Source organism: Hibiscus syriacus, unplaced genomic scaffold (genome assembly GCF_006381635.1).
Source record: "Hibiscus syriacus cultivar Baekdansim isolate YM2019G1 unplaced genomic scaffold, ASM638163v2 tig00110893_pilon, whole genome shotgun sequence".
Lineage (NCBI taxonomy): Eukaryota > Viridiplantae > Streptophyta > Magnoliopsida > Malvales > Malvaceae > Hibiscus > Hibiscus syriacus.
The window spans coordinates 1,777,191-1,849,279 of record NW_024062901.1 but is presented as its reverse complement, the minus strand read 5'-3'; the positions used below and the strand labels follow the sequence as shown (position 1 = coordinate 1,849,279).

General features: G+C 32.8%; 4 protein-coding genes and 3 pseudogenes across 4 annotated transcripts; 2 read left to right on the top strand and 5 right to left on the bottom strand.

Annotated features, from left to right (window-relative positions):
• The first annotated feature begins 4,993 nt into the window (after positions 1–4,993).
• On the top strand, positions 4,994–7,305 carry LOC120145370 (annotated as a pseudogene).
• An 18,673-nt stretch (positions 7,306–25,978) lies between these two features.
• Positions 25,979–26,540, bottom strand: LOC120145460 (annotated as a pseudogene).
• Positions 26,541–39,368: 12,828 nt separating this feature from the next.
• Positions 39,369–40,000, bottom strand: LOC120145280 (dirigent protein 4-like). Its single transcript, XM_039159159.1, has one exon. The coding sequence runs from the start codon at positions 39,968–39,970 to the stop codon at positions 39,467–39,469; it is 504 nt and encodes a 167-aa protein (XP_039015090.1). The 5' UTR covers positions 39,971–40,000; the 3' UTR covers positions 39,369–39,466.
• A 14,066-nt stretch (positions 40,001–54,066) lies between these two features.
• LOC120145141 (auxin-responsive protein SAUR23-like) lies at positions 54,067–54,521 on the top strand. Its single transcript, XM_039159032.1, has one exon. The coding sequence runs from the start codon at positions 54,152–54,154 to the stop codon at positions 54,452–54,454; it is 303 nt and encodes a 100-aa protein (XP_039014963.1). The 5' UTR covers positions 54,067–54,151; the 3' UTR covers positions 54,455–54,521.
• Positions 54,522–57,353: 2,832 nt separating this feature from the next.
• Positions 57,354–58,428, bottom strand: LOC120145368 (aquaporin AQPAn.G-like). The gene is made up of 3 exons (XM_039159221.1): positions 58,349–58,428; positions 58,180–58,264; positions 57,354–58,100 (listed from the first exon to the last, which is right to left on the bottom strand). The coding sequence occupies exons 1-3, from the start codon at positions 58,426–58,428 to the stop codon at positions 57,354–57,356; spliced, it is 912 nt and encodes a 303-aa protein (XP_039015152.1).
• A 1,952-nt stretch (positions 58,429–60,380) lies between these two features.
• On the bottom strand, positions 60,381–63,715 carry LOC120145142 (ER lumen protein-retaining receptor erd-2.2-like). Its single transcript, XM_039159033.1, has 6 exons — positions 63,296–63,715; positions 62,105–62,304; positions 61,453–61,593; positions 61,288–61,368; positions 60,816–60,940; positions 60,381–60,708 (listed from the first exon to the last, which is right to left on the bottom strand). Exons 1-6 carry the CDS (start codon positions 63,516–63,518, stop codon positions 60,660–60,662), a joined length of 819 nt encoding a protein of 272 aa, XP_039014964.1. The 5' UTR covers positions 63,519–63,715; the 3' UTR covers positions 60,381–60,659.
• A 1,352-nt stretch (positions 63,716–65,067) lies between these two features.
• Positions 65,068–71,770, bottom strand: LOC120145061 (annotated as a pseudogene).
• Positions 71,771–72,089: the final 319 nt, after the last annotated feature.

The following is a 72,089-nucleotide window of genomic DNA, read 5'->3' as shown; positions in this document are numbered from 1 at the left end:
ATCAACACTTTATAGGTGCTAAAACTGCTTCTCTTTTAAATTCACAAAGTGTCGATACTTATATTAAAGTATCGACACTTAAATATATCCGGTCGTTCTATACGGTTTTGTCCTTTAGAGACCGGTTTTGTCATATTTTTACCTGTTATCGTTGTGGATCGATACATTGTTATAAAGTATCGACACTTTATAGGCGCTAAAACTGCTCTCTTTAAATTCACAAAGTGGCGATACTTATATTAAAGTATCGACACTTTCAATATCCGGTACCGCTTTACCGGTTTTGTCTTTTCGAGACCGTTTTGTCATATTTTTACATGTTATGATGTGAATCGATACAGTTTTATAAAGTATCGACATAAACCGACAATCTAAGTTTGCCGTTGCCAAATGTTTTTAATATTTCTTCATGATTTAGACCTACCATTATTATTACTCAACATTTCCAGTAGCGCTAAACCGAATTGTTAAATATCTTTTAATGTATCCGGTAACGCTGTATATTAGCCTACATTCCTGAGACAATCCCAGTAAAAGCAGATTTTTTACATAAATTTTAGTGTCTTTATTATTTTCATTTTTGATCTTATTCGTTTGTCGTTAATTGTTTCGATGATAAACATTTTCTATCACGACAACTTGACTGTTAAGTACAAAGCCGAATTTTAGGGGGCTCCTTGAGTGATTGCTTAGGATCCCCATTTTTTTTATCTTATAATTAAGACCTGTAGTTTTTTTAATTTATCTTTTACCTTTATAATGAGTTTCTAATTTTTTTCAATGTAACTTTTTTATCTTGATAGTTGAAGTCTCTATTTTTTTAATCCTATTTTTTTACCTTTATAATTAACCATAATTTTTTTAATCCTACTTTTTAACTTATAATTGAGGCCCTAAGTTTTTTCAATCTCATTTATACATTTATAAGTGAGGCTTCTAATTGGTTTAATCTCACTTTCTACCTTTATATTGAGGGTTCCTATTTTTTTAATTTCATAAAATTCTCAATTCTCAACCTCTCTCGTTAATCCATTTAATTTGTATTAAATCCAATCATATTTGTCTTTTTCTTACAATCATTCTCCAGTTTACCAAATATTCTTTAACTCTTAGTCTTCCCTAGTCTCAATCTAACAATAAAAGAATATGATGTTCTTAATTTTTTTAGTTTTATTATTCAAAAACAAAGTTCTATATATAATTCATACATACATTCAATTTTTTATCTCTTAGTTGTATTTAAGGCGTTTCTTAACAAAACAATAAAAATAATGTTAGATAAAATTAATTATTTTTCTACAATTTATTAAATACAATATTAAATTATTTGTTCAAATTAATATAAACACTTTCGTTCTATAAATGTAGGGGTGGAAACGGGGGCAGGGTGGAATGTAACACCCCCAATTCGTACCCGATCCGGATACAAATCCGAGGTGTCATATTGACTTTTCAAAACTTTGACTCTTTTAAAACTCATTGAAAATTTAAAACTTTAAAGGTATTTAGTGGTGAAACCCTTATAACAAAGTTACTATTGAAAATTCATAATTCACAATGACAATAAATACTTGATAATTTACATAAATGTAAAATAGTCTGTTTAAATACTTGATAATTTACATAAATGTAAAATAGTCTGTTTACAAACTAATCAGAGCATTACAATTTAAACTTTGTGATACATGGCAACAAATTTACAAAATAACAAGAAACCTACAGTTTAAATTGTTTTGATATGATCTTCTTCAAGCGTATGTTGTCCCTTCTTAGCTTTAAGCTCTTGATCTCTTTGAACGTACGTGTGAAACAATCACGCTAGTCGTTGACTTAGTGAGGCAATATGAGTATACTGTACTCATTATTCAATTTATATCACTTTATTATATTAGCCCAACGTGTATTACTGAGAACTCAAGATATTTAAGTACATTGAGGTTGTACACTAATTTCAGTCACCACTGCTCATATAATTTGCACCGAAGAATATGCACCGAAGTGCCACATAGGTTTGTCCCGAAGAACCGCGTAGAACTTATCCCGAAGGACCACGTAGAAATTGTCCCGAAGGACCGCGTAAACCCTCGACTCTTGGCATGTCAACTATACCTCTAATTCTCATACATATACTTTGGGCTTTAGTTTTATAATTAATTTTTTATTACTTTATTCCAGTGTCTTTTATCCACACAAAACACTTTCGCATAGCATTTTCACATAGCACATTCATATAAAGCACTTTCATAGAACACATTCATATGTTAATAAAATCAAACAATACTTTGGAAATACAATTTATATAAAGCCATAAAAATATTGTATAAAATAAATAAATAAAACTATTTTCGATCGAAAACTTCCGAGGTTGCTTATCGCAAACCATTCTCATTTCTAATAGAAAACAATAAATTGCACTCACCTTTGCCTCACGAAAGTCCTAAATGAAATCCTTTTTCTTTCGTTCAATTTCGTACTCTGTCGAATCTTTCGGTACGCTTTGATCCAAATCTACACATCAATATATCCAAGATCAATATCGAATTTCCATTAACTGATAACCAATTAACACTTACATAAAGGAACGAAAATCCTAATATACTTTTCAGACTGAATAGTATCGTACCCTCATATAGTACCGACTTCTCTATGTTGTACCGATACCCACTTCAGTACCGATACCATTTTGGTATTCTGGAATTCCATTTTCTATTACAATATCGATAATTTACTCTTGGTATCGATACATCCACATCAGTATCAATACTACTTCAATCAGTATCGATATTGTTCATCTGATTCATACTATTTCTTTCAATTTAACCCTATAGTCGATATTCTTCCAGTACGATACCCTTACCTAGATTTTAACTCTTTCACTTCGAATTTTACCCACACTTCACCTAAATCTTATACTTGTAGCTCCAATCAAACCCTTCAACTTACTAACATTTATCACAACTAACTTATATCCATTAATTACCTTTTAAATTCCAATTCTCTATGGAACACTTAAAACTAAAAATCATACCAAATATTTAAACATGTTCTCAATCATTCTAAAACTTCAAACACTTTAATTAAACCATTGACAAATCAAATATCATTAGAAATCCAAATACTAATAAATCTCATCAAATCCCTTAAAAACTCATTTCACCAATTTATCATTAATTCACCAAACTCTTAGTTTATATTCATTCTTAAGCTTCCTTAAGCTTTTATACCACCCAAGGATTCAAAATCAATTCAAAACTGAAAGAAATAACCAACTTTAAAAGCACTTACCTTGGCAATGTTGATTTACGGTGGGAGAAGAAGAAGATAACCAAACTTCCATATTTTTTTTTTCCTATTTCTTTATCCTCACATGCTTTAATATCTTTTAAAAATGAATTTTAAATTTATTTTCTTCTAATAGACCAAAATTCCCTTCCATTCTTCAAACTTTGATAATCAGTCCTAGACAAAAAAATTTCAAATCAGTCCTTGAACTTTCAATTTATTCAATTTAAACCATCAAATTTAAATTCTTACACTTTAGTCACTGATCAGATGTTTGGGGTATTACATGGAGACGGTTTTGCATTACCCATTCCGTCCCCAACACTTGTGTGTACGATTTTGGGAATCCCCATTATATGTTTTGGGGTTTGTCCCCATACCCACCTTACGGATCCCTTCGGTTCGATTAATCCCCATCCAAAAAATAAAAAACATTTTTGAAATCAATGCAACACCTAAACTATAAGATATATCAGATTGTCTCAAATTGATCTTTATCTATAATATGAAAGTTTCAAACGTTAATATTCATCTAAACACCCAATGTATATGTACAATCTTAATCATTTTCAATGTTAACAAATCAATGTATATAAATGAGAAAAGATCTAAACTCAATTTTACAGATATTTTTCGAAGATCCCCACGGTTTTTGTAAAATATCTGGGATTCCTACGATATTTTTCGGGGATCCTCATAGTTATTCACACGGGTGCAGTTCGGTTATCTCCACGGTTCGGATATAGCAATTCCCATCCCATTTGAGTTTCGGGGATAAAAATTTCCCATCACCATCCCCGTGGGTGAAGATGTCGGTTATTCCCCATCCGTCGGTTCGAACCCCACGGGTTTTCGTTCTCCACCCGATGTCCCCCTATATAATACCTATTTTTAAGATTTCGCTCAGACCCAAAAAATATTTGAGATGACTCGTTAACATTAAATATCATTTACCTTGTGGAGAAACGAACAATGCAAGAAGAGTTTCAAATAACTTCTCTTGAGCTAAGTACTAATGCAGTTCAGTTTTCTGTAACAACCCAAACGTGAGCACCAATCACTTAAAAATTCAACATTCATGATCCTAGTATTATTTGGAGTGATAACGAAGGGTTTTGTATATCCTGTAACAGTGTAGAGTCATTCATTGATCCTTCTAAAATTATTTAACTTTTACTTTTTCATCAGCATAATTTGTCAAATTCATGTAGTGAACATGTACATTAGCTCTACGTATTAAATGTATATATCGAGCTTTCATGCAATCAAATGATTAAAAATTTAAGTTGAAGGATTAAATATAGAAAATGGCCTAATTTAGGTAATCTAGGTCCAAAACATAGTTCAGGTGTTGCAGGTTCTGTACACTTAAGAGCCAAATCTGATAAGGAACACTACATTCAAAGCATTCGTGATAATAATACATTTTCTTCACAAAGCTACAAGATTTTTTCTGATTCATAACTGGGTATTTTCCCCATTCCATGGACACAATAAGGGTGAACAAAAGATAATAAAACTAATGGTTTGAATTTCGATCTTCTTTAATAAATATCTTGCTAAATAAGAATTATCATCATGATTAGTAAGAGCTAAAAAATCGTATTTGTGTCGAACTTTGCTTGGTAATATAATACAGTGTGGCGCGCACACAGTAAATTTGCAAATCCTACATACGAATGCTCCACTTGTTCCTTACCACAACCAATGCATGGACCCTTTAGAGTTGTATAAAAAGACACAGAATGTTGATGTCCTTCATATGCAGAGTGTAAGGAGTTATACAAACCAGTAGCAAATGAAAAGCACCACAAGTAACAGCAATACAAAGATCTGCCAGTACACAACCACTATTGTCATTTTGTAGCGAAACCACAACACTCATTCCCTCAAATTAGAAGGGCAACACATTCCCAGTGGACAATGAATTCACATCCTGGCTCCATACACTGCAGAGCTAAATCTTGCAAGTAACACCACATCGAAGCATTCCGGATAACAATACATTTTCTTCACAAATCTGAGAGGGTGCGGATGCTCCCCTTCATTATAGATTTTTCCGGATTTGATAAACGAATATTTTCCATTTCCAACAACACAATAGAGATGAGCAGAAGTGTCACCAATTCCGCAGCGATAAAACCAATGACTCGGGTTTCGTTCTTCCTCACAAATGTCACAAAAATGACTTTCTAAATGTGTACTATCATCATCATATGTAAGGGCTAAAAGATATTCGTCGCATTTGTGATGAACTCGGTTTGGTAGTCTAACACGCCTAAGACACGAAGCAAATTTGCAAATCTTACATATGTACGCACCACTTATTTCCTCACCACAACCTGTGCACGACCCTTCATACATTTATAAAAAGAAGAGAGGATGTTCATGTCCTTCAAATGTTAGAGTATAAGGAGTTGCACACCGGAGGCACGAATTTATCCCATATCGAGGGCATTCATAGGCAAAGCCATTGCAGATGCGGCCACAGTAGGAACATTTGATAATGTTGCCTGCAATAAGGATGACTGGTCTTTCACACTCGTGAAGCCAAAAATGTTGCTTCCTAGGAAATGCAACACTTTTCTTGTGAAGAAAAAAAGTTACATTCCGAACAATAGTAAAATGAACCCGAGATAAGCAGGCTATTCGACAAGAAGCTGGAGATATGCAGCTCATGAATCCTGTTTCACTAGTGGAGAATCACTCTGCCTGTAGAACAAACAGGGCAGGCCAAAGAGTTTTGCCAAATGGTCGTTTGGAAGCCTCATTTGTTGCTTCTTTCCTTTGCATCTAAAATTCTGGTTGAAGCAAACACACTTCTGAAGTTGCAAGATACTCCTCCGGGAAAGCCTTTTGCCACTCAAGCAAGCACACCTCCATCGCCTTTCCTTCTCTCATCTCTTCTTCAGTCAAGACCACAAGTTAAACTGCCTGAAGAGCAGCGGTTTGGTGATGAGAATGGTTTAGATGATGATTTGGTTGAGTCCTCTGACTCTGAGGATGAATCAGAATATGATGAGTTACCACCTTTCAAGCGGCTGTCTAAAGCACAGATAGCTAAGCTTACTAAAGCTCAAAAGAAAGCATACTTTGATGACTTAGAATATAGGGAAAAACTTTTTATGAAAAAGCAACTGAAGGAAGAGAGAAGGCAGCGGAAGATGATGAAGAAAATGGCTGCTGCAGCAAAGGATCTGCCAAGTGAGTACGGTGACAGTGCTGAAGAAGAAAGTAGTGGCTCTTCTTCCGGTTCCCAAGCCAGATTTGGCACTGCCCGCCTCTTTTGATTCTGATAATCCTACACATCGGTACCGATACCTTGATTCCTCCAATCCCTGGCTTGTGAGGCCTGTTCTAGATACTCACGGATGGGATCATGATGTTGGTTATGAAGGTATTAACATGGAAAGATTGTTCGTTGCTAAAGATAAATTTCCCATTTCATTTTCTGGCCAGATTACAAAGGACAAAAAGGATGCCAATGTCCAAATGGAACGAGCCAGTTCTTTGAAGCATGAGGGAGGTAAAGTAACTTCATTAGGATTTGATATGCAAACTGTTGGAAAGGACTTGGCCTACACTCTATGCGGTGAGACGAGGTTTAGTAATGTCAGGAAGAACAAGGCAAATGCCGGAATCTCGGTTACACTATCAGATGATACATTATCAGCTGGAGTGAAAGTTGAAGACAAATTGATGGCTAATAAGCGGTTTCAGGTCGTCATGACAGGAGGTGCCATGACAAGTCGTCGTGATATTGCTTTTGGGGGCAGCTTGGAAGCACAATTGAGAGACAAAGATTACCCTCTGGGTCGTTCCTAGTCTACTCTTGGTCTTTCGGTCATGGTTTGGCATGGAGATCTTGCCATTGGATGGAATATACAGTCGCAGTTTCCTGTTGGACGGTCAACGAACTTGATTGTAGTTTCTTTGTTAGATATTTTGCGTAAGAATATTTTGTTCCCTCTTGCCTATATTGTATTTGTTTTGATGAGTACTGCAAAAAGTCAACCATCTTGAATTTTGCTGATCCTAATTCCCAACCATTTTTTGTTCTGTGGCTGTTGGTTCTTGGCTATCACGGTGGCTGTTTCTTAGAATACACAAGTACTCCGTAACTCATCATCTAAGTAATTGTAACTGTTAAAGATTATTAGCTATTGGATTGTATACAACTAAGAATTAATTGAGGTCAATTGTAAATCATTTGGGTCGTTCTAGAGTTTGTTGGTCATTAGGCTTTATATATCATATGATGTAATGGGCTTTGAGTCGAGGTTTATGATTTTTATCCCGATGAACAAGTATTTTGTATTGTAACAATGCAGCAGACATGGTGAAAGACCAGAAATATTTTTTAGAAAGGATACACATAGGTTAACAACACAAATTTTTTGAATAAAGTTGCACAAATAAAATTTCAGCATATACACCATCAATAAAAAAATGAATTAACAGAAAAAGATTTCAAAGTGAACATGGTCCACCTACAATTACCAGCAGCCATGGTGAAAGACCAGAATATTTTTTAGAAAGGATACACATAGGTTAACAACACAAATTTTTTGAATAAAGTTGCACAAATAAAATTTCAGCATATACACCATCAATAAAAAAATGAATTAACAGAAAAAAGATTTCAAAGTGAACATGTGTCCACCTACAATTACACGTGGCTCCAGCCACTGAGCAGCAGACGGCTACTCTAAATTACAACATAAAAAATATGCAAAGTGCATCATTTACATGCCTTCCCTATTAATCGTTTACCTGAGTCGAAGAGTCTTTAATTTGATTAACAGTGTCCAGTGCAAAACCCTCAAGCTGCTGAAACTGCCTACGTTTCTTCTCCAATGTCGTCCCTAGTATAAGATTTTGGTCATCCGTCGTGCCATCGTTGCAGGTCTAAGTTGATTTCATTGGGAACTGAGTTTTCAAAACCATGGCAAAAGTTGTAAACCCTACTGATTTTTTTAGAAACACTCATAGGTGTTCAAACATGATTTGAACCTTCAAGGTTAAATTTTTTCACTAAATTACGAGAATACTTCACTTGATTATCATGAGACCATTAGAGTAAAACTAACTATGATGACTATCGGCAGCTTCCCCAAAAGATTAGCTTCAATGATCAAGTAGCAACAAACAAGATAACCATCACACAGTAGGTCAATGCCGATAGTAGTAAACACTTCTTTTATTACATCTTATCTAAAAAATCAACAAGAAAATTAGCTCCAACCCCAACAATAAAAAAGCTATGTGATTAAGGATAATGACTTTTGGCTCATGGAAGAAGGAGCAAATTTAAGCTGGTGCATCAGGAGACTATTTAAATTAAGGGCAGTGACTCTTCCAATTTATCTTCAGGAACAAAGAAGATAAAAGAAATTTGAGAAGAGTTACTGGTAAAGAGAGACAAAGTTCCTTGGCACAAATTGATATGGTTTCCCCTCCACATTCCTAAACTTAGCATGATCTCTTGGATGACTCTTCTGGATAGGCTTCCAACTAGGGAGAGACTTCAACGTATGTGAATCGTTACTGATGGATTATGTGTAATCTGCAATGAAGTTCTAGAAACTAGGGGCCATTTGTCCGTTGAATGCTCTTTGGTTGTTTCCCTATGGAAAGATATTATGAATCTCATCGGCTTGATCAGACCACCTTTGACATGAGTTAACATTTTAGCTTGGGCTTGTGGTGCTTCAAAAGGTAAGTTTCTCCTAACTACTATTTTGAAACTTGCTTGGTGTGCATTTATTTATTCCATGTGGGAGGAAAGAAATCGAAGATTGTTCCGAGGAAGTTCAAGAAACGTTGATGAGATCCTGAATTCCATTAAGGAGATTGTAAATATTCAATTAAGAGGAAGGAATATTAATAGATTAAATAGTATTAGTATTAATCTTTGTAATCATTGGGGTATAGGCTAACAATTTTTCGTTGTAAGTAGGTTTGTTCCTTGGATGGTATTGATTTTGTAGCAGAATTGTGCCTATTTGGGTGATATAATTAAATTATCCAAAATTAAATAAAAAAATCAATAAAAACTAGTAAAAGGAACCAACACAATAAACAATTACCAAAACAAGTCAACGAAAATGATCGTAAAATGATCATAATAATCTCTTTAATCATAATAATCTCGAGCTCACTAAACGTGCTCGAAAAGTATGTTGATTTATATACTAGTGATATCAACTGTAACAACTGATAGAAACAATTTTAACGAGATAAAAATAATTCAAACTAACATCAACAAGTAAAATGATCGTAAAATATCATTGTAACTCAAGAAGTAAGATACCACAAACATAATAAGTAAACCCAAAAAATGCATTATTACTATGGCTTTTTCATCTTCTCCATTTTTTAGTTTGCACCGATTTCAATAAAAGAGGATGGAATGAAGAGATTTCAATAGGGTGCATGACTCATGGAACAACAAAACTCCTTCCTAAGAGACTGATAGAATATCTTCAACTTATCAATAATATCACACTGTACTTAATATAAGTTTTAAGGAGTAACATAGTATAACAAATAACAATTACAATCATTAGCTTTATCCCCCAATATGCTTCAAAGATTACAACAATCATTAATCTCTATATTTCAGTATAAGGAATATGCTCCTTCAATGATCTTATATTGGATATTCTCGTCCGGAACTCTGATCTAGTAATGGTACAACGTAACATTGAACTCAAATTCGTAAAGCTGTTCCTAACAGAGCAAATCCGCTGGCCATCCTAAACGCACCTCTCCCTCCCACATTACCCAATTCACGAACCGGCGGTGAAGGCGGAAACTCCAAGAACAAGCTAAAGGAGCTTCCATTGAACCTGCCACTCGTAAACGCAAAATCAGCGTACATAACTGCAGTAAACGTAGAAAGGTCTCGACTCGATGATACGTACATCCCTTGAGCGTTTCCAATAATCTCCGATGTCGGTTCAGGCCCTACGGTGAGGGGATCATCGATTGTGAACAAGCTGCCGAATGAACCTGCGGAACCCGTGATGTTGGGACGGGCTATCATGACAGCACTAGGGTTTTGGCCGCTGAGGATATCGTGGAGGAAGAAGTGAAGTCGGGTCATCTTCTCCGGCCGAGGACGTGGACTTACTGTGTCGGAGTAGTATCGGCCATAGACGGGTGCTATGGAGAGAGGAGGAATATCATTGCCGATGCAAAAAGAAACTGTCTCTCCATTTTTCTTTGTCAATAATATTTGGTTTTGTGCTTCTTGCTGTACATGGTAGGGCTTTATATAGAATTTGTGCTACCAGATAATGAGATAAAAGATGGAGTATTTAGTAAAAGCCTGAAATCGTTAGTTTTCATTTTGTTTTCATAAATTTTGTCAAAGAATTGCAGTAAACAATCCAATTCATAATTCTAACTGTCAGAGGTCTCCCACGGAAGTTGCTCTCAACCTAGCGTTAGGGGCAGTCTACTACCCTACCTCCCCCTCATCCCATTAGATATGGGAATATGGTCAGCTAATTATAATAAATCAGTTGTGATTGAGAAATAAAGAATGATATTTCTTTATATATTCCATAAATACATGAGAGTTATATTTACGAAAATAGATTGTGAAAAATAAATTTCGTAATATATTTATTGAAAAACATTTTCTAAAAATTATTTTACAGTATTTAGATAATGTTATTGGATGATATTGCATAATTCTTTTTTTATTGCTCGGTAATATTTTTAAAAATTCTTTATTACAAATATTAAATGCAATAAATAATATTATTTATTAACAAAATAATAATATTATTTTTCAAATATTAGAATAATTTATCTAATATTATTTATGTCAATATTATTATTAAAATATTATATCTACAACTTTAAATAAAAATATTAATATTTTTATATTTTATTAAAATAAAAATATTATAATTATATTAAATATTTATTAAAATAAAAATAATATATTATTAAGTATATTAATTACTTATTAAAATAATAATATTATTAAACTAAAAAAAATAAGGAAAACATTTTCTGCAAAACCAATTACATGGAAATAAATAGACCCTTTGTGGTATTTATATATTCTGAATTTTGTCAAACATTTAAAATCATGAAAAAATTATTTTAGAGATATATAATTCTTTTATAATTTCCGTAACTTTTGGGTTTAAATTGTAAAAATCAATTTTATAGAATTTTAGGATGAGTTAGAATCCATTTACATGTAAAAGTTCTAGTTTTACACCTTTTTATGACATTAGATAAAGAAAATCAAATGTTGAGATTAACCTTTTGATTTTTTTTCAGTGAATATCTTCAAAAATTTTTATCGTTAATTTCAACCTTTGATTTTATTCGCTCAACGGTTATAAAAAATATAAAATTAAAAATTTTACACTAAGTATAATTATATCATGTCCCTTTTAGGATACATTATAATCTTGTATTGAGATAATCATAAATTAATTTTCAAAAATAAGACTTGGTTTAATGGACTCAGTTCCATGACGACGAGCTCTTTTGAATTCTATTTATGAATTCTTTTGACTAAGGAATTTTTCTAACGATGCTATAGAATATAAAGGATTAATATCACACGATTAAAATAAAATACAAACCTATATACACCATCAGATGATAGTCACTGTATTAAACAAAACAAGCTATAAATTGTTTCTGAAATATTTTAATAAATTATTTACGTCATCTATATTATTCTTACGAAAGAAATCTTCTAAACATCTATATTTTTATTAATATTACAAATTATAAAAAAAATTGAATTGATATTGTAAATTAATAAAAATACCAACTTATTCAATAAATTATTAATTAAACTTTGAAAAATACAAAGCCAAGAAATTCAAGATTTACTTCGCGTGAATTTGATATTTATTTTAAAATTGTCAATTATCTTTAGAAAACCACTGTATATATACTTCCTTCGGTCATCAGGCTGATAAATATTAGTAGTCAGTGATTAAAATGATAATTATTATTTATAGAGGTCTCAGATTTAAATATCAACCATTATAAAGTATTTAAATGTTTATTATCAAATGGCTAAAAATATTTCAAATAGATACTAATATTTTTTGGATAATCAAATTGTATTCATCCAAAGAAAGCAGCAAGCTGCTACAAGTAAAATTTACAAACTGTTATAAAGGCCCCCCAATAAGTGCATAGTTGTCTATTTACATTATCCAACCTATTCATGTTGCGCCTGTACAGTTTGATCCTAACAACCCCCTTTATAGTATTTACAAGAGTATCAGTCGAACGTGTCAATCCTCTAAAAGCTCGATGATTACGTTCTTCCCAAATGAAATAAACAAATCCAGCTACCTTTCCAATTACTAGCCATCCAACATATCGAATTCTCCCAACTCAACCCTTCCTGCTGCAGCCTGCAAGAATGCAAAATAGTGTCCCAGATTGTCTTCGAGTAAGAGAAATCCCAGAAAAGATGGTTCCTTGATTCCAACTCAGTTCCACACAACCCACAACTAACATCTACCACCATTTCAAACCGAGCAAGTCTATCCTTGGTAGGCAACCTGTCGAGAATTGACATCCACATAATCAGAGAGAACTTTGGAACGTGAGCAGGGAACCAGATGAGTCGATGCCAGTCAACTTTGTCCTTCCTTTCCCGAATGCTATCCCAGATACACCCTCCCTTAACTTGTGTCCAGCTAATAGAAGCAGTAAACAATCTCCTAGCCTCCTCACGCATCTTGATCAATTTCCTGAGGATCCAACTAAAATGAGGGACAAACGAGTATTTGACGTGAACCTCTAACTTATGTTTCATTATAAATATACAAAATAAGTATTTGGAAAAACAAGATGAATAGGTTAATTTTTACTAACACAAATGAGTTTTATTGAACAGATAAATAGTGTAATCAGATATCGTATCGGTAGCTTTAAGCTTTAGTGAGGAATGTACACTACTCCTTTACTCATCTTATTATTGGATATTCGTATACTGCAGTCTGGTTCTGCTTCAACGAGGAATGCACACTACTCATTTACTCATCTTATTATTGGATATTCGTATACTGCAGTCTGGTTCAGTAATGGTACAAAGCAGGGTATCTGCAAATAGCGTTCCGAAAATGTGATAGCGGCTGTGATATTACGGTCGCGCCACCGTTCGAACCTGATTTTATGATTTTTACGGTGGGGTCACGGATTCACATCAATCTCGGTCGATTGCGCCCGCAATTTAACGAAAAACGGACGATTGCACTGATAACGGGACGCAACAACCGTTATCCAACCGTGATTCAAAAACAAAAACATTGGTGGCACAATTTTTTTTTTGTTTCAAACAATGATGGGGGAAGGAGGAAGTGGAAGGAGGAAAGGGAGGCAGAAGACCAGAACCATTTTTGTTTCAAACAATGATGTGGGGGATGGGGGTGGGGAAGGAGCCAGAACCAGAAAGGTGGGGGAGAGGGAGGGTGTGATTTATTTTTTTTCATAATTTTAAAATATAATTTTAAAAGATATATTAATTTAAGATCCCTCACACTTTTTGAATTTATAATTTAATTCCTAGTTTAAAATGTAAACTTTAATTTTTATTTAATTTAGCTTTAATTTCAATAATCTAAATTTATGCAATTTAAATTTTACAATTTTATTTTAATTATATTTAATTTAGTCATTTTAGGGTAAGTTGTGCGACATTTCAAAAAAAATCACGACCGCGATACCCGCAATGACATATGTTATGTTCACAACCGTAATAAACGCGACGCAACCGAAAACGTGACCGCGGCCGGTATTTAAAACCCTGATACAAAGTAACATTGAACTCCACAATCGTATCGCCTGTCATCAAATTCAAAAAGCTATTCCGAATAAAAGCGAACCCGCTGGCCATCCTAAATGCACCTCTCCCTCCCACAATAGCCAATTCACGAACTGGCGGTGAAGACGGATTCCTTGAGAACAAACTAAATGAGCTGCCATTGAACCTGCCACTCGTGAATGCAAAATCTACATACATAACGGCAGTGAACATGGCAGGGTCTTGACTGGGAAGTCCGTGAATGTAGGAAGTAGATGAATAAGCTTCATGTTGAGGAAAAATGATGCAAAGAGGTTGTTGAACGACAGGTGTCGCGGCCAACTCCCGAATGGTGCAATTGCCTATTGGTTTTGGCGTGAAATCGACGTTTGAAGTAGTGTTTGGTATCAGTTCTTGGTATTGACGTTGAATGATGTTTCAAGATTAGGATCTTATTATTGTTGCTTCGATCTCTAAATGAAATTCTTCTAATGTGCCTGGGTTTTGTCTGTTCATAAATAAATAATAAACTAATCAGTAACTTTTGTCGAAGTCCCCGGGAATGAAGCCAATTTAACAAGGGTCTTATTACTGTTAAAAGATTTATTAATCTCAATAAAATAAATAAAATAGTAATAGGGAGAGTAAGGGTCGATCCACAAGGACTAAGGAAATTGCTGATGAAGAAGGCTTTGATTCTGGTGATAAGCGAAAATTGTAGAAAGAATGGGGGGATTTTATTTAAAATATTAAAAAGAAAATAAAGATTTAATCTAAGAAAATTAAAGAAGGATAAATTGAGATGAAAAACTATGTAGAAAAAAAACCTCAGACTTTCGCTTTGCTTCAGTTATGTCAACCATCGAACAAGATTTTCACATCGAATTCATGTCAGTTACAGTCTACAGGGCTCAACCCCTAAAACTTGTTTTCTCTTTGGCAAACCGACAATCCAAAATCTATCTTTGAATTTTAGTCCTTTTGTGGACTAACTACGATTATCGTCATCAATGCCAACTCAATTTATTCATTTGGAAAAACCCGACTCGGACTATGTTGTCTCAATGAGAATCAAATCGAATCTCAATTTCCCTTAGTAGACTGCCGCTAAGTGTGTTCACCGGAAGTCAAATGTGCTACAAGCCGATCCTTCCTCCCAACTTTAAATATAAACAACAATCAAGCCAATGTGCACTTTTTGAAACAAAAACGTTTTGATTTTTAAAGGAAAGACCGATTGCCAATCCTAGTTTACAAAAAAATTAAGAATGTAACACGAAGGGTATTAGGTGTTTTTCAATTCTCACGATTGAAATTGAGTAATTGCTTCAGCCTTTAGTTTATTGAAAACATAGCTAAGCATGATAGAGCTCAGACTTAGCATTTTAAAAGAAAGTAAATAAAATTTGAAAGTAAGAGAAAACTAAAGAAAAGAAGAATTTTTATAAAACTAAATAAAGATAAGAACAAGCTAATTCAAAATATGTTTTCAAGCTTACCCCCAATGGGTATTTATAGTCTCGTAAAACCCTAAAAATGACATAAAAAGATAAACATAATTCTTAAATTTTTTTAAAACTAAATCCTAAAAACAAAAGATAATTCCTAATTTAAATTTGAATTGCAGCTGATCCGCCTGTCTGCCCTTCCAGAATGCTGATTGAAACTTCTAAAAATTGCTGATTGGATATCATGTTAGAAGCGTCATGTCCTATGTCATGCCCACTAGTCCAGCCTTAACTCTAGAAAATTAAAAATTGTAGAATTTTTGCCTTTTTAGCATTGTTTTTGTAATCCAACGTCCTACACAGAAAATGAACTAAAATACCCAAGTCAGCAACATAAACCAATCAACAAGGAAAAAATTAAAGATAACATAGTAACTAATTAAACCACTCATCAAACACAACAAAAACATCATTTAACATTAAGCAAGTAAGAACAATTCAAAACATGCTAATGACACCCAAATGCCAAATTTATCTATTACTAGAAGTATTTTAAAGGTTGGATTTTTCTAGCAAACAACAACATTATGCTCCACCCTAATCACATTACTTCTTGTCATTTCCTCTTAGTTGTTTTCCTATGCCCATTACCAACATACAAAAGAGATTCTAAAACACTCAATGATATAACAATAATCTAGAAATAAAAAAAATTGAATCAAAACATGTCGTAAGATGAATTTATCTTTTTTCTTTTTTGAAATCTCCTCAAAACCATGGGTTCATTAACCATTTTTTAGCTCTTCTTCCAGCCCCCCACATAGAGGTTAAAACAAGAGAGATGACATATCTAATTTAGAGTTCTCAATATTTGGAAAAGGAAAAAAAGAAAAGAGATGAAGAGGAAGAGGAAGAGGAAGAAAAGATGATAAGATTTAAATCCCACGTGATGATAAGTTTAAATCAATTTGGTGAAAGCCATGCTTTTCATGACTAGGAAAATTGCACCTTAAATCTCCAAAATTGCGTTATATATTTTAGATTTTTTATATATTTTATATTAAAATTTCTTTTCGTTCCCTTAAAATTTTATAAATCTATCTTTTTTTTTAAGTTTTACAATTTTTTCTCAACATAAAATCTTATGTTCGATCTTGACCCTGCAAATACTTGCATAATATTGTTAACTCAAGATCCATACAAACAAAATGAAAATAAAGCCAAAACAACAGTCACAAGAATGTGCTAGTTAGATAGCAGATGTCATGCCATACGCAGAGAAAACTTGTGTCAAAGAAAAATGAAACAAAAAGATAAACGACAAAAATTATGAAAAAATGAATTTTGTTTAAAAAATTAGACGTACATAGTGTGGTGAAGATAAATTAATACATTAACGAACTAATCGAAAATAAGTGTATTAGTTTTATCTTTAATCACTTATTAAATATATTTTAAAAAATTCAAATACTCCAAAATTTTAATATTGATTTAGAATATGTAGATTTTTCAAATGTTTAAATATAACTTTTTAAACACAATTCCTTTTTGAAAATGTTTTTAAATCCTAATTTAGGTTTCAGATAATTACGTTGTTATATACTCAAAATCTTTGTGAGCAAGTCTGTAAGTTGACCTGTAACATCCCAAAATTAGGGTCAGTGACTAAAATGGATGTTTTGAAACTTTGAGGTTTGATTTTAAAAGATTGAAAAGTATAGGGACTTAAATAATAATATTTTATGTAGTGGATTAAATAGCAAGGATGGCAAGAATGAAGGTTATTATGGTCTTTTCAGTTTTAAGGATATTTTATCTCCTTTATTAAAGGATAAACACTTGGGATTTGGGAGAATTATCTGGAACCATTTCCTTTGCCTTCTTCTTCCCGTTAGCTTCAAGGTAAAGGTGAGTTGAATTATAAATGTTTATTTCTTGAATTTCTAAGTTGGTTTTTGTTCTTTGGGTGTTATATAAGCTTAAGGAAAGCTTATATAAGATCAAAACAACAAGAAAAGAGAATTAGAAAGAGAATTGTAATTAGGGTGTAAAAATGAATTGTTGGTATGAAGAGGTTTTTAAAGTTTTGTTGATAAATTTGACTTGTCATAAGAAGAAGTTAGAAGTAATAGAAATGAATTAAAAACATGTTGGAAATTTGGTAAGATTTTTAATTTCGAATTATAATGAGTTATTGAAGATAGTGGCGTGTTATATGGATATAAGATGATATGAATAAGTATAGTTGAAGTTAATGGTATCAGAGCTAAGGTTTAACCAATTCTAAGCTTAAACTGAAGAGGACACCTCAAGAAGTGCCTTATAAGATAGAAGGTTTTTGAAAAGTTGAAAACACGTTAGAATAACGTTTAAAGGGTCTCTACTGTTTTGAATCGAAAAAGTGATATGGAGTAATTTTGTTATTACGTGGATAAGATAGAAAATGTGGAAGTGTCACCATATGAACGTTAAAAGATCAAATGATATGGTAAAATTTGTAGAAGAGTTCAAGAATAAGTGCCTCAGTGACAATGTATAAGATAAATGAAACCAAGCTTTTGAGTGTGAAACAAGGGAATATTATTGTGTATGAGTAAGAGTGTGGATTGATAAAGGTTTGTATCCTAGATTGATTGAGTTGGTGCTGATTTAGGTTGTGTGATGGAATGTCATGGAATTAAAGATTTGAAGATATTATCAGGTTAAGTTAACCCAATATGAAGTGTATATGATATGGTTGTGTATCTTGATTAATATGATGTAGTAAATGATAACAATTTGTGTATGAAGAAAGTTAAGAGTATAGTAGAAAATTTTAGATGATTTCAAACAAGGATTTTCAAGAATAAGGTTTATGAAAGCAGTGTTAACTATTAGAGTTATGAAAATGTGATAAAGGTTAATGATCAGGAATAAGTACAAGTGATATGAATGAGTATGGAGTATAAAGAGATTTTGACTTATGGAATAATGGAATAGGAAATGGAAAGGATGGAGTTTAAATGAAAGATTGGTAAAGGTTATGTTGAGGTATAGATTATAAGTTTGATTAGAAGTAAGAAAGGTTCGCCAGGTGATATGAAAGATTGTTTTATTCTATAAAGTATATGTCTTAAACATCTATGATGAAGATTTAAATTGGTGCTTCTTGGTCAAGTAGAAGTAGTCCGAGAAGGTAAGGATTTATTCATATGAATTAAGAAAGTTTAGGGAATGTATGTTATTTTTGAAAGGAAAATGGAGTAAAGGTTTGGTTGTTATTGAAGGCAATTAGAGAATGATGAGGAAATTGATTGATTGATTGATTTATGATTTTGAGTAATAAGAACTGATGTTACTGTCTACATGATAAGTGACATGATATGGAAATATTAAGGAAAAAGGTAGTTGAAGAATTGAAGTAATGAAATCCAAATTTGTTAATGATAACACGGAAGATTAAATTGATGAGGCAATATGAGATTATGAATAGGATATGTGTAGACAGTATCTTCATCTGTTAGTTCAGTGAAAATTCGAGGGCGATTTTTCTTAAAGGAGGGAAGATTTGTAATATTCCAAAATTACGGTCAGTGACTAAAATGGATGTTTTGAAACTTTGAGGTTTAATTTTAAAAGATTAAAAAGTATAGGGACTTAAATAATAATATTTTATGTAGTGGATTAAATAACAAGGATGGCAAGAATGAAGGTTATTATGGTCTTTTCAGTTTTAAGGATATTTTCTCTCCTTTATTAAAGGATAAACACTTGGGATTTGGGAGAATTATCTGGAACCATTTCCTTTTGCCTTCTTCTTCCCGTTAGCTTCAAGGTAAAGGTGAGTTGAATTATAAATGTTTATTTCTTGAATTTCTAAGTTGGTTTTTGTTCTTTGGGTGTTATATAAGCTTAAGGAAAGCTTTATAAGATCAAAACAACAAGAAAAGAGAATTAGAAAGAGAATTGTAATTAGGGTGTAAAATTGAATTGTTGGTATGAAGAGGTTTTTAAAGTTTTGTTGATAAATTTGACTTGTCATAAGAAGAAGTTAGAAGTAATAGAAATGAATTAAAAACATGTTGGAAATTTGGTAAGATTTTTAATTTCAAGAATTATAATGAGTTATTGAAGATAGTGGCGTGTTATATGGATATAAGATGATATGAATAAGTATAGTTGAAGTTAATGGTATCAGACCTAAGGTTTAGCCAATTCTAGGCTTAAACTGAAAGTAAATGAGTTTTAAAATGTGTACATGCAAACACAAAGTGAAAAAAAATCTTATCTGATAGTGTAAGGAGTGAGTTGTCTTGTTAATAGAGTATGATTAATATGTTATATTAGAAGCATAGTAATGAAAGTTTCGAAGTAAGCGAAAGGTGATAGACCTGATGGTGGTAGCAATTCACATGCCCTGGCCAGGCAGGATGAAAAGCGGACACCTCAGGAAGTGCCTTATAAGATAGAAGGTTGTTTTCGAAAAGTTGAAAACACGTTAGAATAATGTTAAAGGGTCTCTACTGTTTTGAATCGAAAAAGTGATATGGAGTAATTTTGTTATTACGTGGATAAGATAGAAAATGGTGGACAAGTGTCACCATATGAATGTTAAAAGATCAAATGATATGGGTAAAATTTGTAGAAGAGTTCAAGAATAAGTGCCTCAGTGACAAATGTATAAGATAAATGAAATCAGAGCTTTTGAGTGTGAAACAAGGGAATATTATTGTGTATGAGTAAGAGTGTGGATTTGATAAAGGTTTGTATCCTAGATTGATTGAGTTGGTGCTGATTATTAAGGTTGTGTGATGGAAGTGTCATGGAATTAAAAGATTTGAAGATATTATCAGGTTAAGTTAACCCAATATGAAGTGTATATGAATATGGTTGTGTATCTTGATTAATGTGATGTAGTAAAGGAGATAAGAATTTGTATGTATGAAGAAAGTTAAGAGTATAGTATAAAATTTTAGATGATTTCAAACAAGGATTTTCAAGAATAAGGTTTATGAAAGCAGTGTTAACTATCAGAGTTATGAAAATGTGATAAAGGTTAATGATCAGGAATAAGTACAAGTGATATGAAATGAGTATGGGAGTATAAAGGAGATTTTGACTTATGGAAAATAACGGAATAAGGAAATGGAAAGGATGGAGTTTAAATGATAAGATATGGTAAAGGTTATGTTGAGGTATAGATTATAAGTTTGATTAGAAGTAAGAAAGGTTCGTCAGGTGATATGAAAGATTGTTTTATTCTATAAAGTATATGTCTTAAACATCTATGATGAAGATTTAAATTGGTGCTTCTTGGTCAAGTAGAAGTAGTCCGAGAAGGTAAGAATTTATTCATATGAATTAAGAAAGTTTAGGGAATGTATGTTATTTTTGAAAGGAAAATGGAGTAAAGGTTTGGTTGTTATTGAAGGCAATTAGAGAATGATGAGGAAATTGATTGATTGATTGATTTATGATTTTGAGTAATAAGAACTGATGTTACTGTCTACATGATAAGTGACATGATATGGAAATATTAAGGAAAAAGGTAGTTGAAGAATTGAAGTAATGAAATCCAAATTTGTTAATGATAACACGGAAGATTAAATTGATGAGGCAATATGAGATTATGAATAGGATATGTGTAGACAGTATCTTCATCTGTTAGTTCAGTGAAAATTTGAGGATGATTTTTCTTAAAGGAGGGAAGATTTGTAACATCTCAAAATTAGGGTCAGTGACTAAAATGGATGTTTTGAAACTTTGAGGTTTGATTTTAAAAGATTGAAAAGTATAGGGACTTAAATAATAATATTTTATGTAGTGGATTAAATAGCAAGGATGGCAAGAATGAAGGTTATTATGGTCTTTTCAGTTTTAAGGATATTTTCTCTCCTTTATTAAAGGATAAACACTTGGGATTTGGGAGAATTATCTGGAACCATTTCCTTTTGCCTTCTTCTTCCCGTTAGCTTCAAGGTAAAGGTGAGTTGAATTATAAATGTTTGTTTCTAGAATTTCTAAGTTGGTTTTTGTTCTTTGGGTGTTATATAAGCTTAAGGAAAGCTTATATAAGATCAAAACAACTAGAAAAGATAATTAGAAAGAGAATTGTAATTAGGGTGTAGAAATGAATTGTTGTTATGAAGAGATTTTTAAAGTTTTGTTGATAAATTTGACTTGTCATAAGAAGAATTAAGAAGTTAGAAGTAATAGAAATGAATTAAGAACATGTTGGAAATTTGGTAAGATTTTTAGTTTCAAGAATTATAATGAGTTATTGAAGATAGTGGTGTGTTATATGGATATAAGATGATATGAATAAGTATAGTTGAAGTTAACAGGAATCGATACCATAAGGAAGGAGTGTCGATACCAATGTGAAGGGTATCGATACCAGGGAACATCAAAACTAGTTTTGGTATCGATATCGGGGTAGGGTATCAGTACCCTAGCATAGAAGTATCGATACTGGGTTGGTGATACTGATACTACTTAAGCTGGAAAGTGAAATTTGCATTTTATTTAGTTTGCATTGGTAAGAATCTTTTCGAGTAGTTTGAATTCCGATAATTATTGGATTGTGTATTTGTGTAGATATCGATCGGAAGCAAGTATCTGATGAGTCAACGAAATAAGACCGAGCAATGAAGAAGTAAGAGATCATTATAGATTAGTGAGGCCAGGTGAGTGCATACTAGTATGAATTATGATTTGATGGAAAATTAGACTTGCGATAAGTCTGTTTCTGACATTTTTGCATATATAATTGTATTGTGTGAACATGCCTTGTATGTTTTATATGTTATGGAATTTATGTGACTGTAAGTGCATAAAACCTAAGCTATATGATATAAGATTATGTACCTATGTAATAATATGAGAATGTTATATGAGATATATGAGAAAAGGTATGTGAAAGTGATAATGTGATATGAGACTCTATGAGTATGTTACATGATATATGTGATTATAAATGAAATAATATAAGCTATGTGATATACGTAACTATGTGAATATGTGATAAATATGAAAGGTAATGCCCATGTTATGTGTTATAAGAGATAGGGGTATAGTTGACATGCCAAGAGTCGAGGGTTCTATGTGGTCCTTCGGGACATATATGTAATCCTTTGGAACATAGATTCGGTACTTCGATACACTTATTTGGTCCATTGGAATATGTATATGGTTCTTAAGGAGTGGTCCTTCGAGACATATGTGTTATATGTGGTCCTTCGAGAAATAATGGCTATTCAGGATAAATCCTACGTGCCCCTAGTGGGAATTATACGAGCTGTGGTTACAACATATATGCACAACCTCAATGAACTCACATATCTTTAGTTCTCAAAAGTGTACATGGGCTAAACAAGAAATAACATAAAGAAATCTTGTATGATGTTATATGCTTTGTTTGTGAAAGGTATAGTATGGAGTGTTTCAAAGGTTAAGATCAAATTATATGTTCTAAATGGTTTGATGATAGTGATAATGACAATAATGTGACTAGAATAATGAGGATATGTGTGCATGTATATAATTGGTTATATGAACTGGTATATGATGTTTGTATTATATTATTATATGAATTGTGAAATGTTCATGCATTATTGAGTATATAGAGTTCATATTATATGTGTTTTATGCCTCACTAAGTCAACGACTTAGTGTGTGTATGTTTCACTCGTAGGTTCCGACAGGAGAAAAGTGAGTAAAGATAGGAGATCCAGGTCAGTTTCTCCTTTCTATAGATCAGATCATAAATATATTCGAATATATATATTTTGTTATATAGAATGTAGTTGGCATGTAGTTAAAAGATTTGAATTGTATAAGCTCTGATAAGTTTTGTAAACTCTTTGATATAAATTGCATGAATTAGGCAGTTTTATTTAATAAAAGTAGGAATTTTTCATTATTTTGTAAAATTAAATGTTTTTGAAAAGTCAATATGACACCTCGGACTCGGATCCGGATTGTATACAGGTTGGGGGTGTTACATTACCACTCGATGCTACATACTTTGTCTGTATGAGCCCTTCTTGTATTTTGTTCCTAACAAAATGACAATTAATTTCGATGTATTTTATCTTCTAATGAAAAATTAGATTTACTGTAATTTAAAGTGTAGTTTTGTTATTACAAAATAATGTTATCAGTTTCATAATTTTTATGTCTAACTCACTAAGTGACTTCTGTAATAAAAGGAATTGTTGGTATTCTTTGAGGATCCAAATTCGAGCATCATCAATGTTAGGAGTGTGAGTGTTCAATGTCGTAAGGTTGATAGATATCTTTAAACATATATTGCCTTGTACATACTCCATATTAATTAAAAAAAGATAAAAGTTAATAAATGTACGTCGTCATCTGGTTCACACCGTATATATTTATTCTTTTTGAATATTTAAAACTTTTTTTTCATATTTTTATCTCTTTTTTCTTTTTCGTCTTAACTTAGTCTACATGAGAGTTACATATAATATTTTTTTAATAGGTTGTATTTATTTATACATTAAGTTGTTTTCTTCTTAATAATACTACAAATAAGTCAAGAAAATAGAATACGGGAAAGACCGCAGAGGTGAAAATGATTTGTTGTTCAATTTTTTTTTACAGTGAGTTATTTTCGTCTTATTAATATTAAAAGGAAAATGAAGCTTGATCATGTAAGAGGCTGCCGACCGGCTTATATTTAAAAAGAACATTTTTTAAACACAGTGTTAATATTAAGTAATATTTTAAATATAAAAATATATTTGATCAACTTCTTTTATATGTTACACTAATAATATATTAATTAAACTAATTTTAATATGTTATTTAGTTAGGTTTATTTGAATAAATAATTATAGACAAAAATAAAATAATCTACTTGAAAGCTGGATATTAATTAATTAATATGCTGGAAAAAAGTCTCAATCTTGGTTAGAAATTTGTTGTTTTAATTTGCGAAGTATACTATATAGTACGACGCTATTCTACTCTCGGCTAAAATAAGTCAGAAACTTCAATTTTATTTTTGACTTTGTCGGCAAACTATGCTTATTCTTTAATAATGGGTGATGATTAGATATAATATTTACATATATATTATACATACATAATTATTTAAATTTATAATTTAAAATAATAATATCTTTTTAAATTAACTTAATAGATTCATAATATATATTTATAGAAAATAAAAACATCATCGAAAATCATATATAAGATGATAACACTTTATGTCGCAGCTTGGGGCCATACATTGTCTTTGGTATCTATTTGTATAATTATCCCCTTCGTATTATTTAAAGCTCCTAGCTGATGGTGTATTTTTTCCCTTTTACCGAGTCAGACAACCCCATTATTTCTCAACGCCTAGTGCACGCAATGCACGAAAGCAACGCCTAGCAATGCACGAAAGCAATGTGTTCAATATGTATAAAGTTAATGGTAAACTATATTAATGATCACTGAACTTTTAAGATGTTTTCATTTTGATCACTGAGATCAAATAACTTTTGTTGTTAAGCTGTTGTTAATGATAATGCCCGAAATGTAAAAGTTTGGAGTAAATTACACAAATGATAACTTGTAAGGTGCTCGTGTTTTGTTCACTAAAAGAAGTTATCGTTAATGAAATTATCGAAATGAAAACATACTTAGGTTTGGTGACTCCAATAAAAGTTCAATGTCTATTAGTGTAGTTTATCCTAAATAATAATTCATTTTATAATTAATATACTTTCTTGAAATAAATATAATTAATTTAAGTAGCGATTTAATCTAAATATTTTTTTTTAAACTATATGACAACAACTATATGCAATGGTTATGCATCGGACCCCTTTATAGTTCAAACCTTAGAATTTAGATCCTTGTAAGAAATCTAATGCTTAATCATTACACTTAATTAAATAGTTGTTACATAATTGACAAGATTAATATTTAAAGTGTATTGGGATTGAAATTAAAATTATTTATTTTTAGGTAAATTATCCTAATTATTACCAAACTTTTAGGTTATTTGTACTTTGACCACCGAAATTCAAATTGTTTTTGTTAGTCACTCAACTTAAAGAACGTTGTCACAAAACTGTTGTTGTTGACGACTACAAACGGCATCGACAGAAATGATAACGTTCAATAAATTTAGTGATTCAAATGAAATTTGTTTGATTTTGTTGACCAAAATACAAGAACATAAAAATTAATGACCATTAATGTAGTTTAGTTTAAAAATTACTACTTTGCGTAATCAGATTCCCTGACCTGCAATCGAATTCTTTTTTACGTCATTCTACACAATATTTCCATTATGAGATTTTCAGATTGATTCGTATATATTAATATATCACAATAATTCGGCATAATATGATAAAATGTTATAGTGAAGATCGGATCATGGTTTTGTTCCCTAATTCAAATTCAAAGAATTACACAGATTATTGAAGTTTTATTTAGTATTCCGCAATCTGGTTTAGTAATGGTACAATGTAACATTGAACTCGAGACTAGCATCACCGTTCTCGGCGCTTGCATAAGTTACCCGAGTAAGAGCATACCCTGTGGCCATCCTAACGAACCTCTCCCTCCCACTACTGCCAATTCAATAACTTCCTCACTCGCACGAGCGATTTCCGTCGCCGGATATCGTGAGAACAAACCGAAGGAGCTGCCATTGAACCTGCCACTCGTAAACGCGAAATCAGCGTAGAAAACTGCAGAAAACATGGTAGGGTCTTTAGCAGTCCACACGTAGATCCCTTGGGCGTTTCCGATATTCGTTGATGTTAATTCGGGTCCTACAGTCAGGGATCGTCCATCGCGATCAAGGTGAGGAATAGGCCGGCGTTGGTGATGTTAGGACGGGCGATCGGATCCGCAGCCGGGTTTTTGCCACTGAGGATATCGTGGAAAAAGAAGTGGAGTCGGTCATCTTCTCCGATCGAGGAGGAGGCGTAATGGTTTCAGAGTAGTATTGGCCATAGGCTGACGCAATGGCAAGGAGAAATGTCATTGCCGATGCAGCTATTATAATCAGTTTCTCCATTTTTCTTCTCAATAACGTTTGGTTTTGTGGTTGATTGTTGTACACTGCATGGCTTTATATAGAATTTGTGCTGGACGTCAACTTCATTTCACATAAAATTATTTTGTTAACGCCTGAAGTTGTTGGTTGCCATTTCCTTTAATTGTCAATGAAAATCTAGAGAACAATATTATAATTTCACAATCAAATGGATGTTTCAGAAAAAAATATTAGGGGTAGAGAATGATGGTAGGTGCTGAGTGAATTTTTTTTTTTCAATCTTACGTGGAAGCCATCGCCTCTTCCAAGCGCAAAAGAAAGTTACAGAATAGAAGTGAATTTTATATGTAAACTAGCTGCAATTAGTATTATTGAATAGTATTGTACTTTATAATAATACCGTGAGCTTGTTTCTTGAGAAATAGTCATTATTGGCTCTGATTAATTTTTTAAACAATATAAAAATCGTAAAAAAATCACAATATATTTATAATTCACAAAATTTTATTATTATACAAACAAATTAGAATATAATTTGCCAAAAAAAATATTCTAAGTCTTTCTCTTACATACAATATTGTAGTAATACTATGTCATATATTTATAATGTACATAACTAATATAGTGGAATTCTCAAACAAGTATAATTTGACATTTCAACACATTTACTTGTTGCTTCCTTAAGTATTCATCCTTTTTCTAATGTTGCCGGCACATTGGAATCTGCGTTATCTACCACCTTTTCACTTCTTCTTTGTTTTATTTTTATATATATTTTTTTTCTTTTTTTACTTTTCAACTTGGTATATTATATATCAATATACATTGCATAATTGCTATAAAATTCAAATATTTATCAAAATAAAATATATTAAAATTCTATAAAAATTAAAAATTAACATATTTATAAAATTGGAATATTATAAGAACACATGAAAATCTATACAAAATTATATTTTAGCTAAGTTTTAGAAAATTGAAAAAAATATAAATTGAAAAAACTGCAACTTACGATCAGAAGGCTCTTGAGAAGTAAAAGAACAAACATTACAGAAATTGATGGTCAATATCAGTCAACATCAATTAATGTTTTTTATAGCATTCAATAATAGTCAAAGATATTAACATTGAGCCTTCTTTGTTTAAATATTTTCCTTATTTTTTATTATATATTTTTGTACTTTTCAAAAAAAAATCATAATTTATTTATTTTGGTTGTCATTCTAGTTTTATAATTTCACCTTGTTTAATTCAAATCGACACGTCTCGTAGACATAGTTTTAATAGGTGAATTTTAGTGAATATTTTTTACATACAAAAACTTAAATTTGAGGTTTGTTTAAATAATATCAAACTGTTTACTATTTGAATTAATCTCATTTCTATATTAGTAACTATTTTTAAAAATAAAATATAAACATAAAAATTAATAGTCAATATGTTGTCTGTGTGGTTGTTGATCTCAATCAAAACTAAAGTCAACCTTCTAAATTATTTTTCTCAATTTTTATTATATATTTAATATTTATTTTTTAACAATTACATTCCAGTTAATTAAAATTTTAGAATATTAGAAAACGTTGGGTTTTTATTTTAATTTTTATATAACATTTTTTAATTATATAAAACTTAAATATATGTAATTTATATAGTTTTCTTTAAATTATATATTTGAAAATCTATAATTTTATAATTTTAAATATTTTGTAACTATTTTTATTTATATATTTTTTAATAGTCAAAAGAATGATTGTAAGTTAATATTTGTTTAAAATATCTTTTAATAATTAATAACATATATTTATAGTCATAATTATTATTTAAATTTATGACTTTAAAGATAATAATATTTTTTAATTATTAAGATCACTATATAAATTTTGTAGGTAACAATTTTATGACATAAAACCTATAATACGCGTCATAACTACAGCCAAGCTCGTAAGTTTACGCCATATAAAATAATAACAGTTGTCAATACTGCAAAGCTAATAATGAAATGTGATATAAAAAAATTTAGGCCAAATAAAATAATAAGAGCACCGATTGACAAATTCTTAAACTAGGGTTTAGTTTTTCAAATAAAAAAATTAAACTAGGGCTTAGTTTTCTTATAAAACACAGAGAAAAAGAGAAAAATTAATATGTCAAAAGAGTATAACTATTTGTATTTAAACTTGATTTAAGATTTGATCAATTTATATCAAAATTTTAATCAGTCAGACCGTCCTAAAAAATGTGGAGGCTCAGTGTTATTTTTAAAATGATACTTCTAAAATATTTTATAATAAAATAAAAAAAATTACAAGCCCTTTTCTAAATATTTTACAAAAACAAAAAACAAAAAAATTTGATCCACCACTCTCTATCATATTTTTTTTCTCATTGGATAATGCTCTCGTGTATAATACTAAAGAAAATCGCTTTGAAAATTTATTTTTAGAACATTTCTCTTTAGGCAAATCTCTTTTAGGCCCCTTAGCTACTAAAAGATCAATCTTGTTAGGATTTAGATCATCCCAAATTCTATGATCAAATATATCAGACAAATTTTTAATATCAATTATTTCAACATTTAAAGTATCATTGTCGATATTATCTAGTGTAATTATCACAAATAGAATTAGAATTGTCATTTTGATTTAACACATCACCATCACTCAAAGGTTTATCTTTGTCGACATGCATATTTTCATTCGAATCAACACAATTATTATAATTGTCATTCAAATTAACATAATCATCATTTAAAATAATTTTATCATCAACGTTATTAATTTCAACATGATTTGTGATTCCTTCACAAAGAACTTATTAAGAGCTTCTATTTGAGATTGAATTAACTCTTCTTCTTTCTTTTTTCTCTTACGTTTTCACAAAAAAATCATGTTTTCTAATTGCATGACCCATTCAAATTCTTAAAGAAAGAAATCAAGTGACAAATTAAAACCAGAAGGATACAAAGAATTTGGAAATTTAGAAGAATTTGGAAATTTAGAAGAATATGGCCCCAGGCCTGATGGTCTTCATGTCGAGTTCTTAAAAAATGGCATATTGTTGGCACTGATGTTTGTCGCATGGTTCAATCTGTGTTTCATGAGGTGTTTGATTGAAGATTCCTTAAATCGAATTACCATTACTGGTTCCTAAGGTTGATATCCCGTAAACTATGGCGAATTTTCAGCCTATTAGGTTATGTTCTTTCTTATATAAGCTAATCACAAAAGTCATTGTCAAGCGTTTAAAGGCCATTATGGCTAAGCTTATTCACCCGGTTTAGACAAGTTTTGTTGTTGGTAGATCGATCATAGAGAATAACATTCTTAACCAGGAAATTATTCATTCCATGCGTGCCAAAAAAACTAAGCAAGGATGGATAACGATCAAAGTTGACATTAAAAGGCTTTTGACCGGGTTAAATGGAGTTTTATTCATGATACTCATATTGATGTTGGCCTGCCTCCTCGCCTTACACAGGTCATTATGAGATATATTACTTCGCCTACAATGCAAGTGTAGTGGAATAGTTCTCCCATTTTTATCAGAGAAGGGCCTTCGACAAGGTAATCCACTCTCACCTTACTTGTTTATTCTGGTTATGGAATGACTTGGCCACCACATCTATCACTGGGTTTTCTCGGGATCTTGGAAACCTTTTCAACTCGTCTAAAACGGTATACCTCTCTCGCACCTCTTTTTTGCTGATCACCTTATCCTTAATAGCAAAGCTGACCTGTCTCAAGCGCATCTTATTGCTTCCACGCTTATGGAGTTTGGTGCCTCCTCCGGCCACAACCACAAGGTTAATTCTCAGAAGACGCAAATCTGCTTCTCACCTAATTCTAACTTGGGTATGATGCATGCCATTTGCTCTTTACTGGGTTATCAACAGGTGGACTGCTTTGGTAAATATTTGGGGTTCCCTTCATTATAAAAGAGTTCGTTGTACGGATTATGATTTTATCTTGCATAAAAGCGCATCTTAACGAATGGGCTGCCCGTACCTTGTTCTTTGCTGGCTGCATAACTCTAACTAAATCGGTGCTTTCCACCATTTCAATCTATATTATGCAAACGGTTGCCCTTCATCAGGGTGTTTGCAATGAGATTGACAAGCTTGTCAGGCACTGTCACACTTAGTTTCTATGTAAAATAATTATTCCTTAATCTCAAAATATAAAATAGAAAAAGACGGTATAAAGAGAGTAAGGGTCGAACTACAGGGACTAAGGACGTTACAGAAAATCTGGTTATTGATTTTTTATCCTGGCATGAATTGCAAAGAAAATAAAAGGGGGAGTTTGTTGAGAAGTTATTAAAGAAAGTGAAAGATTTAATCTAGAGAAAACAAAGAAATTAATTTAAAGAAAGTAAAGATTAAAATTCTATTGGTAAAAATCAACCTCATGCTTAAACTTTTGCCTCAATTCCAATCGATCATTGAATAGGATTTTAGCTTCGAATTTATGTCGGTTATAGTATATAAGACCCAACCCCTATAACTTGTTTTTCTCAATTAACTGATAATCCAAAATAAATCTTTGGATCTCAGTCTTTATGTGGACTAACCGCGATAATTGTTTGTTAATCTCAACTCCGTTTTAGTTTTAGAAAAACCCGACTCGGATTATAGCGTCTCAATGAGAATTAAACCTGATTTTAGTCTCCCTTAGTGGATCGCCACTGAATGTGTTCACAAGAAGTCGAATGTGCTACAAGTCGATCCTTTCTCCCAATTATTAATTGAAATCATAATCAATCCAACGTGCTCTTTTTTGAAAAAAAAAACGTTTTTGATTATAAAAGGATGACCGACTGCTAATCCTGAATTCTAGAAAACTAAAAATGTAACTAGAAATTGAGTCATCGCTTCAACATTTGGCTTATGAAAAACTTAGCTAAGCATGGTAAAAACCATACTTAGCATTTTAAAAGTAAAGAAAGCTTGTAATGAAAAAAAATAAAGAAGAGCGAAAGTAAAAAAAGAAAAGTAACTTTATAGAAACTAAATAAAAGAACAAAAGAATTCGAGAGATGATGTTTTTGAGCTTATCCTGATGGGTATTTATACTCTCTTAAAACCCTAAAATTGTAAAAATAATAATAATACAAAGATAATTTTTGAAAAGAATTCAAACTTAATCCTAAAAATAAAAGATAATCATAATTTCAAATTCTGATTCGTGACTGAGTCTCTCGTTTTCACGAAAATGTTGAGTGGACCTTCTAGAAGATGTTGACTAGATGATGGTCAGACGCAATCATGCCCAGAAAGCCAGACTTGATTCCAGAAAATAAAAAGAAAATTACAAAATTTCATCTCTTTTAACACTATTTGTGAAATCTACTATCATTCATAGAAAATGAACGAAAGTGCCCAAATCAACAACTTAAATCGACTAATCAAGAAGTAATTATCAATAAAATATTAACTAATTTAATCACTACTCATGTGCTTCATATGGAATTCAAATCAACAAGATCGATGGATCTCACTATTTGACTGGTCTTTGGTTTACCAACTAATCTGGTATGATGGCCTTGGGTTTCATTATTCTCAAGTTCAAAATAAGGCTTTCCTATGGAAACTTGGATATGCTATTGTTACTCGGCCTAATGATCTTTGGGTGCTAGCTTTACGTAAAATATATCGTATGTAAGCTCTTTACCCTCTCACCATTTTCCCGTCAGGCTTGCTCCCCTCTTTGGAGAGCTCTCTCCAATAGTTAAGACACCTTCCATGAGAACATCCTATGGCTTCCTGGCAATGACTGTAGTATTCGTGTGTAGGATGATGTTTGGGTCCCCACTGTTAGTCTTCTGCGAAATTATCTGACCACTCCTCCTAGCTCTGGCCACATCCGCGAGCTCTCAAGCATGGTTGATACTTCCGGTAGCTGGGCTTGTGATCAGCTCTCTACAATTCTACCTAACGAGGTTCTCCCCCAAATTTTAGGTGTTAAACCTCCTACCATCGACGCTGGCGATGATTGTTGTGTGCAGAAATGGGGTACTCAAAATCAGTTCACTGTTTGCTTAGTTTATGCTCAACTTCTTGACCCCTCTATTGATGCTCTGAACACTATCTGGAAGCAAGTTTGGGCCCTTAAAGTTCCTCAGCGTATTAGAGCCTTTCTTTGGCTCGTTCTCAAAGAACGCATTCTAACAAACCATGATCGGTATCGTCGACTACTAACTCATGATCCTATGTGTGCTCTTTGTGGTGCCCAGGTTGAGACGACCCTCCACATTTTAAGGGACTGCCATGCAGTGGAAGCCAACCGGGAGAGTTTGATGCCATCTGCAACTCGACAATGGTTCTTCTCTGCTTCTCTCCTAAGTGGATTCGTGCCAACCTCGCTTGTAACGCCATTGTCCCTAACCTGAATTGCTCCTGGTCGATGCTCTTTGCCACTATTCTTTGGCAAACCTGGAAATGCCAGAACTCTTTCACGTTCACAGATTCCTGCCACACCATGAAAAATGTTCTTCGCCACAGCTTAACTTGTTCTGCAAACTTTGCTACTAATCAGAACACCACAGCCGACTCCACGACCCGTCAGGCGAAGCAAATCATGTGGAAGCTGGTATCCGAGCCAGGTTTGAGTGTGTAATATCTACTTATTGTCTTTGTGGTTGCCACCAAAAGGTGGATCCTCCAACATAAGAAAATAAGAAGGTATTACCCATTCTTTGAGGTTCTAGAGAACTATTCACGATAGTGAAATAGTGGGAGCTATCCGTAATAGAAGGCATGACAACGAAATTTGATATTGAAAAATTCAATGGGAGAATTTCTCATTGTGGAAATTGAAGATGAAGGCCATCCTGAGAAAAACGGTGTCTAGCGGCTATCAATGAAAGGCCAGTGGATTTCACAGGTGACAGCAAATGGAACGAGATGGACGGGAATGCTATGGCAAACTTTCATCTAGCATTAGATGAAGTATTGTCAAGCATCGAGGAGAAAAGATAGCTAAGGAGATATGGGATCATCTCACCAAATTGTACGAGGCCACATCGTTGCACAATAAAATTTTCCTTAAGAGGAAATTATACACTCTCCGATGTCAGAATCTACTTCAGTGACAGGTACTTAAATACATTGAACATTTTATTTTCTCAGCTTACATCCTTAAGCTGTAAAATAGGAGAACAAGAACGTGCTGAACTCTACTTCAAAGTCTATCGGATTCGTATGATCAACTCATCATCAACTTGACAAATAGTAATGTCACCAATCTAGTCTTCGATGACGTTGCAGCTGCAGTTCTACAAGAAGAAAATCGGCGCAAGAACAAGGAAGACAAACAAGTAAATCTGCAACAAGCAGAAGCGTTGACAACGATGACAACGATGAGAGGGAGATCAACAGAACGTGGCCAAAGCAGCAGTCATAAAAATGGTAGATCGAAGTCGAGGAGCAAAAAGAATTAAAGTGCTACCACTGTGGAAAAAGTGCTACCACTGTGGAAAGAAGGGTCACTTGAAGAAGGATTGTTGGAGTCTAAATAAAAACTCCAATCCACAAGGCAATACCGCAAATATGGCTCATTGATTCGGGAGCAACATATCACTGACCTCAAGAAGAGAATGGTTCCATCATTATGAACCTGTCTCAGGAGGATCTGTGTATAGTTGCAATGATCATGCCTTAGAGATCGTTGGTGGGAAACCATCAAATTGAAGATGTATGATGGAACAATAAAGTTGTTCAGATGTGCGTACGTGAAGGCCTGAAGAAAAATTTATTATCCTACGGATTGTTGGATATAATGCAAGCAAGATTGAAACACGGAAGGAATCATGAAGGTGTTCCTGGAGCGCTTGTGGTGTTGAAAGGCGAAAAGATAGCAGCAAACTTGTACATGCTGAAGGGAGAAACTTTGTTAGAAGCAGAAGCCTCTGTTGCCTCATGTAGTTCAGATTCTGCAATGCTATGGCATCAGAAACTTGGACACATGTCAGAACAAGGAATGAAAGTCCTTGTGGAGCAAAAGCTACTTCCCAGCTTAACAAATGTATCACTTCCTTTGTGTGAGCATTATATAAAAAATAAGCAGCACCGGTTTAAATTTAACACATCAAATTCTAGAGGCAAAAGTGTTCTAGAATTGGTTCACTCTGACGTATGGCAAGCACCAGTTACATCCCTAGGTGGATCAAAATACTTTGTCTCTTTATTGATGACGACTCCAGGAGATGTTGGGTGTACCCTATTAAGAGAAGTCAGATGTGTTTCAACTTTCAAAAACTTCAAAGCACGGGTGGAACTTGATTCTGGAAATAAGATCAAGTGTTTCAGAACAGATAATGGAGGAGAATACACAAGCGAAGAATTTGATGACTTTTGCAGGAAAGAAGGCATTAAAAGACAGTTCACAGTAGCGAACACTCCTCATGGGTGTACCCTATTAAGAGAAGTCAGATGTGTTTCAACTTTCAAAAACTTCAAAGCACGGGTGGAACTTGATTCTGGAAATAAGATCAAGTGTTTCAGAACAGATAATGGAGGAGAATACACAAGCGAAGAATTTGATGACTTTTGCAGGAAAGAAGGCATTAAAAGACAGTTCACAGTAGCGAACCCCTCAACAAAATGGAGTGGCAGAGCGGATGAACAGAACCTTGTTAGAAAAAACAAGAGCAATGTTGAGGAATGCAGGCCTAGAAAAATTATTCTGGGCAGAAGCAGTCAATATCGTATGTTATTTGGTGAATCGAGCTCCATCAACTGTAATAGAGCTGAAGACACCAATGGAGATGTGGACTGGTAAACCAGCTGATTATTCAAACCTCCATGTATTTGAAAGTATTGTGTACGTGATGTACAACTCCCAAGAAATTTCGAAGTTGGATCCAAAATCCAGGAAATGCAAATTCTTGGGGTATGCTGATGGAGTAAAGGGGTATCGCTTGTGGGATCCCACTGCCCGCAAAGTGATCATTAGCAGGGATGTTATCTTTGTAGAAGATAAACTACAAAGAAAAGAAAACGATGCTAGCGCTGAAAAGTCAGAGACTACTCATATACATGTGGAAAAGGAGGTTGAACAAGGAGATTCTTCTGAAGCAGAACCAGTTCATGATGAACAAGAACTAGAGAGTTCTGAAGCTCCAATAACTCGTCAATCAGATCGTGTGAGAAGACGTCCCAATTGGAACTCAGATTATGTTAGAAGGTAATTATCATATGCCTTTTAACAGAGGACGGTGAGCCATCAACATACCAGGAGGCAATAAACACCTCATGCTTCGTTATGGATGATGGCGATGCAAGAAGAAATCGAAGCCCTTCATAAAAATATACTGGGACCTTGTGCCACTACCACAAGGAAGGAAGCCAATGGTAACAAATGGGTCTTCAAAATCAAGCGAAATGTGATGATCAAGTGGAGAGGTATCGTGCAGACTGGTGGTCAAAGGATATGCTCAAAAAGAAGGTATTGATTTCAATGAAATATTTTCTCCTGTGGTTCGACTAACAACAGTTCGAGTTGCAATGTGCTACATTGAATTTACATCTAGAGAAGCTAGATGTTAAAACAGTTTTTCTTCATGGAAATCTTGAAGAAGAAATTTACATGCTCCAACCTGAAGGTTTTGAAGAAAAAGAAAAGAAGAACTTAGTTTACAGGTTGAACAAATCTCTGTACGGTCTAAAGCAGGCGCCGAGGTGTTGGTATAAGAGATTGATTCCTTCATTATGTGCCTTGGATATAACAGACTTAATGCAGACCCTTGTGCTTAATTCAAGAGGTCTGGTGATAACGATTTGTTATATTCTGTTGATGTGGATGACATGTTGGTTGCAGGACCCAACAAAGATCATATTGACGAATTGAAGGCACTGGCTAGGAATTTGAAATGAAGGACTTGGGATCAGCAAACAATATTCTAGGGATGCAAATTCACCGATACAGAAGTAATAGGAAGATTTGGCTTTCACAAAAGAATTACTTGAAGAAGATCTTGTCACGATTCAACATGCAAGATTGTAAGCCAATTTCTACCCCTCTTCCTATTAACTTCAAATTATCCTCCAGTATGAGTCCTAGCAGTGAAGAAGAGAGGATGGAGATGTCTCGAGTATCGTATGCATCAGCAGTGTGAAGTTTAATGTTCGCTATGATATGCACAAGACCAGACATTGCACAAGCAGTGGGAGTGGTTAGTCGGTACATGGCGAATCCAGGCAAAGAGCATTGGAATATTGTGAAGAGGATCCTGAGATATATCAAAGGGACATCAAATGTTGCATTATGTTACGGAGGATCAAACTTACTAATCAATGGGCATGTAGATTCTGACTATGCAGAGGATTTGGATAAAAGCAAATCTACTACAGGATATGTTTTCAAAGTTGCTGGTGGAGCTGTAAGCTGGGTTTCAAAATTGCAGTCAGTTATGGATACATCCACAACAGAGGCAGAATATGTAGCAGCTACACAGGCCAGTAAAGAAGCAATTTGGTTGAAGATGCTATTGGAGGAGCTTGGGCACAATCAAGAGCATGTTTAATACCACTTCATTCGTGAAAAGGTGGAAGAAGGAACAGTAGATATGCAGAAGATCCATACCAAAGACAACATAGCAGATTTCATGACGAATGCGATCAACGCTGATAAATTTAACTGGTGTCGATCCTCCTGTGGCCTGTCAGAAACATAAGCCCATGAAGGTACAAGGTAGAAGAATGGTGTGAAGATATGATTGTTCCAATCAAATCTTCAAGTGGGAGATTGTTGAAATTTCCACAAGACAAGGTAGGCACCGAATGGTGCAATTTTCAAAGGCAGCTGGAAAAATGGTTTGGGCAATTAATATTGTCAAATTTAGGTAACCAAATTGTTGAAAATAAATGGTAAAAGCTTAAATTTAGTCATTGTAATTTAGGGTATTTACAAATTAGTCCTTAAGACTTCAATTATAAATATCCTAGCTCATTTAGCTTCAAAACCATCCCCAAAGCATTCTAGCTTTCTTCCAATACTAGAGAATTTAGAGAGTTTCTTGAGAGTTATTTTTCTCCTTTTTATCAAGAGAGAATTATCATTGTTTTCTCCTTGGTAGATAGAGAGAAGTTGTAATTCCTATTTTCTCATAGTGAAATTCTTCTACCGTTGCCCGTGGTTTTTACCCTATATTATTTAGGGGTTTCCCACGTAAATTCTGTGTCTCTTTTATTTTCTCAAATTATCAGTTGTGATTTTGTTCTATCCGATAGCCGTCTTCCGCAACAGAAGCCTCCCTCGGATTCTTGGTATTGCTTAAATGTAGATGCCGCTGTTGCTACTCTTTGAGGTTTCAACTCTATTGGCGGTGTCATTCGCACTAGTGATGGCTCTTGGCTTGCTGGGTTCCATAGAGCTATCGGTATTGTCTCTCCCCTTCAAGCAAAGATTTGGGGAATCTATGTGGGGTTGCAGCTAGCATGAGATCTTGGTCTTGAATTGCTACAGATACAATCAGATAGTTTGCAGGTTGTTAAGCTCCTCAATGATCCGGGGGCTGTTCACCATTTCCCTTGTTCGTGCTGTCTTTGCTTCGTGATCGTAGCTGGTTTTTGGAGTTCTGTTGGGTTCCTCGTGAAGGGAACATGGTTGCGGATGGAATGTCTAAGCTCGAGCTCCCTAGTGATTACATGCTTCGCTTGTTTAATTCTCCACTAGTATCCATAAAACCTCTTGTTGATAGGGATGTTCAAGGACTGCCCTATGTAAAGCTCTCTGTAGCTGTCTAGGATTCTGCATCACCTTCATTCCAAAAAATAAAAGAAATAAAAAAGCATTTTAAGAAAATTATTTTAAGGATATATTTGAATAAAAACATGATTTTCATAGGTTTATTAATTTTTAGTTAAAGTCCACCAAATCAAATTGTGCGTCGATTAATGTTAAGGAAATGATAAGGTTGATAGATTACAACGAAACCAATTAATACTCTTGTTTGTACCCAATATTCCAATATAATACCCTATTGTTTTATCAAATAAATTTAAACTCCTAAAAAATATAAATTCAAATTTACATATTGAGTTCACCAAATGATTTTAGTGAGTAAAGAGAATGTTGTTTTCTTCATAGATTTTGGGTTTAAACACTATGTCTATGGGTATGTGTTATCAATAGCTAAGAAAGATTATGAATATATAATATTTTACGATCACACCCTAGACTATTAAGAAAACTTCACGTATTTAAAAACTTATGGTAAAATACACAAATTGTCTCTCGATTATAAGACGTTGTTTTGTTGAGTCTCTCACTATTAAGTTAAAAATAATCCGATTATAGGGTGTTAACGTCCAACTCAAACTATCGTTAGTTTTTTAATAGAAAATGAAGAGTTTGAATTATATGAATAGTCAAGTGATCTTTTATTGAATTATATGATAGTCAAGTAATCATTTTATCACTTTAATAATCAAGAAACTCAATCAAGCAATGCCTTATAGTCAATTGGATCATCTTGTAACTTTTAATAATTGAATGACTCAATAAAACAACGCTCTATAATCGGGAGATCATTTGTGTATTTTACCCACAAATATAATGATAAACATAGAAAATATACATTTAAATATGCTAGTATGTTTAGGGATGGACCCAGAGACTAACGAAAATAGTGTCTTTCTTTAAATATTAAATTTTCATATAATTTAATTTTTAATATTATTAATATTATCACTTATAATCATCTTAAATTAATAAAAAATATTTTCATCTTTTAAAAATTATAAAATAAATCTCTAAAATTTTATAAATCCATTGCTTAATATAAATAATATAGCAATCTCCACCAACAATACTCGTACATTTATTCCATTAAAGGTGAACACATATGAACTTTGCACAATATCCAAGAGAATGAGTCAAATATCATCTTAGTAATGAATTACAGTGACGTTAAATTGAATAATGACGGTGGTGGCATTTAACACGTAAGGGTTAAGTAGTGCAAACCCTTTTGCCATCCTAAATTTCCTCTTCCTCCTACCACCGCAATCTCACGTTCCGCCATTATTAGCGGATTCCTTGAAAATATGCTTATAGAGCTGCCGTTAAACTCACCCGTAGTAAACCCGAAATCCATGTACATCACTGCGGTCCTTGAATTTATTCCGGCAACGACGGCAAGTCCCTGAGCGTTTCCAATCACCTCCGAGTTAGGCTCAGGTCCTGTCTGGAGGAGATCATCGACGGCATATAAGGTACCGAACGGGACGGTTGAGTTGTTGCTTGTGGTGTTAGCTTGGGCTATTACCACTCCTGTAGCGTTTTGACCGCCGACAGATTCATGCAAAAAGAAGTGAAGATTGGTGAGCTTCTCCGCCTTGGGATCATATGGTCTTCTCTCCGAGTAGTATTGGCTCTGCACTGATGATGCCTTGCAGATGCAGACGATGAGAATCCATGTCCATATCGAAGTTGCTTTCATCGCCAATTGCTCGGGTGGAATCCTAGTTGAATGCTTGCAGAATTACTTCGTCTTTGTTAAGAGAAGAGAAATTTTATAATGAGATTCAACCTTTAGATGCGTAAATAATTTATTCCAGTCGACTTTTCCTTGGTAATATTCTAATCAAAAGTCGTTCATGATCACGTCAGTGAAACGTGGTCAACTTTGTTGATTGATTTTTTAAACAGGAATGCATATGATTTTTTAAGTTAAACTACACGTATAATCTCTCGATTGTGGATCATTTTTTCATATTGCGTTCTTTTATTGGGTAAATTATACCATTGACAACTTAATTATTATCTCTTTTTATTTTGACCATTATTTTTTGAAAATTTTCAATCAGGTATTCAACTATTTAAATGCATTCAATCAAATAATTTGCCGTTAACATTCGATGAAAATGTTTATGTGACAGTTAATAAAATTTGAATAATTACACATTGGGTCACTCTTTATTTATATATTTTATCAATTTGATCCTAATTTTAATAAATTACAATAAATATTAAGTCCAAATTGGTATAATTACACATTCGATATACTTTTATTAAAATTATGACCAAATTGATAGAATATATAAGTAAAAGTAACTGAATGTATAATTATACCAATTTTATTAACTGTCATGTCAGCAGTTCCGTCAAATGTTAACGACATGTGGCTTGATTGAATGCATTTAAATAGATGGGTAACTTGATTGATAAAATTTCAAAAAATGATGGTTAAAATTAAAAGAGACAATAGTTAGGTAGCCACTGATATAGTTTACCCTATTTTATTTTAGGGTAAACTACATGTTTGTTCTATTTTAGTACCTAAATTTAATTTTTTTTTCAAAATCATACCTAGGTTTTTGGTAACCACCGTTAAAACCTTAATAGAACTATTGTACCGTGAAATTTTTTATTGATAAATTACATCATTTATCATTCAATTATCTTTTCACTCCTATTCTGGTCACTAAAGTTTAAAAATTTTCAATTTAACTACTAAACTTTCAAATTGCTCCTATTTTAATCACTCTAATTTATTTTATTAATATTTTGGGACATGACATTTTTTATTTTAATTATATATTAATAAAATAATAATTAAAATATGCCATATCATATAGAATATTAATAAAATAAGTTAGAGTGATTAAAATAAAAGTAATTTGAAAGTTGAGTGATTAAATTAAACTTCAGTGACCAAAATGAGAGCAATAAGATAATTCAGTGATGAATGATGCAATTTACCCATAATATATCACGAACAATAACTCCGTTAAGTTTTTAACGGTGGGGTGCCAAAATTAAATCTAAACTTAATGTTAAGTATGATTTTGAAAGAACATAAAGTTTATGTATTAAAATGGGATAAAAATAATATTTTAGATACTAAACTTATAGTTTACCCTTTTTTTGACATTTTTTTTTTTGCCTCTGGTTGTAAGACAATTTTCTGTCGTATGTTCTGATTATAAAATATTATAAAATAATTATTTGAGCTAATACTAAAACTAAGAAATCTCTTCAAAACTTTATTTTCAATCTTCCTTTTTCTCACATCTCTTTACTTTTTCTCTTTAAGTAAAACCCAAAATTTGACGGAAAATCACCAAATTGATTGCCACTTGTCGTAGTTAGACTCTGTTTTGACCATCAGATATGGTGTGTAACACCTAATATCTGACTTAATCGAAATTCAAAATTTTGCAGAAACAAACAATATTCATGTGTATCAATTATTAAGGGACTAAATACTAACATTTCATACAATAAACGCGTACAAATAATATTAAACATAAATTTTTTGTATAATTAAACAAATAAATTTTAAATATTATTAATAATAAAAAATTCGAATTCCATGATCACTAATCGGATCTGCCACTATTTTCGTAAAATATTTTATTACAAACAATAACTGAAAAAAAGGAAACAAAAATCTAAACTTACTGATGTATGACGGTGACATCGCACTCCACAATGGCATCGCCAGTGTTGAAATCTGCGGAGTAAGTTTTAAGCCGTACGAATCCTTTCGCCATCCTAAATTTACCTTTAAACCCTACGTCCCAGTAAACCACTAAAGTCAACACATCTTGACTGGTGGAAGCCCAGATGCCTTGAGAGTTCCCAATGACCCCCGACGTTAAGTTATGACGAGGGTGACGGGATCGTCGGTGGCAAAAACACTGCCGAACGGTATCGGTGTGTTGTCGAAGGCAATGACGAAGGTTGGACGAGCAACCGAGATAGCAGTAGGGTTTTACCATGATTGTATCATGAAAAGAAATGGAGTTTGGTGAGCTTCTCTCTCGGTGGAACATATGGCTTGCTCTGGGAGTAGTAACACTGGCAAGGTATGGCTGTGCAGAGCGCCAAAGTCAAAATCAATCTTATTCCATTGCTTTTCTGTTGAGAATCTCAAGGGAATTGGAACTTTTATGCTTAATTTAAAAGAACCCTCATATGCTTAATTTTAAAGGCTATTATGAATTAGCCTGGCAAAAGAATATTAGCGCATAGTGCGGTGCACGTCCACCGCACTTCATATGTATTTTAACATTTGTAATTTTAGGGACTTCAAATGATATTCGAAAGGTTTGAAAAAATAATCCTCTTTCTTCCGACCAGTCAAATCTAGGTGGTCGAATGGATCAATCTCCATATAATTTAGGTATTTTTTATATTTTTGATGATGTAAATTCATACTCCTTACATTACTAAATATAACTTCTTACATTTGTGTACCTATCGGTTTTCACCTATGTGGTTTCTATATACTGTTTGAGTTGTATGGTCCATGGTGTTGTAATGGGGGTCGGTGGGGATTAAACATGCATGGGTAACAGTGGCCAAGTTCATTACATTATTTTGGAAAATGGTTAAATTTAGTTCAATATGTTAAGAAAAAAAGAAAAAAAATTACAATTTTGTATATCCATTATTTTAAGAAAAGAAAATTAAAATTTTAGACCTCTATTCTTAAATTATAGATCCGCCTTATGGGTGATCATGCCACATTCGACCAAGAGTTGATTGTTCCATGCTATGATGCTCCTTTTATGGACATCTCTAAAAGTAGATGGATGCTTGTTTGTGGTGTAACTTTGTGCATTTTATGGTTGACGAGAAACGAATTTGACTTTGAGAATAAAGAAAAAATGGAATGGCCCGGTATGTTTTGGATCAAATTCCTGAAGATTCGAATTAATGTTGTTGTTGAGGCCTGTTGGCTGGTTGTCCCCAAAACTTGTGATGTCTGTTTTTTTCCGTACTGCAAAAAATGTAATATATTTATAAGAAAAACCAAGAAAATGGCATAAAAATGCCGAAATGGCAATACATAAGGGAGATACCACACCATGCTCAAAACATCATAGAGCCTCCCACTTTCTTCACAAAAACACACCATCACCTAGAAAATCTATAATAAACAACAAAAACAATGAATACACCATGAAAAACAGAGTTGGATTCAGCTTTAACCCACATATATGGCCAAAAAGAAGTGGCACAAACAGGACAGACAACGCCCAAATAGGCACTCTACACTTCCACGCTCCCAACAACACCCACAACAGCAGTTGTATTAATCTTATCAATCAAAAGTGGTGGATCCAGAAATTTAAGAATTATGTCTAAAATTTTAATTTTTTTTTAACTGATAGGTATGTAATTTTTTTTTCCTTTTCCCTTAAGACGTTAACTAAACTTAATTCTATCGGATTGAGATGCTTTCCAAATTCAAAAGCGATGATCAAGATCTATTGCCATTAATGGAAGTGATAAGTCAATAAACCAATTGAATGTTCGTGAAAATGAAAATATTACCTATCATTATCAATAGTGGCTGAATCTGAAAGAAGACAAGGCAATATTACAATCAAATATAGTACTTATGAAGAATTGCTTTACTCCAAATCTTAAAGGATAGAGAAAGCAACATCATACCCAAAAGGAGGTCTAAATAACCAAACTCATGAGTCGTGGTAAATTAATGATTGTGCCAACACCAGGGCAGGATCGGTTCGAAAGAAGATGATCGACGGGAGAAGATCAAGATATAATTACATGTGAAACTTTAATATTAAGTGTTATGATTTAAAAACAATGACTGAACCAAACGTGTGAGTCAAAAAAGAGAAAAGAGAAACAGTACTCTCACAAGTTTATTAATAAGTCTGCAATATCTCAAAATAGACCAGACACTACATATACAAGGCAAGTTCATGAGTCAGTTGGTGTCTAACAAATTCCTAACCACCTAAGTGTGTCACAACAACTGAGTGCTAATGATACAATACTCACAATCTATCATGTATTCATTAGAATCCTAATACAAAACTCGTAACATTAAGCACGTAATAATTATTCGGTATTATGTGTGAACAATAAATCGATCCCAACTTTAATTGTTATACCGAGATATCACTTAAAATTTAATATTATATCCAAACATAAAATACTAAGAGTAAGTGGTATCTAAAGTATGTTATTTGGGGATGATTTTGACGAGAAAAATACGTATAATTTATTTGTTTATACATACTTAAAATCTAAAGGTTGAAGATGAAAATACGTATCCGCTTGAAGTTTAATTTAAACAATAATGATGTCCGCTGCTGATAGAATGTACTTAAACTCTTAGGTATCACAAAACTAAGATCAAACCTTTATAACAGCAAAATGAATTAAACTTTACATAATTTTTAAAATAGTGTCGAATTGTTATATTATTAAAGACTATTTTGGTTAACTTGGGAACTTGCAAGTTCTTATCAAAACTACATTATTTTGATAAATTTTCTATAATCTTTGAACTTCTTTTATCCAAATTAATATTAAATTTTGATTTTTTATTTCATCATTCAATTTAAATTTCAACCTAAATTATTTTGTCTAACAAACTGTCATTTGGCAAGCAGAAAAAAGTAATTCTGTTACACTTTAATTATTAGTAAAATTTTAGTTCCTCGATCATGGGATTACAATGTTATGTACTAACAAATGTCATCATCTTAATTTCAATTCACGTTATGTTTTTAATTAAATCTCAAATATTTTTTATATTATCTTAAAAAATATTTAAATTTAATTATAGATGAAAAGTTTGTAAAATTGTAAATAATTGAGCGATCACAAATGGAGCAAATTGGGTTAGGAGTGTTGCTCTTGCATTTGCAGTACTTGATTCGGATTAGTTGATTAATAGATTGGATATTGTGGTTATAAAAAAATTATGATTAAAAAATATTAAGTTTAAGAATCGGAAGATGGTTTGGGGCTTAAGGATATGACGTGTTGGAACCAAGCTGTCTTCTTCGGCTCCTTAGAAAGCTTTTGGCTAATGATGGTTCTCGCTATGTGATTTAAGGAGATGATGTTTGGAGCTTTACTCCTAAGCCTAAAGTAAGCTGGAGTTTGAGGAAGAGCTTTTCTCTTAGGGAGGTTGCGAAGCCTTTGTTTGCTGCTGATAGGCAGATTATGCGGATTCGGTAGATATGGCAGGAGATTAGGGGAAAGAAGGATAAGGTTCCCTGACAAGGTTAGTTTGGTTTCCATTGCATGTTCCTAGACATGTGATTATTTCGTGGCTAGCGTTGCTTGATAGGTGACCACCAAGGACAGGCTTTGTCCAATGGGGTTATTACCGAGAGCATTTGGTGTTATGTAGTGAAGCGGAGGAAAGTTCATATTCTTTGAATGTCCTTTTTCAAGTTCCATTTTTTTGTTTTGTTGAGAATGGTGTGCGCAGGGAAAACTTAGTTAGGATATTAAAGTGGGATAGGCCCTCGCTTGATGCAAGGGAAGGTCTGTTGATACTTTTTGTTTAAGATTTTGGAATGCTTTCATTTATTTTATTTAGGAGGAAAGAAAGGGTAGAACCAGGGTTTCAAATCGTGGTCGCGGTCGCGTTTTCGGTTATTTCGGATTTACCGTGATTGCGGCCGTCGCGGACGCTATTGCGACCGTCGCGGGTAACTCGGACGGCGGCTAAACCGCTATATCGCGACCGAAATCGCGTCGCAGACCGTTTTTTAAAACCTGGTAGAAACTTTAAGAATTTGTAAAGAAGTGGGGAGGAAATCCTTGCCTGCATTGATGAAATTGGTACAGGTGAAATACATTAGGAAGAGTATGTAGATTGGGATTATGGGAGTGATTGTTTGATTGTTCTTTCGTAGCAGCTTGCTGTTCTTTAGATTTAATACATACATTTTATGGAAAAAATCAAATTTTATATGTTATTTTATAAAAAAAATTACATCAAATAGTTGCCTCACTTGATTACACTCTGTTCCCGTTCATACTCTTGATGAGCAGAAAGCTGATGGATGAGGTCAAAGTTCAAAGTTTACTGCATGTAGGCAGGCATAAGGATGAGCAGATGAAGTATATATATACGGAGAGTTTTGGAGTTACTACTAATAAATAGTAGCAAGTTCCTTTGCGTCAGTGAATTCAACTTGACGGGTTAGTTATACTTCAAAACGTTATCCTTGAAGTAAATGAAGAAATTTGCAATGCATGCGATGCGAGTGTCAGCCCACGTGAATCTAATCATTCAGTTCAGTACACACGTGTACGTGGTGTACATGTGCCCCTCAAATTATGTAACTCAAAACTTGCAAGCTTTGGTGACCCTACCAATCCCAATAATTCTGCACCCCACATTGGTAAATAGAGACTGTAGACTTTTTAATCTTTTCAAAACAGATCTATGCAAATTAATTAGGTCTTCAGATTATTATTAAACGAAAGAAAAAGCCCATGCCCCCATGAAGCCGAAGGAGCAAGTGGGTCTGTTTTCGGCTTTTTGCTTCAAAAAACGGTCCACGATCGTGATTTCGGCCGCGATATAGTGGTTTTGCCGCCGTCCGAGTTACCCGCGACGGCCGCAATAGCGCCCGCGACGGCCGCAATCACAATAAATCTGAAATAACCGAAAACACGACCGCGATCGCGATTTGAAACCCTGTTTTGCACCATAAAATTTAATTAACAAGTTGAGTGATCTGAGCCATGTGGACAACTGCAAACCAGCTGACGAATATATAAATACATGCACCAAGCCAAGCTTCCAATTCCAAGCACTTCTCTCACTTTCTCTACACAGCAATACCAACTTCTTTCAGCTTAAAGTCACCTTCGTTGACCAAATATGGGTTTCCGTTTGCCGGCAATGATCCAAGGTTCCAGGCAACTTTTGAAACACCATTCCGGTTTCTCTCGTGTAGACACCCATTTTTTTGTCAAAGTTAAAAAATATTATTAAATTATTATTATTATTATTATTATTATTATTATTATTATTAGTATTATTAAGTGTGTTTATATTTTTATACAGGTCAAATGTGGTCCAATTATAAGGAACCCAACAGACCTACAATACCAAGCCTCTCCACCGACGAGTCACTAAGGCTAGTCACATCTGAGCAAGTTGAAACATCATCATCACCATGTCGGCCACTGAACAGCAAAAACAAACAAACAATATCAGCAAAGTCAAAAGCATATCACCTAAATCATACCTAACTTGTCAATATCCTACCAAAAACGAAGAAAACACAGATGCATCCATGAAGATTAGGTGGAGATATCAACCATAAAATAGGCAGAGGATTAGAGGAAAAAAGGGGAGGAAAGGAAGAGATATCATAGAGCATTCGAATAAAAAAGATTGAAACAGGGATTGGGGAAAATCCTGGCAAACGACACATTGTAAACTCTATATTCAAGCAATAACAGGGGTATCAATTATTTACTGTTTTTTCTATTATTTTCATCATTTTTAATGCATTTTATCTTCTGATTTGTTCACTTTAAATCCTTGCATGTTCGATTAAGTTGAGGAAAATTTCTTTTCGATTCTCTTAGAGTATGGAAATATATATATATATATATATATATATATATATATATATATATATATATATATATATATATATATATATATATATTAAAAAAAACCAACATAGATATACATTTTTATTATTTTCGAATCTAACCTAGTTGCCCACAAATAACAGAAAATAATATGAAAAATAATTAGAGGGGGGATGAAACAAGAAAGAAAAGAATATAGAGATATTCAAATCGGGGGGTTCGAATAGAAAAATACAAGGGCAGATTCGAACAAAAAAAAAAGAGACATACCTTTAGCCATATCCAACCTTGTGTTTTGCTCCCTGTGGCCACCGATTTACGATGGCCGGGGAGCCTCGTTTATTCATCTCGGTGAAGAAGCATGAGAAAAAGAGTGATACAGAGAAAGGGGAAAACGGCTGAGGGAGGAAGCAAATGAAAAATAAGGGTTTCAAAATCCCTTAAGGTAGTATAAATATAAAGTAAAACGACGTCGTTTTGGTCACTTATGGTTTTCATATGTTCGACACATGGATGAATCATGTAGGGAGGGTCTCTGTCTTGTAAAAGTTTCAGTATGGTCACTTAAAAATGTTTACTTTATTTTATTTGAGCGTTAATGCTTTAATACTTATATTTTAGTCATTTTTTGTTATTTTATTATTATTGTGAATATTCGATTTTGTCATTGTATTTATAAACAGTTTATTTTGGTCACTAATTTAGTGTTTTGTGTATTTTTAGGGATGTTTAGATTTAAGCTATAACATTTGAAATATATCATTTTAGTCATTGCCTTGTTTGTTTTAATTTGGTTATGTTATTTTAATGTTTTTTATTTTTATCACTGTTCTTTGTTTGGTTAATTATTATTTTAATCCTTTAAATATTGATGTTTTCGGATTTAGTCTTTTAAGTTCTTAGTTTTATTATTTTAGTCCTTGTCTTTTGTTTTATATATTAGCCACCAATTGAAGTTTTGCTTTATTTCGTTTTAGCATTTAATTTTAATATTTATATTTTAGTCATATTATTTCGTGATACATTATTATTGTGAATATTTAATTTTGGTTACAATATTTCAATTACTTCATTTTAACCATTAATTTAAGTATTGTATTATTGTGTTTGGCTTTTATTTTTTTTTTTAACTTTTGAATTTAATCACCATTTATATGTTTTAATATTATTAATATTTGACTATAATTTTGTTGCTGGGCAGAGTGCATGATTAATGACAATTTTAACTGTAGTGCTCTGTTTAATCCGTGAGCAGATACTTGGTTTAGAATGAATATTATGCTTGCATGTGACAATTCTATTTTTTTATATTTAACATTTGCAACATGACCGTAATTTTCATTCTTTTCTTGATTTCACGTTATTCTTTATTTATGTAAATGGATTTAGCTTCGACTAAAATTATTAATTATTATTACTTTTTGAAAGTTATGGTTTAAGTTTTAGCATGAGTAAATGTTTCATTTTAATCCTTAGAATTTTTTTATTATTTTGAACTTTTAAACTTTGGTAATTACTATTTTAGGACTTAAAGTTTTCGTTTATATCATTTTAGTCCTTTAATTTTCTATTTTTTCTATTTCAATCCTTAAAGTTTTTTCTTTCTATTGGTCTTATAAATTTAAATACTTATGTTTTCTATTTGTATTTAGGATTGTAATATTCATTTATATTCATTTCAGTCCTTTTGAATTTACTCCTTCAAGTTATTAATCAAGCAAATTAATTAATATTCAATAAATGGATCATAATTTAATTTTATATTTAATTCATGATTTTCACCATTTACGACAACGTGTAAGCGAAACAGTACTAATTTTGGGCGCTGTGGGGGTGCTAATCCTTCCCCACGCGTAACCGACTCCCGAACTCGTTTTAAACGAATCTTGGTAAACGCAGGCCAGCTTTTGTCTTAAAAAATGATTTTTCTAAAATTGTTTTTAAAAGACGTTTTTAGGTATTCGACCTACCTAACCCAAAGGTTGATGGCGACTCTTTTTAATTCTTTTTAATTTATTTCAAATTACTCCAAAATCACCAATTTTCCAAAATTAAAAGTCGTAACTATTTTTAAAACAATTAAACGATTGTCCCAGCCGAAAAACGGTTACGACATCTCGGAAGCAATCCGATGTTCCCAAGGGACATGTAGCGGTTTATGTCGGAGAGGCGCAACGGAAACGTTTCGTCGTCCCGATTTCGTATTTGAACCATCCTTCTTTCTCCATACTGCTTAACCGTGCTGAGGAAGAGTTCGGTTTCAATCATCCGATGGGCGGCCTCACGATTCCGTGCAAGAAGACGCTTTCATCAGTCTAACGTCTAAGTTGCATGCTTGCAGTCCTCATGAACGATGATGATGGATATAGGAAGCTGTACTTTCCCAAATTTTTGTCAAGCTTTGTTTCTTTTATTTTATTTTTCCTGGGAGCTCAAAGTGTAAATATTGAACACATTAACAAATTAAAGTTCTTGACCATCTAAATATCCCTTTTTCATTCGTTTATTGATTAAATTCCTGATTTAATTAGACATTGATAAACTGAGTCTTGAGATATGATTTAAATTTATTTTAATTTAATAGTGTAAATTTTTAAAAGAAAATACTTAAATATTTTGTGCCTGTAACTAAATGTAAAATAACCTTATATGTAAGTTGACATTGATATTAGTAACTTAAAAATGAATTAGAATAATATATTATTAGTAACCTTATATGTAAAATACCTTTCAAATGTGTTTATTTTCATTAAAATCTTTTTAATTTAATCATAGTTGTTATGAAGGTTGTTTATTTAATGCGTTAAATTTTTAATGTTATTATTGGTAAAATTATTTCGTTAGACACTCAATTTTTAAAATACTTTCATTTTAGTCGCCAAATTTAATTTTTTATTTTTAGTCATTCAATTGAAAAAAAAAATTAATAGATGTTGAAGTGATTTTTAATAGATAAACTTACTTTAACCTATCACGGTAAATCTATTTTGACCAAACTTCAACCTCTTATTAGCCTCTTTCCCAAGCTAATCCCATCGACTATTATCCTAACTTGAAATATCACAATATCAGTACTCAATAGAGGGGTTTGTGGACGGAATTTTGATAGTTTTAATGGTTTGAATGGTGAAATGGTTTGATTGGAGCATGTGATGAGGTTTGTTAGGCAAAAGGTCTAATTAAATATGGATAAAAGTAATGTGACGGATCAAAGTGAATTTTATTTGATCAAATGTCATGACACCATATATTTGGAGATTTAATGGTTGAGAGATTAAAATATATACTAAAAATTGTGACTAAAATGAAAGCGTCCTAAAATTTAGGTGATAAATTGGATAGTTTATCACTAATGCTACCAGGGGTTCAATAATTGGGTGATTAAAATAAATAATTTCTCTAGCGAAGATAACTAAATTAAAAGGACTTTTTAATGATCAAAATGAAAACACCTTAGAAATTAGGTGCCATCTAGATTATTAACCCATTAAAAGCTATAAGTGATTAGTTATTAAATGTTGTATCTACTTTTTAATTAATTATATGTATCTAATATATTGATTGATTAATTTATTTTGAGTTTTGCAGATGCTCACTATGAAGGCGACCCTCCCAGTCTAATTTGTTTCATTCACAATTATCAGGATTCGAACCATTGACTTCACATAAGAAATCTAATAATTCGTCTCACTAAATCTAGTAGTTGTTTGTAAATGTTATATCTATTAATTATTAATAAAGAGTTATGATATCTCTAAAAAATAATAATTAAAGAGTTGTGATACATTTAAATGATTTTATTATTATTATTATTATTATTATTATTATTATTATTATTATTATTATTATTATTATTATTATTATTATTATTATTATTATTATTTTACTGAAAATAACAGAAAACTAAGTTTAGATAATTATGTGGTACGAATGTACATGAAATCTTTATAAATGGATTTTAGATTTCACTTTGAATGACATATAAATAAATTCTAACATAAAATTTCATTTTAGTCACTCTGTCTTCTAATATTTATAAGTTGTTCTATAAAGAAAATGGATATTGTAGTGAGTATCAGGTGGTGGGGATTTAATAAAAATAAATAATTTTTTTAGAGGTTTCAAAGTTTCAAATATTTTGAGAGATTTATTGAAATATTTTTAGGAAATATATAATTAATTTTTAAAAAATTCAAAAGATTTAATAAAAAATTGATATTATTATATAAGACTAAAACATAAGTTTATGTAAGAAGTATAAATTTTGAAAACTATATTAAATATTTAGAGAATGTGAAATTACAAAATTTCAAAAATGTAAAATTAAATCATCGAAATATCTAAATTATACAAAGATTTATAAATGTCAAGAAATGCAACTCCACCCACACATTCCTTCAATCTATTCATGTCACTATACAATGCGACTATTTTCTTAGTACAAATCAAACTGTTATCAAAGTATATTGTATTTTAATAACCGTTTGAGAATATATAGTAGGTATGAACATGACACAAATAAAGTCTTAATCTAAATTATAACGATTTTATTCTTATAAATCCTATGTACAAACAAATTAAATATTATTCCAAATCAAATGTTAATATTTGGATTAAGAAAAAAAACAATTGGAAATAAATAGGCGTATGTAGCACGGAATGTCTCAAGTACGGCAGCCTTAATATACAGTTAAAAAAATACGCTACCAGAAATGTTAATATTTTTTAAAAAATTTCCGGTAAAGTGCTACTTAAAATATTATTTTCTACCAAAAATGTTAACATTGTGTGTACTTAAAATATTTAACCTTTTAGATAAAGCGTTACATAAAATATTATTTTTTCTACCAAAAATGTTAATATTGGGTTTTATCGAAAATTAGTTAACGAAATTAATATTTCCGGTAAAAAAATAATGTCTTAAGTAGCATTTTAATAGAAATTTTAAAAGAATATTAATAATTTCGATAAGATATTTCTTTAACCGTATATTAAGACTGTAGTACAATATAATTACTCATTTAGTATACCTTTTCTCGTAGAAAGAGATATTCCCCCACTATCTTGGTCATGTTCTCATACAGTTGTTCAAGATCCAAAGCTCCATCAAGTTGGTAGCTTGGAGATCTGCAATTTTCCCCCAGGATCCTATTTCCATAAAAAGATGACAAATTTATTAAAAAAATCAGTGCTGTTGACTGGCAGCGTGAGATTTGATCAATCACCCCATGTGCCTTACCAAATAATTGCGCACAAAGAATGGAAATTCCCTTGTTATTATCACTCCAATCATATAATATCTATTAATAATCAATTTTAGAGGACCTTCCCTCCTTAATTATATCCTTTAATCATTCAAAAATTAATATTTTTTACTTCTTCGAATATAAATTTTAGTATTCCATAGTTCCCAAAACTAAAACAATACCAAATGTGTCAATAATTCAAATTTATTAATTATATTTGTATTTAATTATTTATAGTTTAACCATTCTAATAACTAGAATTAATCAAATGATTTTAATGCTTAAAAGAGAATGTCATTATTTTAGAGATCCGCTCTCTTTTAACCTTTTATCTTATGGGTAAATTATAAATTTCATCATTAAATTTTACTATCTCTCCTATTTTGGTAATTGAACTTTAAATTTTTTCAATTCTTCACTGAACTTAATATATTGAGTTTTTTAGTCACTCAACTGTTAAAAAGTTAACGACGTTAAAACAACACAGTTTTAAAAATCAAAATTTTCAACAAAACGACGTCTTTTGCCTCTATATAAAAGCTAATTTATAATGTCATTAGTGAGAAAACAATCGAGTGACCAAAAAACTCAATATATTAAGTTCAGTAAAAAAATTGAAAAGATTGAAAGTGTAATGAATAAAATAGGAGAGAGAATAAAGTTAAGGTACCAAATATGTAATTTACCCTTATCCTATTTTACTAAATTTTAATGATTAATTTATGCATTATAATTATTTTAGGATAAATAATTGATTAATATAGTCAATCATTTTGGACAAAGGCCATGTGAGCCTTAAAATGAAGAAGGTATCAGATGTAGCCATGTGGGTCATATTTCAAACGAATACCAATGGAATTGCATGCAATCTGATATTTTCAAAGACCTGGCTGCCTATAAATACAAACACCAAAGCAAGAGACTTTCAGCCTGGAAAACCAGATCATTTCAGTGCCCATCAACCAAAACCCAATTTCATCATCATCATCGTCATCAAGCTCAAAGCTTTTTGACTCTTCGATTAAAGATCAGCTATGGGTATCCATTTACCATCGGTGATTCAACATGCCAAGCAAGTTCTGAAACTGCAGTCCAAGAGCCAAAGAGATGTTCCAAAAGGCCATATTGCAGTCTACGTCGGAGAAATCGAGAAGACGAGATTTGTGGTTCCGATTTGGTACTTGAACCACCCTTCTTTCCTAGATTTGCTCAACCGAGCCGAGGAAGAGTTCGGGTTTAATCATCCCATGGGCGGTCTCACCATTCCCTGCGACGCAGATGCCTTTGTTCATCTCACTTCTCGGTTGCATGCTTGCTTAAATCCCACAAGACTTTAGCTAGAAACTTATGGCTTTGGTTTCCATTGTAGAAATATGAAAATTTGTAAATGTAGATACCAGCTCATGAAATTCTTTGTTTCTGAATCCAAAGAAGCAATCTCATTAACTTTTTTATACAGTACAAAAAATGAACAGCAAACAAATATATTATTGTTTGATTTGCAAGATATATGATGGACCCCTTTGATTAAAAAAAAAAGGAAATTTGAGGAGTAGATAAGTGCTTTCCAGCACAGGTTAAGCAAGTAGAAGTGTCAGTCAATCAATCCTTTTTTTCATGCTTTCCGGGAACTGGATGACAGGTATGAAGTATGTACAAAGCACTACGGGGTGAACAAAAGTACAACAGATATGACCTGGCAACTTCAAAATGACATGATTCTACTCTGTCACACCCACAAGCAGCGCGTCCAAATGTTTTTCTTTACTTTGCTCAATGCTCCTTTTTCTCTATCTCTAGTGTAAATCTGCTGATTTCAAACCAAATTATATGGGATTTATGTTATAATTACGACTGCGTTCTTTATTGCATTTAACACAATTGCAGGTTTAAGGATGCTATTACCGCTGATCAAATATTTTAATAATATAATAATAATTTCGGAAGACACTATGACTGTCGTAAAACGGTTTTTATTCTAATAACATACATTTATTTAAATCTTTGCTAAGTACTTACAGATCAGAATGTGTGAAATAACCCATGCGAGCTTTTGCATGGAGGGTCCTCTCAGAATCACGGTTTGTTTACTGACAATAGGCACCCATAACCCTATGATTTGTCTATTATTTGAGATACCAAGGAAATTATAAAGACCGAGCAGTTCAAGAATTCATATTCGTAGTGAACTACAGGGCATATATTGCTCCGCATACACTATCGTTTATCAGGTAGTAAAAGTGATGCAACAAATGCGTCAAACATCATGTTCACAAAGATTAATATTACTTCGCAGAATTGTTATGCATCAAACGTTAAATTATGTGTAGTTGATGTACTGAACAATGTTGTAGTAATGTAATAGAAAACATAATAAAATAAATGGGATTACAAAACAGGTAAATGAAACAATTATCAATTTAGGCAAAAGATTGTGGGATGTCAAATAGTAGCATGCAATTAACAATGTTGTAGCATTATGATTGATGTGTCTAGCAATAACTTAGAAGGTTATTCTTCTCTCGAAGATATTCACCAACAACTTACAAGGACTATATCTCTATAGCAACTCAAATAAACGTACTAAGAACGCTAAGGCAAAATAATCAGCAAAAATCTCTTTTATGCTAAATGTTGTTCTCACATATGTTGATGTTATTCATGATGTAACTTAATCTAGCAGCATTACTAGGCAGTTTATATCTCTACAAACAAACTGAAAATTAAACTCAAACAATACCAATCAATAATACTAAGACAAAGTGAATAAACATGAAATTCATAAAATATATTCAAAATAAAATATCCAAGTTTAACATCTCAACATAAAATAAAAACAATATCTTAACAAAATAAAACATCATTCTCAAGTTCGATCTAAATTGCTAAGATGACGCCTAACTGATCATGGGTCATCGCTCTCACGGTTGCAACATGCTTCATATCCAAGTGTTGTTTTCCCAAAGATTTTTAGGCTGTCATGACAAGCAATAGGAGAGAAAAATAAAATGTGGCTATAAAAATTAATTTATACAATATTAAAATAAAAATTAAATTTAAGAGTTATATATTTTTAAAATAAATTTAATATTTTATTTTTCACATTTATAATTCAAGGATTATATATAATTTCAAATCGAATCTTTTTAAATTAATTAATATTTTTATTATTTATTAAAAGTAATTAAAATATTAACTTTTAATAAATAATAAAAATATTAATTAAATTAAAATGATTCGATTTGAAATTATATATAATCCTTGAATTATAAATGTGAAAAATACTAAATTTATTTTAAAAATATATAACTCTTAAAATTTAATTTTTATTTTAATATTGTATAAACCAATTTATAATAAATAAAAAATCTATGCTCAATTCTCACTATGGGCTTATTTCTCTTCTTCTTTTTTTTTTTTTTGACATTAACTAAAATATATATGGTATTGTGTAAATAAGAACACAGTGGTGAGGTGTGGGCAAATCTTTCATGAGGTTCCAAGTTTGATTCCCTACATGCCTCCTTTGTTCTACTTTCTTTATTTCCTATTTGATTTTCCTTTCTGGTTGGAAGATAAATATATAAATTATATTATAGAAAAATATTTAATCTAATGGTGATATATGTCACCATCTAATTGGTAGATTAAATTTATTTTAGGACCAAATTGATAGAATGTATTAGTATTGAGGATTAAATCTATAATTATACCGATTTTATTAACTACCATAAGATATTAACGGCAAGTGGCTTGATTGAATACAATTAAATAGTTAAGTGGTTTGATTGATAAAATTCAAAAATTGGTGGTAAAAGTGAAATGGCTAAATAGTTAGGTGGTCATGTTATAGTTTACCCTAATTAATATTACTCATTATATTATATTGACACTTTCCTAAGTGACTCAAATTGAACAAGTAGAAACCAATCAAAACAAGACTCAAACCAAATCCAATGACACAAATTAGCAACCAAATGAAGTAGGAGTGTGCAAGTTTAAACAACATATACCATATCTCTTACAAATGCCAGTAACAGCTTAAGTACAATGGGTTCTGCCAATGAAATAAATTACTCTATTATTACAATAACTTGAACTTGCAAGTAAGATGAAAGCAACTTGTCTCCTTGAAAGCTAATATAATCAGCTAAAATAGGCCTCCTGATATTTTATTATTACATTTTCAATGCAAAATATTCCGGGATAAGCTACGAACAATGTTTGTTCGTTTAATCAGTAGATGTGAGTATGCTCACGTGGAATCATTTTAACATATAGAGCAAAAGCGACGCACCCAATGGCCGGTCCAATCCAAAATATCCAGTGTCCGTTCCAAAGGTGGCCTCCTCTAACAAAAGCTGGACCGAAACATCGAGCCGGGTTCAGCCCTGCACCGCCGTAACCTTTTGTTGCAGTAACCGCAGTTGAAATGTACACTAAAAGACCCAACACTATTCCCAATATAACACAGATTTGTACTCGCCCCACAGCCTTAGCTTGGCGACCATCAAAAGCCATCCATACTGAAGCAAAAAGAAACACAAAGGCACATATTATCTCAAGCCAAAGGGCCTGGCTTGTCCCCAGGCCGATCACAGTTGGACCATGTTCGCCTGGTACAACAACCGTCACCGTGCACCCTGCTAGAGAATACGTTCGTTCGATGCCGCTGTTAACCACGGCTTTGAGTGCAAGTGAACCTAGTATGCCTCCAACAGATTGAGCCAAAATGTATATGGCGGCTTTCGAAACCGAAACCAGGCCAGTATGCAATGCAGCAAATGTAACAATCGGATTGATATGGCCGCCAGAGATGGGGTAAGTAGCTAAGAGGAGAACCGCAACGACAAAGGCAATCAAGACCGACATGACAAGGTTGGGTACCTTTGTTTCGGTCTGCAATGTGGAGATAACAATGGTGTCCAATGCGAAAACCAGCACCGCTGTGCCAAGAAGCTCTGCCAAAGAAGCCCTCCATACCTATGATCCAACACTGTTAAACAATGCATGGCAACTCAAAATTTAACGACAATTAATATCTGGGAATTCAAGCACTAACCTCCAAGGAGGAAAGCTCTTCAAGGCCTAACAACTTGGTCGATAATGGGACTTTTGCCTCGGGTTCTTCCTTAAATTTCCCTGGCCTGCAAAAATGAAACAAACTTCAACCTAACTTGAGCATAATTCAGGCCTCAAAACGAAGTAAATGACACTGTGTGCATAATTACGTTGGAGTAAAGGCAAGAGGCTGGACTTTAGAGTCATTATAGATGTTTTCTTCATCTGCAACAATCCCATTTCCTGCCATCTTTTTCATTCAACTCTACCGGCTGAAACCCTTTTCTGTGTTAAATGTATGCGTTTGCTGCATGAAACTACATGTTGTAATCCATATATATATAGGCATGGATTCATGAGTTTGAACAAGAAGAAAGTTAAAATATATTGGCTGCTATATATATTATTATATTCATTTTAATTCCAAAGTTCCTTCATCCTGGTGCTACAGTAACATTTACAGAAGATATTTTGATACGCACTCCATAACTTATAAATTTTATAATTAATCTTATGCTTGTGAGTTTGGCATTTCCAGTTAGATACTTATTATATTACTTGCAAATCATGCGTGTTGAATTTTTAAAAGAGATTGAGGTTGAGAAGTAGTGCGATTGATCTATTTCTTTATGTGGCTGCTAGGCTGGGGCATTTGACTTCGATATTGTCGGTTGGATATTTGCATGAACTTCAATATCAGTACAGATCAAATCCCCACAGTTATGGGATCATGTTCATTTCAAATTAGCCGACGTAATTTCTTTTCTTCACAAAAAACTTGGTTTCATTTCATGTAATATATTTAAAAAAAATCATTTAAATTACTACACCTTTTTTAGGTAATCCCTTAAATAAAGTACAGCTGAAGAATTTTATGGTGTAAAGTAGGAAAGACCTTATCCGAATTTCACAACCCGAACTATGTTAATATCTGGTGGATATGGTTAGTTATATGTGCCCCGATCGAATATGTCGTTTCTTATGGCTTCTGACACAAATCAATATTTTCATATTTGGTTGCAAAAGAATTTTAACTTCATCTTCTGTTCAGGTACCATGGGGAATGTTTTTCGTTCTTGTGCTTCCGAAACTCAGGTTGTCCAGCGTGCCACATTCGGAAGTGACCCGAATTGCTAGAGCCAAGGAAAGAAATGATGAAAACAAAACAATAATTTAGATTACAAGTAGTCGTGCAAGAATCTTCAACACTAATACAGCAAATAATTCTAGATACTCAAATAATAATCGTAACACTAAGAACAACTCCTAAGATATTTATAATGAATAGCCTAGAATATTAGTCTAAGATCCTATAAAGTAGTAGATAATGGGAACAGGGAAGCAGTTGTGGACAGTTAGGCATCATGTATGCCAAGTAGTTAATACTTTGTTAGGTAGTAAAACGGTGTCAAAATGCTCTAAACTAGAATAAAAATCAGAATAACTATTTAATATAATGTTAGGGTGTTTTTTTAACATTATGCCCAAATAATATTACTCATTATATTGACACTTTTAGAAGTGACTCCAATAGCTAGAGGGTCTCATTGGGTCGGCTGGAATAAACCATCGCTGGGAGTAATGTTGCTCAATTCTGATGATGGCTCTTTCGGCAGCTGAGCTTGGATTCGAGGCTTTATGATGGAGTTTGGGTTTATCGATAGCGTGAATGCAGAGCTTCGGTGAGTTCGGTAAGGTCTGTTTACCTAATGAAATCGGGTTGTCGTGATTGATTGTGGAACTTGATGCACTTATTGTGGCTTATATGCTCAGCCGTCCTTTACAGATTGAGCACTTGATCGTGGAACTTGATGCACATATTGTGGTTTATATGCTCAGCCGTCCTTTTCAGATTGAGCACTCATCGGACACTTGGATTAAGAATTGTTTAGATTACGTTATACGGATCCATCATCTTCTATGCGAGGGTAACCGGTGCATAGATCATTTGAGCAAAAAGGATTAGCAATAGAACCCTCCACTACAATATAACCATATCCAGTATAACCCGTCTCCTGAGGTGCCGAATGGCAACCTTAACGCAACAGTAAGGAACTATTTCATCGACAGCACCACAGATGATCCAGTTCTGTCAGCCTTCGTTTAGCGATAAAAATTACTTAGGACATTCACATTTAATGTATAAATAATACTCTTGCCATGAATGAAAATTTTGATAATGCAAGGTAGAACTTTCTCCACCCTCCACATGTAGGAATAATCTATAATAAATAACTTCATATAGGCAGCAGGTTAGGCATTTGACATCAAACACTAATCCATCTATGAAATGTTTTACTTACAAACATCTGCCCAAAGTTTCCGCATCCCGAAAATTACAAACAGTTCACTAATTTGCAGTCACAAGAAATGTGTCGAGAGCAAAAACCAGAACTTAAACAAGGACAAGTCACATATTTAACCAAGTTATGCTTTTTTCGGCAGCCACCTCGTGAACCGCAGCAAAAACAGCATCTTCACTTAGACCACACCCGAGGGAAGACGGAGAACAAGCTGCCCTCCAAAGACACTGCAAAAGCATAAATGATTATGTAAGTAAAACACTGATATCCGGACTAGAATACTTGGTTCCACATTACAAAGGTTGAGTTCCACATTACAAAGGTTGTAACCGACCTCTTTATATAATAGTAACAGAAGTCTGCTAAAATGAAAGTTTGAACAATTTCCGATATAAGAACCATAGAAGGCCACAATCCATAACCCAAGGCTACCAGCAGGCGTCCTCGGCTGTCTAGAACCTGTAGAAAGCAGTAGAGAATGGATTAACATCTTAAAACTATCACCCTCATGATTCACAATAACATTTCTCGAACCAGTATCATACAAAGCTTCCCCTCTACACAGAAATACGTATGTTAAAACCGAATGTGGCTAATGAAAATGAAATTGACATCTACACGCAACAACCAGCCTCATTCTAGGTGACAACCGTTCAGTCCAACCTTCAGGATCCTTCATCATGCAGGTCAAAGCTGTCTATTTATTTTTTTTCCAAAGTAGGTAAATTATAAAATAGACTGTTATCCATTTAATGCATGACTAACTGAAACCCGATCACGTTCAACTTAATGTCACAAGATCAAACCTGTAGAACCCAGTGAGCACAGCTGAAGAACCTTGCAACACCCAAGGCAAATACATAATGAGCTGTAAATGGCTCAACAATCTGAAAACACAAAAAGAAGTTGAGTTAAAGATGATAAATTTATAAACCTTATGAAAGTATATCTACCATGCAAGTAATTTTAACCTTAGTATTTTGCATCACTCGCAACTGAGGTAAAACAGAAACAGCTTCCAGATAAACGCAGAATGCCCAGAAAATCCTGTTTACTAGATTATGAGAAGTTGTTGGGTGAATACACAGAGCTAGTATTGCACAAGGGGCAACCTGAGTCCAAATTCAAAAGCAAGGGCATTATTTCTAGAATATGTTACAAAAATCTAATCAAGGAACAGAGAATCTAATTGGTTACAAGATAGAATCTAGTGAATCAAAACAAGAAGAGTGAGGTATAAGGTGTCTTTCAAAGTGGAAGCAAACAAGCACTAAGGAAAACTGAAGACAATTAGAAGACTACACATGAAAAAGAAGAAAGAGAACAAAACAAGTCAAAACTAAGTAGATCTTTTATTTACGAAACAGATTTGAAGGAAAGGAGATTTATATTTTCTAGTATGCAGATATTGCAGCAATGTGCCTCAGTAAGCATGGATATCTATATCAACATTACATAAGCATAAGATATTGAGAGAATAAGCTTTAGGAGAAAACAAAACCATCTCTTGACAAGTAAAACATGAAACACTGGAGATAAAGCCAGTAGGATTCAATTCTAAACCCAACAATTTGTTGGACAGAAAAGCACACATTACTGCAAATAAGACTGATAAAAACTCACAACATAATATATCGCGAAGTTGTCCTTGTCTTCCATGTAGCTGGACTTCAGTTTGAAACGGATCATATAAATAACCCACAAAGTTGTAGCCAACGTGGCTAAATCAAGTAGGGTGTGTATGTCGTATTCCATGACAAGGCTACAGTACAGCCTAACAGCTAAAAAGATAGCTGTTAGTTCTTGGGATTTGAGTGATAATCCTGCAACCATTCAAAAATATTTTCAAATAATTGAATGAAACCAATATTTTCATCAATAAAGATTAAAGGCTTTCTACACTCAGTTAAGATACACTTACCCAAAAATTGAGGGGTAAATCAATTAAATCCTCTATGTTGTGTAAACAACTGACCAAGATTAGAAGATATAATAAATTTAAATAACAAGCAAGCATTAGGTGTTGCAGGAAAATCGGAAGAGAGAGAGAGAGAGAGAGCAGCTCCTTTTGGTACAAAATTGCATATTTTTATCACGAAAACACCATAAAAATTTATTGAATTGTGAGACAAGTAAAACACCTTATTGAAGGAAAACACCATAAAAATTGCATATTTTTATCACGAAAAGGAATAGAATGAGGCACAAGTAAAAAGAAGGCAAACTCGTAAAATTTATTGAATTGTGATACAAACAGAAAAGGGCTTCCCTTTGCATCAAGAAGAAACCCCTTATTGAAAGTTGATAAAACACCGTAGAAAGATCATTCCACACAAAATAACTTATATATTCTACCCATCAGAATTCAATCAAAACCATCAATATCGTATCATGAAATGCAACATAACTCATACACTTCATGATAAGTGAAAAGAATTAGGACGAAACTGTAGATTTATATATCAGAATTTAATTGAAGTCACCAAACAAAAAAATTGATTCCAATCGAAAGAAACGAGAAATCAAGCCAGAAGTTCAACCTAGAAACAGCTATAAAGCAAATAAAAAAAATCCTTCCATTGGGCACATAGTTGACAAACCAAAACCTTTAAAATTTTGCAGCTTCGCGATTACCCGTCACGAGTTTTTGAAATTACTAAATATAGATAGGAAAGAAAACCCATGTATAATGTATTAAATTTAAGCTACAAACTAATAGAAAACAATTTCAATAATAAAATATAGAATTATTTATCAACTGTTGAAAAGATTAAAGTTTTCTCTCTCTCTCTCTTTTTTTTTTTTTGGAATTACCAGCACAAGTCTTCTCTTTGGTGAGTTTATAGATGAGGACGGAGATTCCGAGGGAGTGGACAGCCTCGGCAGCGACGAAGAGATTGTCGTGGTCGTGTACAATGAATCGGAGAAGAACCAGCGCAGCCATCCCCGATACCACCGCCAAAAAAGCCTTTACCTTCGGCGGCTGTCGTCTCACCCACATCGATACCGCATGGATCGGCCGTTTCGGTGTCTTCATCTCTTCTTTATTCTTTTTCCCGAGAAACTGCGGGAAATTTTAGGGATTTACAAGAAATTGGATTGAGGATTTGGGAGTTTGATCTAAGTTTTCCGTTTATTAGAAAAGAAAAATAAATAAAAATATTTGGGTTTTTTTTTTTCTTTCCTCAAATCTCCGATCTCGATCGCTTCGATTGAGACTAAGAAAACGACAAGTGATTCGGGTGGGTGTTCACTTAACGGGCGAGAAATCTGGACATTATTATTTATAATTTATAAGTGGTTTAAGTCTATCAAAGTCCCTGCATTAAACGCAAGTTGTGGTTCTGTGGACTTAGTTTTTGTACATTTGTTGGTCACTTTTTTTTTAATTTTTTAAATTCTAAAATTTTTGTTATGAATCAAATCATTTTTTAATAATTTTTTAATATTAGTTTATGTATTATATATAAATTTTTATTTTTATTTAATTATTTTAATTCATTATAATTTAATCATATTTTTCTTATATTATTTAGCTTAGGTTACAATTTTAAAACTAAAAAAATATTAAATAAATTAAATAAGTTAAAATTTTAAGATCTTTTTTAATAGTATGAGATATTTATAAGATAATATTTATTCAGAATTTTTTAACATATTGATAACTCATACATTGTAAATACAGTTACTTGAACAAATATTTTTAAGGAGAACAATTTTCTTTTATTACTGAGATCACTTAATAAATTTAATAAAATCATAAATATTAAATATGTAACTTATAATGTCGATAGGAGAATTTGCCCATTCATAAATTATATAACCTAACTTTTTATATGTCGGTTATAGCCTAAATTGCTCTCCATTTTAATTACAATAACAATTACATTTGTATAATTTATGTATTTACGAATAACTATCACAATAATTAAGCACCATAAGTATTAATTTAATGAGATCATACGTCAAGTCAACTGAATACTGTATAAAGTTTAAAAATATTTTATTATATTTTTCAATAAATGTAGTCAATTTTATTTTAAAAATATTTCAAATTGTAGTAAAAAATTACAATCATAATCTTAAACTAAATATAGAACAATTAATTAATGGCATGTTTATACACACATAATAATTAAAGAAAAAATTATTATCATATGAGTTCTTTTTATTAAGATTATTATATGAGTTTTAAATTTTTTTTGTTATTGGTCGTCACTTATTATTACTATCGGTTACTTCAATGGTCAAATTGATATGCTATGTAAATTTTAGAGATACAATGATATTTTATCTAAATTTTATAAATCAAAAGTAAAAATTAACTCATTTTATTGATATGACATCAATTATCAGTTTAGTGATCAAAATATAAAAATAGATAACATAAGTAGTGAAAACGGAATATTTATAAAAGGTGAGTGACCAACCGTGTAGTGTATCCAAAAAATAGTGTCCCTTGTTTGATGAGAAATAAGTAAAACATGGGTAGTTTTTAAAGAGATGTTAAGCAAAATGAGTTGGCGAGAAGCAAACAGAAAGGCATTATCTCCGTATGTTCGGAGTTTCGTATCAAAGAGAAGCTATCATAAAGTACATGAACTTGATCTTTTCAAGATGGGCTTCATTTGTCTGTCTTGCTCTATTGATACCATTCCCAGGTGAGATGGATCTTCCAACAACATCTTTGCTACCAAATAACCAGCAATGGATCAGGTTTGGGCTTTACGCGCTTGCTTCCCAATGTATCTCCCCAGCTTTCCATCATAATTTTCAGTCCAATGGTCCATCAGCAGCCTGGTCTCAGCTATTTCAATCGCACGTCTCGCTATTTGGGGGCGTCCGGTCTTCCCACACTCAGCTGTGAGCAGCCATAACAGCACTGGACACAAAATGCAGCAGTCAAAATGGATTTCAAACTAAACATCTCAGCTAAACATTCCTACTATGTATGTTATAATCAAACGACGGTTACGGTGGTAACAAGCATAATCATCGCACAATATAAACTAACATCAAGTTTTACCAATTAGAATTTGAGTTATGTTTATAAAAACTTACCCCACCCTGTATTTTTATGAACTTCAATAAAGCTACAAGATATGTCAATGCGTACCTGGCCATGATCCCCCGTTGTGGTATCTCCATCGGGTGTTTTTGGGATCACATCCTGTTATGATCCACCATTCATGAGTTTCTATGGCTGGATAACAAACCTTTAGTGGCATTTCTCCAACCAACTCTTCCCAGCGTGATTCTATAAGATCCATAATTGCAATGGACTGTTCAGGAGTCGCCAATGATGACAGGATCACGATACAATTTCCCAAGCAGAACCATCGGAAATCCATTCCCGCAGGGCTGACATTACCGATAAAGTAGCCACCACGAGCCGGCATGAAATCGAAAATCCAATCTAGAAGAGAGTCTGGCATTACATTAAACTTGTTGACTTCAGTATGAGAGTACCCTTTTGTCTTGAAACGATATATGTCATTGAGCTGCTTAAAATCAAGCCAAAAATAACTTCTCATGTTATAGCTTAATGCATTTAGGCGGTTAATTACTCGTTCTATGAGCTCCTTTCCTTCATTATATTGCTTGAGTAGAAGCAGAGCACACCTTAAAGCCATGAAGAAAAGAGTTTGGATTTCAATGGGATAGCCATATACACCATGTAGACACGATGTCAAGAATAAAGCTCAGCCCACGTTATTTAAAGATAAAATATGAACATATCAGTTCTCAAGCTTAATTTACCCATTACAAAATATAAGCTAATGCATGTTTCGACAAAAAAAAAAGGTCCACACATTCTTACCGTATATTCACAACTTATCAAAGGATCCAAATATTACAAGAATTTTATCAAATCTCAACCACTCGAACATATGAGACAAAGGATGGTCCACCACTTAATTCAGATCACCATTCCAAATATAAAATTGTTTATGGCCTATATAGTTAACATAACAGTAGTCGAATATATTATCCAACCACAGAGGAAAGAAAAAGGTCAAGTTATTTCAAAATACAACAGGGCAAAGAAAATTTTGACTTATGATGTGGTAAGACTATTACATCTTTTAGTGGATGAGGAAAAGGTTGAGTGGGAAATACAGGAAGTATTTCAATGGATGAATTATGTTTGCAAATTAGGAATAGTTCATTTTACTACCATAGCATTGTTTTCAATGCCAAGCTGAGAAAGTAACTCATATTTGTATGTGTAGACACTAATTTTCGTCCGTTCTTTTTAATTTAGATATTTCTATATACATATATATTATATAGTTTGCAAATGGTTTGAAAATATGTATATAATATATAGTTTTTAAAAACATTTTAAAAATTATATAATATATGGTTTTTAAAGTACTTTTGAAAACCGTATAAAATATAGTTTTTAAAATATTTTTGCAAAATATATAATATATAGTTTTTAAAAACATTTTTTGAAATTTAAATAATATATAGATTTTAAAAACATTTTTGAAAACTTATATAATATCTAATTTTTGAAAACAATTTTTGAAAATCATATAGTTTTTAAAAAAACATTTTTTTTTTGAAAATTATATAGTTTTAAAAAAAACAACGTTTTTGAAAATTTATATATAGTATATAGTTTTTTAAGACCTTTTTAAAATTTATATTATATAATTACTTTATTATTATTATTATTACTTATTTTTATTTCTATTTTTTTTCCAGGTCCAAAAATTCGGTCCAATGAAACGGTCCAATAACAGTCCAATCAGATTTGGGCCTGACCCAGCCTGTTGAAGTTTAGGGTTTGAAAACTCTAGTCACACATCCCAGTCAAGCGCCGCAACAGAGAAACAGAGAGCCAGTCAAGGGACATCACAACGGCGCGTTATTTCCGGCCGGGGAAATCGGGACTGACCCATCCCGAAATCCCCGGTCAACGACGAGTGTTACCACGAAGATCGGAACCGTGCACCACCGGTGGGGGGTATAAATACCCCCACCAAACCACGACGAGAACAACGGTATCACACAAAACATAACCCACAGATAGCATCATCAACACAGAAAATAGAGCCATCACAAAACAACAACCACAGTAACATCACAATACCATCAACACAAACAACATCAACCAAAAACTCAGAGCAAATATCAACAAAAACCTCACAAAGATACAAAGCAAGAAACCATATAAAACCAGTACATCGGTGGTGCGTCGGAACCAAGAGGAGCCAAACACCTTCGAGGCCCGAGGAGTCGTCGGAAAAGGTAAGGGAACCGAGGGGTTTTTTTTAGATCTAGGGCGTTTGACTCATTGTATGGTATTTTTGTGGTTAGATTCGGCTTCGGGGTGACGGGAAGCATATTCGGAGAGGTTTCATTTATTTTCGACGGCGGTTATCGACGGTGACAGACAGTGGCCAGCGGGGGCCGACCACCCCTCAAATGAGAGGGCTTTAGACAAGGATGAGAGAAAATTTTTCTCTCATTTGTTAGAGAAAGGAATGAAAGTGAGCAAATGAAAGATGAAGGCCTTCATGACCGATTTTGGGGGTGTTTATACCCTCCTCAAAACGACGCCGTTTTGGGGAGGGACCTCAGTGTAATTTCAAGAGTGGATAAACTCCGTCTTCGATCATCATCTTTTTTAATATTTATATATTGGTCACTGAATTCAATTTTTCGTATTTTAATATGGGATTCGAATTTATCATGTTTATATTTTAGTCTCCAATTTATATATTTTCGAATCTGGACCAGGAATTTACGCGGGTTTTATTTTGGTCCCAAGTGTAAATTAATTTCTTTTTTTTCAGTCTTTACATTATATAATAATATCATTTTAATCACTAATTTTGTGTGTTTGGTGTTTTGTGTGATTCTTTAATCTTTTTTTTTTGTTTTGTTTTATTTTATTTATTTCATTATTTATATATTTCTTCATTCTTTTTTTTTAACTCAATTTCACCTACTTTTTTTATTAACATTTTTTATATTTTTGTTTTATATATTATTTTCCCTTTTTTCTTTGACTTACTTAATATTTATTTATTATTTGTTATTTAACATTTGTTTTTACTTTTTTAGAGAAATTCCAGTCAACCAAGGGTAAGTAACTCGAATCGGATATTTAAATTTTGATTTAAATTTTTAATCTCCGCAATTAAAGACAACCGATAAATTAATTGGTACCGAAAGGGATGTTCAAGGGTACTAATCTTTCCTTGACCGTAACCGACTCCCGAACCCAACATGTTTCTGGTACAACGCAGATCAGGTAAGATGGTGTCTGACCCACCTAAATTCATTTTAAAATGGTCGGTGGCGACTCCAATCCACTCATTTCAAGTCGAAGCCCAATTCCGAAGTCCAACCGAAAGACGGTTCCGACAGCATGCTTGATTAATTTTCAATGCAAGATTAGAAATAAGATAAAACTTTGACCGAACAATACTTCTCACCACTGCGAGTTAAATCCAGGACAGTTTTACATGAGAAATTAGACAGAGCTCATTACATTTGCCACATCAATAGGAAAGCGTATGTGATGCTGTGCATGTTTCAGATAGGAAGAAATCAGTTTGATGCTATAGGTAACGGAATATGTGCTGTGAAAAGCTCACCATTCTACGATCAATCATGCAGCAACCATCCGCACTGGGAAGCGTGGGAAATGTGTTAAACCTTCACAGAGATATAAAGCCAGAATTAGGCGCATACCCTTCTGGCATTCTGGCAACTCTGCCAATGAGGTATCTCCCAGCAGACTTGGTGTATGCTCGAAGTAAAATGATCCACCAAAATCCAGAATCTACAAGAGCTACTCTTCCTATTGCACTCTCACCAAAATCTGCAATCAGTGCCTCACCAGGGTTTTAAATAGCATTTGTGGTCACGTTTTCGGTCGTGTCGTGTTTATCACGGTTGCGGACATAACGAATGTCATTGCGGGTATCGCGGTCGTGAATTTTTTTAAATGTTGCACAACTTACCCTAAAATGACTAAATTAAATATAATTAAAATAAAGTTGTAAAATTTAAATTGCAGAAATTTAGATTACTGAAATTAAGACTAAATTAAATAAAAATTAAAATTTACATTTTAAACTAAAGATTAAAATATAAATTCTAAAAGTTAGAGGAATGTCAAATTAATATATCCTTTAATATTATATTTTAAAAATTATTAAAAAAATAAAGCAACCCCACCTCCCCTTCCTCGACCTTTCTGCCTCCCCCTTCCTCCTCCTCCGATTTCATTGTCTGAAACAAAAAAAAAATCTACTTCCACTCTCAACTCCCCAGACTTTTCATTTTTTTGAAACAAAAAAAAGAATTGAGGTTGGAAATTGGAATTACGGATGGAATAACGCTTATAGCGTCCCGTGATTGGCGCAATCCACCGTTACCCATTAAATTGCGGGCGTGACATACCGCTATTGGTGTGAATCTGTTACCCACCGCAAAAATCATGAAAATCGGTTTCAGACGGCGGTACTACTACAATATCAGGGTCGTTATCGCGTTCTCGGTCCGCAATTTAAAACCATGTGTCTCACTGTTCCTAACTGGATCATGGAGAACTTTGAAACTGGCAGGCATTACTCCTTCTCCTAACTGAAACCGATCAATCTTTTTCTCCCATGATTGAAGTCGAAGGGTCTTCAAAATGAAGTTCTTAACTATTTCCGGTTCCCCATTCATCAGGAAAGCTAATGCGCTAGGGACAAAATCTCTCACAAAGACCTTTGCAGAAAAATTTAACCAAACATATTTACAAACTAAAGCATTCGTTGCAAACTCACAATGTTGGTTTCATATGAGCTTCAAAAGCTAGGAGAGTTACTAAAGAAAATAGAATCAAATGGATAAAGCGCCACAAAATCTAAAATATGGAACCTAGAATGTCAATATAACATAAAGATAAATAGAGGGAAAACGAAAAATATGAACTGGATGAGCTCCATTATTAAATCAATAACACCAAATCAATTAAAACCATACAAACAGGTGGAAAAAGTAAAATACTTCTATATCTTGCACCATCCAACAATCAACACAATAAATGTCCGCAAGGACTACTACATTCTACCCCAAGTATTTAGAAGAAAGAAAAATAAGCATAGTGCTGAAAAATATGCTAATTGTGTCTTTCTCTTTTGAATTAATACCAGACACTGACTTTGCTCATGGTACAAGAATAGTAGGCCTTGTAGTCACAAACATTAACTGAAAAAAGAACAGTCATAGAACTGCAGGCAATTCACAAATAGACGATAAATTCATCTCATATACTGAAATTTAACATTTAATCACCATTACCAATACAATGATCAAGCATCGTGACAGAGAGAACATGTGGAGTATGTGCTAATTGAATTGATATTGCTTTTAACTGAGATGGAGGCATAAGGTTTGGAGATTCCATATTGGTTGCAATGGACGAGTGCAGCCAAAGTCTACAAGTGTCATGGTGAAATCACGTGGATCATCTGCTATGGTCGGTGATTTCTTGATTTTCAGTTTTCCTCTTTCGAGGTTTGTAGGACTTTGTTATTTGTATTCTAAATGCAATGTTCTTTTGGGTTGTGGTGTTGTTCTTTGTTTTGGTTGCAAGGTCTTTGTTTGCAGTTGGGTTTTTATGATTTGTTTAAGTATGTAACCTCTTCGAAATATCTTTTGCTAATAAAAATTTTATATTGGCTGAGCAAATAAAAAAAACTAAGATGGCATCACGAAATAATGTGAGCTTCACCTTATCGTAGTTAAGATTTTCATCAGAATTATCCAATGCTGCAATAGTCCCAACTGGTTGACCACGAAAATACACCAATGATCTTCTCAAAGCATCCCAAGCTTCACCAACCATTGGATGTGCGTCAAACCAGTGTGTGACATCGTGTATTCAAACCTGACCTTTTACCCGCAGGCGAAGAGATAAATTCCAGTGGCTCATATATTCGAGGTAAACTAATATCAGTAGCTCTGCCTTGATTCAGCGCAATAGATAGTTCATTGAGAAACCTTTCATCCAATGACCTCTGCCTGTCTACATTCAGGAGCCTTGGCTTCTCTAGCAACTTTGAAAAGCCGCCTTCTTCAAATCCATCCAAGGTACAGGGTACAGGGTACATCCCCATTTTTCGTATTTTTATTCTGATTAGCATCTCTATCCGGCGACGACATTTCCCAATATGTATTCTAAATGTTAAGCTGAATTGCAGTAACCTAATCCTGATTCAAATGTTCTACAACCTACAATTCGAAAGAAACAAGACTCAAATCATCGGTCACTTGATTGCAGGTTGAATTACGGTTCAAGACTGATGCAAGGAGGTCATTAACTAACCTTCAAATGAACTGATCAAAACCAGCAAGGCCACAAAATTCCTGGATCAAACAGACGAATTGGTTAACGATTCCGTTGATGTAATCCGTATTGCATTTAACCAAACAGAAAGTTAACGTTTAACATCAAGTGAAAAAACAAATAAGAATAATTACTAAAAAAATTCATCGTCTAACGTGCTTAAAACACACATTGACGATTCAACCAAACAATTAAAAAGAAAAAAGAAATAACGAGTTTAAGATCAGAGAGTAGAGTTTTGCTTGA

Coding starts and splice junctions, on each gene's coding strand:
- LOC120145280 (XM_039159159.1), bottom strand. CDS start 39,970: ATGAAAGCAACTTCGATATGGACATGGATTCTCATCGTCTGCATCTGC.
- LOC120145141 (XM_039159032.1), top strand. CDS start 54,152: ATGGGTATCCATTTACCATCGGTGATTCAACATGCCAAGCAAGTTCTG.
- LOC120145368 (XM_039159221.1), bottom strand. CDS start 58,428: ATGGCAGGAAATGGGATTGTTGCAGATGAAGAAAACATCTATAATGAC. Junction 58,265..58,348: donor CCTCTTGCCTTTACTCCAAC/GTAATTATGCAC, acceptor TCATTTTTGCAG/GCCAGGGAAATTTAAGGAAG. Junction 58,101..58,179: donor AAGAGCTTTCCTCCTTGGAG/GTTAGTGCTTGA, acceptor GTTGGATCATAG/GTATGGAGGGCTTCTTTGGC.
- LOC120145142 (XM_039159033.1), bottom strand. CDS start 63,518: ATGAAGACACCGAAACGGCCGATCCATGCGGTATCGATGTGGGTGAGA. Junction 62,305..63,295: donor CAAAGAGAAGACTTGTGCTG/GTAATTCCAAAA, acceptor GAATGGTTGCAG/GATTATCACTCAAATCCCAA. Junction 61,594..62,104: donor ACTTCGCGATATATTATGTT/GTGAGTTTTTAT, acceptor ATTTGGACTCAG/GTTGCCCCTTGTGCAATACT.